General features: G+C 40.9%; 1 protein-coding gene and 1 pseudogene across 1 annotated transcript; both read right to left on the minus strand.

The window, feature by feature from the left end:
• Window positions 1-22529: 22529 nt before the first annotated feature.
• On the minus strand, window positions 22530-35691 carry LOC142750643 (olfactory receptor 11L1-like; annotated as a pseudogene).
• Window positions 35692-45439: 9748 nt separating this feature from the next.
• Window positions 45440-51047, minus strand: LOC142750644 (olfactory receptor 11L1-like). The gene is made up of 3 exons (XM_075859636.1): window positions 50861-51047; window positions 47936-47993; window positions 45440-46481 (listed from the first exon to the last, which is right to left on the minus strand). Exons 1-3 carry the CDS (start codon window positions 51045-51047, stop codon window positions 45440-45442), a joined length of 1287 nt encoding a protein of 428 aa, XP_075715751.1.
• Between the last annotated feature and the right edge of the window lie 21042 nt (window positions 51048-72089).

Below are 72089 nucleotides of genomic sequence, written 5' to 3' on the forward strand. Positions count from 1 at the left end.
ATGTTTCATAGAATTTATTAGAATTTGGCAGTGAAAATAAAAACAATCCTTTTTCTTCAATAAGACGTAGCTTTAAGACGTAGATTTAGCGCAATTTTTTTTATTTTCTCAACAAATAAAGGAAAAAAAGAACCCAACATTTGTAAAGCAATTTCTCCCGAGTACGACAATACCCCATATTTGGTCATAAACTGCTGTTTGGGCACACGGCAGGGCTCAGAAGGGAAGGAGTGCCATTTGGAGTGCAGATTTTGCTGGATTGGTTTCTGGGCGCCTGTGGGACCAAAACAGTGGAAACACCCCAGAAGTGACCCCATTTTGGAAACTACACCCCTCATTACATTTACCTAGGGGTGTAGTGAGCATGTTAACCCTGCAGGTGTTTTGTATAAATTAGTGTGCACTCGATGTTGCAGAGGGAAAATGGGATTTTTTTCCCATAGATATGCCAATATGTGGTGCCCAGCTTGTGCCACCATAACAAGACAGCTCTCTAATTATTATGCAGTGTTTCCTGGTTTTAGAAACACCGTACATGTGGCCCTAATCTTTTTCCAGGACATTCGACCAGGCTCAGGAGTGAAAGAGTACAATGCGAAATTGAGGCCTAATTTGGCGATTTACAAAGTATTGGTTCACAATTGCAGGGCTCAGATGTGAAATAATAAAAATAAACCCCTGAGAAGTGACCCCATTTGGAAACTGCACCCCTCAAGGCATTTATTAAGGGGTGTAGTGAGCGTTTCACCCCACAGGTCTTTTCCATAAATTAATGCGCTGGGGCATACAGTAGTCAGGGGGTATAATAATGGGGTAAAAAAACAATAAAATGATCCATAGATGTGTGTCACGCTGTGAAGAATCCTTTCTGCACAGGTCGGTGTCGCACTGATATATGGCGTCCTTTCTTATGCCCCTTTTGGTCCGCACTCCGCACCTTTGCAGTTTGCGGAATTTTGCTGGGAAGTGTTGTCCTGTTATAATACGGGCACCGTCGCTTCCAGCAGATCTGTGTGGGCCCTCCCCTTCCTGATTTACTAATTTTTTGGTCCTTGATAAATCACCTCTTGAAACGGAAGAAATGTTCCCCTCAGGCCGGCACAACTGCATATTTTTTTATTTCCTGACTTATTGGAGCCATAACTAATTTTATATTTTCATATATGTAGTGGTATGAGGGCTGTTTTTTTGCGGGACGAGCTGTAGTTATTATTGGTACCATTTTGGGGTACATGCGACTTTTTGATCACATTTTATCCTATTTTTTGGGAGGCCAGGTAAACAAAAAAACGCAATTCTGGCATAGTTTTATTTAGTTTTTTTTATATAGCACTCACCATGCGATATAAACTACATATTCACATTATTCTGCGGGTCAGTACAATTCCGGCGATACCTAATTTATAGAACTTTTTTATGTTTTACAACTTTTTGCACAATAAAATTACTTTTGTAAAAAGAATGTATTTTTTCTGTCGCCAAGTTGTGAGAACCATAACTTTTAAAAAAAAATTGTCGACGGAGCTGTATGAGGGCTTTTTTTTTTGCGAGATGAGCTATTGTTTTTATAGGTACCATTTTTGGATATGTGCGACTTTTTGATCACTTTTTATTCCAATATTTGTAGGGCAAAGTGACCAAAAACCAGAAACTCTGGTATCGTTTTTTACGGGTTTTTTTACGCTGTTCACCACGTGCAATAAATAATATAATATTTTGATACCTCAAGTCGTTACGGTCGTGGCGATACCAAATACGTATGGTTTATTATTTTTTTCAATAATAAAGGACTTGATAAGAGAAAAAGGGTGATTGTGTTTTATTTTATTACTTGAAACTTTTATTCTTTTCAAACTAATTTTTTCACTTTTTTTTTTACACTTTTTTATACATTTTTTACACTTTTTTTCAAGTACCACTAGGGGACCTGAAGGTCCAACTGTCTGATGTTTTTTTTCTATTACATTGCACTACCTACGTAGTGCAATGTATTAGATCTGTCAGTTATTCACTGACAGCAAGCCGATTAGCCTTTGCCTCCCGGCGGGGTCTAAATCGGCTTCCGTAATGGCCGAGCAGGAGGCCATTGTGTCTCCTATTGCCATAGCAGCAGTCGCCAGTCATGATTGCCTGTCAGGGCTGGTGATCTGCTAGTAACCGCTACGATGCAGCAATCGATTTCGATTGCTGCATTGAAGGGGTTAATGGCAGGGATCGGAGCTAGCTCCGTTTCCTGCCGTTACAGGTGGATGTCAGCTGTAACATACAGCTGACTTCCATCGCTGATGATGCCGGATCAGCTCCTGACCGGCTTCCGTGCTAGGCAGACCGGGAGGCCAGTATTAGGCCTCCGGTTGCCATTGCAGCCACCGGAACCCCGGCAATTTCATTGCTGGGGTTCCGATGAGCAGCAAACATCTTAAGTGCAGCGATCGCGTTTGAGCGCTGCACTTAAGGGGTGAATGGTGGGGATCGAAGCTAATTTCAGTCCCCGCCATTACAGCCGGATGTCAGCTGTAAAATACCGCTGAGATCCGGTGATGATGGCAACGGCTCAGCTTCTGAGCCAGTGGCAAACATTTGGCGTATGGATATGGCAATTTGCGGGAAGTCATGGCTTTCCATGGCGTACCCATACAGCAAATGTCGGGAAGGGGCTAAAGCTGTCAATTTCTTGGAAGTGATGAAATATAGTGGAGAGCTTAGGAAAGTAGAGAACAGGACTTGATGTAATTATGAGGAGATCATCTGAGAAAGTGGAAGTGTAGTCTATCTGGTCTCTAATCTAAATGCCCTGAATTTGGGGGTGTTGGTGCGTAGGTTGGATCAGCATCTTAATTGTTAGGACAAAGAGAAGGGACAACCATTTCTAGTCTCTTTGAGATATTGAAGTGCCATTTACTTGGGTTTGCGCAGAAGGGCATGCAGTGTATATAGGGAATAATTTGAGCTTATAGCGATATACAGAATCCCAAATATTTACAGGACCATTTCATGTAAATTCAGTCCGCCCGGTCAAAATCTTTTTCAGCATCTGCTGATAACAAGACCAGTAAAAAGCTGGAAGGCCGTCTGGGCCTGGACTTTTCCCCACAGACTTATCTGCTAGCGCTTCTTCCAATTATTTTAGGGTAAATGGCTTAGATTGGGACTCCTTTTGGGGTTCCATTAGGGTCGGTAGATTGAGACTGGAGAAAGTCTCTAATGCGCATCTTCCTTTTGACGATAATTTCACCAGATCCTCGGCGCCCCAGATCGTATAGTGAGTCCTAATAACTCCTAAATTTCTCTGCAATGTCTTGTGTGTTTGTGAGTGTATTATTATGAGCGGACATACAGATGTAGCCATCTTTATCTTGACTCAATGCATTAAATACACAGTGGCTTTTCAATGGCTTTTGTTGTGTGATATCGCGCTGCAGCAAGTTATCAGAGTCCAGATAAACTTGTCTACATCTGTAGTTACTTTTTCGTTCAGTGGTTGTTTGCTCTCCCCTGTGGGTAGGGATTGCTTGTGTTACTTGTTTTATGATTTTTGCTATTTTAAGTACCATGAATTTCTTTGCTTTTCATTTTTTTTAACATAAGAGATATAAAGTCACAACGCTTTCCAGATAATCAATTGGGGGGTTTGAGCTTGTCCATTACCTTGGAAATAATTATTTGGGTGTTTGATAAACGTGGTTTGTGTTTATTGTTTTTTAGAAGTGTTTTGTCAGGTCTCCGGGTAATTTTTATTAAAGAAAATTATTTTTTTGAGATACAGCTGCTTTGTATCCTATGTACAGTCTTTATCTTGACTTTTAACGCATTAAATAAACAATGGCTAGATCTCTTATCTTGACTTTTTCAATGACATTTCAATGGCTTTTGTTGTGTGATATCACGCTGCAGCAAGTTATCAGAGTCAAGATAAAGATGTCAACATCCGTACCTCCATTATCCCCAAAACCATCAAGAACACTCATCAATTAGTTAAACATGATTATCCACAGTCACCACTTTTGACATTTTCTATTCAAATAAACCGAGAGATTTGGGTTATTTTTACATTCAGCTCACTAAAATGGGTATAAATAATCATATTCCACAATGCTGTCCCAGAGCATTTCACAACCAGCAATGAACCGCGGGTCTGATGGAATCGACCTAGGCGTCGATTCGTTCGACTTATAGAGATGAATAATAAGATACCTGACTCGGTCATTTGCTGTAAATGGGGAACCCTCTCTTGCCCCTGAAACATGGCGCAGTTCCTTCATTTATAGCTAAATTTGAGCGGTTTTAGCAAAATATTTACGTAACGGTTTATTGTGAAGTTCCGAGCCCTGGAACGTTCATGCATCACCATGTCCTGAGTATGTCTACCACAACTCAAGAACGTGCGTTGTGCGGTTCGCCCAGAAAACCTCGTCATGACGGCTGTATTTTAGGCTTGTTTACAATAAAGAAACAATATCTAATAAAGAAACAATATCTGAGAAACTAATTGTCCAAAAGCCATAACATTTTATATACTCGTAGCCTTTGACACTCTTACCTACACCCTAAAAAATCAGGGCACCCAAACAAAGTTAAAATTGTTAAGCAAACAAATCTCTGTGCTCAATAATTCATTGCTGTCAACCCCGGTAGGTTTTATGCCAGGCCATACAGGTGCGATGATCCGTTCCACCCAGGTCTCTGAATGCCCCATAGGCCCAACCAGCGTAGGAGAGGTTGGTCAGAATGGGCCAACCGATGGAGCTTCCCACCCGTTTGTAAATCTCTGTATTTTAGTTTTTGTTTTTTTGAGTCAACTTTAAATGATTGAACTACCACTGGGGTAGTATACCTGGTTACTAGTCCATGTCCCCTTAATTATGTAGGAAAGACCATTTGCCAATTTAGACGACGCATCCTTGACCATGTAGGGAATATTCTTATGGAAGAGGAACGCCCTAGAGCCAGAGATGGACGTTCAGAATGAAATGTGTGAACCTTTAGGACTCAATGATTTTTTACCATTCACCAATTTTACTGTGTAGGAAGGATACCCTTCTACTCATATAGTACTCCTGTTAGGAATATCCCCAGTTTGAAGTCTGGTTGTGTCGTTATGGAGCTTACGTTGTTCATTCGATAATTAATTGTCACACTATGATACCGATGTGACAATTTTTGTGCCAATGGTGTTCATTTGATACTTAATTGTTACTCTATGATATTGAAGTATCACCTATATGTTAGGATGATATATCGCTAATTCACTTTTTATCAACTAGTTTCTTATCTAATGTAACAAGTGTAGAATCATTACTGGTGTTGATGCCAGTCCAAACTACAAGGGTGGAGGACAAGCGGGCGACGAGAGTTGTGTTGTTTACTTTGCTATTATATCATTGCCTCAGTCTGATGCAGTACGAGCCGGCAATGTTGTTTTGGGAAGATGTTTCCGGCTGATTTAGAGGTGGTTTGGAGTTATGAAAACATAAGGCCTCATACAACTCCAACGTTATGTTTTAAAAAATAGCCCAATAGACATGCATTGATTTTAATGCAGCTGTGTAACGGCCGTAAAAAATGTCCGTCACACGGCCGATTAAACCTGTTGTCTGAATAAGCCCTCAATGTTTCTTGGCTTTGTCTAATAGACTGGCAATCCGAGTGGACCACCCTTCTCTTTTACATCAATAGTTCCTAATGGGACATATAAAACAACAACATAACGTGTCACTTGACAAAAAGTGCCCAAATTAATCTAACAAAGCAGGAGAACTTTAACAGCCATTCTGATCTCCTGGTTCCTCAGAGTGTATATAATAGGATTGAAGAATGGGGTCACCACAGTGTTAATTAATGATAACATCTTATTTAAGCTGGAGGAATAACCTCTCGCTGGAGATAAGTACAGTATGATGAGGGTACCATAATATGTACAAAGAACAGTCAGGTGTGAACTACAAGTGGAGAAGGCCTTTTCCTTTCCAGCCTTTGAGGACATATGAAAAATGGAGCGAAATATGAGAATATAAGTGATGACGATAAATAGCAACTGGAGAAGACCAACAAATAAAGCCGCAATGGACACTTCAATTTCTACCAAAATTTTGTCAGAGCAAGTAAGTTCTAGAAGAGGAGCAATGTCACAAAAGAAATGGTCAATGATATTGGCCCCACAAAAATCTAGTTGTAGGATAAGTGTGTGGGTAATAAGAAGCTGCAGAAACCCCACCATTCATGCGTATGTAATAAGACCATTGAGAAGTTTAGCGTTCATAACAGACGTGTACCTCATTGGTCTACAAATGGCCAAATATCGGTCATAAGACATCACAGTAAGAAGACAACATTCCAAAATGGTGGAGGCACCAAAGAAATATAACTGAATAAGGCACCAGGCAGCCGGCATATGCATTTCACCCAACAAAATGACCTGAAATGTATTAGGAATAACAGTAGTGCTGATTAAAATATCCGACACCGAGAGATGACTAAGAAAAATTTACATGTAAGATTTCATCTTGTAGTTGGAAGGAGATGATATCAGTGATATGATCAGCAGATTTGCAGCCACAGTTGCCATATAGACCAAAACAATAAGAATAAAAAATGGAATACGGAAATAATGGAGGTTTTGGAATCCTAGAAGAAGGAAATCCTCAACCATCATTTGGTTTAGTTTCCGCATCTTCTGTAAAGAAATCCGAAAACTGGACATTTGAAAAATACATTGTCCTCATTACTCATACACTTCATTCTGTTTTCTTAGCTGTTTAGCATTATGGAACTTAGCAGGCATTTATGGCACCCATCATGCTCTTTTACACACAGACAATGGGTACAATTTATGGAACGCCAATTAACCTCTTAGAATGTTTTTGGACTGTGGGAGGAAACCGGAGAACTCAGAGGAAAACGGCAAGTACACGGGGAGAACATTCAAACTCCATGCATGTGTTGCCCTTGGTTGAACTTGAACTGATGACCCCAGTGCTGCAAAGCTAACCACTAAGTATTAATGGTGGCAAATGTTCTTTGGTCCAGGAAAACCAATGTGATCCACAGCTTGAAATCTGTTCACTAGCTTACAACCCTGATGTAAGTGATAAAACCTCAAAACATTTCTCTACCTGAAGGACACTTCTTAAGACTCTATTGAATTCTATGATGCTCAGTCAAAAAAATGTGACCAAGTAGACCTCAGTCTCTGAAACATGTAGGTGAAGTTTCACCAGCTGTGGTCTCTGCAACCCAATAAGGGAGGTCACGTAGGCTCTAATTTTAAAGGCTAAATTTTTTTACCGACCAGGGCGTTCCCATTTATAGTTACTGTTCTTGAGAAGAGGGAGAAGCATCTTTGAAGTGTCAGGACTTTATTCTGGGACTATTAGAAATACCCTTCTCAACTATGGACTAAGCTAAAACAAGAACATAATCCCATTCCCCATTATCGAGGTGAGCGGGGGTTTTATATTCTACTATTGCATTGCCTATGTTTAATTCTGGTATATGCTAATTGTTCATTATTCACCCCATGGTACTGTTCAATTTGGGGTTTATTTTCTTTATGACTATTTTTGTTGGAGGGCCACAGCATGCGGTATCATCTTTATATATGTTTGCTTTATTTGGTGGCCACCGCACTGTGCAGCTTGTTTCCCACTACTTGTAGGTGGAAAACAATGTCTGTGTTTGTCATTTATCTTGATCCTCTGACAAGAAAACCTTGAGGATGGAGGGTCAAGGGGCCACATAAATAATAAGTCATTGCACTCACTGACCTGTGTTCACAATCATTTATGTCATCAACAAAATATGTTGTACCTCATTGTATTTTCCCATGTTTACTTCTTCTTTGCAGCATTTATAGCTTTAAAGCGGGGGAAGAAATCACTGTGTCCCATTATAGAAAAAAAAAGATAACGAAGAGAGGATTTTTTAATCAGGTAAGTTTTCAATATTAAAGTTCGGCAAAATATTTCCTGAGATCCTCATCATATGTATCTCAAATTTCAATCAGTAGATGTAAGCCTTCGGCAATGCAATTCTATAATGTGATCCTGTGTGTTTTATACTCCTTTTTATACTCCCCAATTTAAAAATGAACAAATTTCCCAAAGCCGGTTTTTGAAAAGAGGATGATTAGCCAAATGACTAGCAATTAAGCCTTAAATCAGCAAACAAATTGCCATTAATGTCATTTCCTAGAAAACCAAAAATAGCAATTAAAAATACATTCTATCTCTATCTACCTAAATGTATCTTACAAAAATATATATATACTAGTATAGAAAACCCGTTACACGGGTTTGCTAGCAAAAGGAATGCAGTGGTCTGTTAATATATATAAATGCTCCCCATAGCTGCCCCCACACTGTATAATGCCCCCATAGCTGCCCCCACAGAGTATAATGCTCCCTAGAGCTGCCCCACACAGTATAATGCCTCCCATTGACACCACACACAGTATAATTGGGTTCAGGTGCAGGTGTAACCTTCCTAGCCTCTAACGAGCGGTCTAGGGATCAAGTGGTGAAAAAATTCAAAGCGCGCTAGAGTGTGTTTTAGAGTCTATTTTACCTTTTGGGATCTAAAGTTTTGTATGGACGGACGCGGTCCGTTATTGACTTTCGCCATCACCACCGGTGGTGCAAAGTCAAAAATAAAATCTTCATGGAAGCGACCGGCTTCTGTGGAGTGACGCTTCTCTATGTGACGTGTTCTGTGGTGTGACGCTCCTCTATGTGACGTGTTCTGTGGAGTGACACTTCTCTATATGACGTGTTCTGTGGGGTGATGCTTCTCTACGACGTGTTCTGTGGAGTGACGCTTCTCTATATGATGTGTTCTGTGGAGTGACGCTTCTCTTTCTGGCGTGTTCTGTGGAGTGACGCTTCTCTATATGACGTGTTCTGTGGAGTGACGCTTCTCTATATGACGTGTTCTGTGGAGTGACGCTTCTCTATATGACGTGTTCTGTGGAGTGACGCTTCTCTATATGACGTGTTCTGTGGAGTGACACTTCTCTATGACGTGTTCTGTGGAGTGACGCTTCTCTATATGATGTGTTCTGTGGAGTGACGCTTCTCTATATGGTGTGTTCTGTGGAGTGACGCTTCTCTTTCTGGCGTGTTCTGTGGAGTGACACTTCTCTATATGACGTGTTCTGTGGAGTGACACTTCTCTATGACGTGTTCTGTGGAGTGACGCTTCTCTATATGACGTGTTCTGTGGAGTGATGCTTCTCTATATGATGTGTTCTGTGGGGTGATGCTTCTCTATGACGTGTTCTGTGGAGTGACGCTTCTCTTTCTGGCGTGTTCTGTGGAGTGACGCTTCTCTATATGACGTGTTATAGAGTGTGTTTTAGAGTCTATTTTACCTTTTGGGATCTAAAGTTTTGTATGGACGGACGCGGTCCGTTATTGACTTTCGCCATCACCACCGGTGGTGCAAAGTCAAAAATAAAATCTTCATGGAAGCGACCGGCTTCTGTGGAGTGACGCTTCTCTATGTGACGTGTTCTGTGGTGTGACGCTCCTCTATGTGACGTGTTCTGTGGAGTGACACTTCTCTATATGACGTGTTCTGTGGGGTGATGCTTCTCTACGACGTGTTCTGTGGAGTGACGCTTCTCTATATGACGTGTTCTGTGGAGTGACGCTTCTCTTTCTGGCGTGTTCTGTGTAGTGACGCTTCTCTATATGACGTGTTCTGTGGAGTGACGCTTCTCTATATGACGTGTTCTGTGGAGTCACGCTTCTCTATATGATGTGCTCTGTGGAGTGACGCTTCTCTATATGACGTGTTCTGTGGAGTGACGCTTCTCTATATGGTGTGTTCTGTGGAGTGACGCTTCTCTTTCTGGCGTGTTCTGTGGAGTGACACTTCTCTATATGACGTGTTCTGTGGAGTGACACTTCTCTATGACGTGTTCTGTGGAGTGACGCTTCTCTATATGACGTGTTCTGTGGAGTGATGCTTCTCTATATGATGTGTTCTGTGGGGTGATGCTTCTCTATGACGTGTTCTGTGGAGTGACGCTTCTCTTTCTGGCGTGTTCTGTGGAGTGACGCTTCTCTATATGACGTGTTCTGTGGAGTGACGCTTCTCTATATGACGTGTTCTGTGGAGTGACGCTTCTCTATATGACGTGTTCTGTGGAGTGACGCTTCTCAATATGGTGTGTTCTGTGGAGTGACACTTCTCTTTCTGGCATGTTCTGTGGAGTGACGCTTCTCTATATGACGTGTTCTGTGGAGTGACGCTTCTCTATATGACGTGTTCTGTGGAGTGACGCTTCTCTATATGACGTGTTCTGTGGAGTGACGCTTCTCAATATGGTGTGTTCTGTGGAGTGACACTTCTCTTTCTGGCATGTTCTGTGGAGTGACGCTTCTCTATATGACGTGTTCTGTGGAGTGACGCTTCTCTATATGACGTGTTCTGTGGAGTGACACTTCTCTATGACGTGTTCTGTGGAGTGACGCTTCTCTATATGACGTGTTCTGTGGAGTGACGCTTCTCTATATGGTGTGTTCTGTGGAGTGACGCTTCTCTTTCTGGCGTGTTCTGTGGAGTGACACTTCTCTATATGACGTGTTCTGTGGAGTGACACTTCTCTATGACGTGTTCTGTGGAGTGACGCTTCTCTATATGACGTGTTCTGTGGAGTGATGCTTCTCTATATGATGTGTTCTGTGGGGTGATGCTTCTCTATGACGTGTTCTGTGGAGTGACGCTTCTCTTTCTGGCGTGTTCTGTGGAGTGACGCTTCTCTATATGACGTGTTCTGTGGAGTGACGCTTCTCTATATGACGTGTTCTGTGGAGTGACGCTTCTCTATATGACGTGTTCTGTGGAGTGACGCTTCTCAATATGGTGTGTTCTGTGGAGTGACACTTCTCTTTCTGGCATGTTCTGTGGAGTGACGCTTCTCTATATGACGTGTTCTGTGGAGTGACGCTTCTCTATATGACGTGTTCTGTGGAGTGACACTTCTCTATGACGTGTTCTGTGGAGTGACGCTTCTCTATATGACGTGTTCTGTGGAGTGACGCTTCTCTATATGACATGTTCTGTGGAGTGACGCATCTCTATATGACGTGTTCTGTGGAGTGACGCTTCTCTATATGACGTGTTCTGTGGAGTGACACTTCTCTATGACGTGTTCTGTGGAGTGACGCTTCTCTATATGACGTGTTCTGTGGAGTGACGCTTCTCTATATGACGTGTTCTGTGGAGTGACGCTTCTCTATATGACGTGTTCTGTGGAGTGACACTTCTCTATGACGTGTTCTGTGGAGTGACGCTTCTCTATATGACGTGTTCTGTGGAGTGACGCTTCTCTATATGACGTGTTCAGTGGAGTGACATTTCTCTACGAGCGTGGTTTCCTCTTCATTCTGCTCACTTGCTCACACTGAGAATCTCCGACACGGCCGTAATCACATTTCTGATAACAAACATGGTGTCATGGGTTTGTTAGGTTAATACACGATCAACAGAGCCAGTGATGACAGAGAAACTCCAACAGGATTTATTGCATTTAATGCTGACCGACCAGGTCACCTTCCACGCAGGGACAGCACACAGTCCCCAAAATCAGGTAATCACAGGAAACTCCTCAGAGTCTAGCTTCAGCTCTCAGTAAAGTCTACATCCAGGAGATCCTCCATCCTCCCCAGGACAAGCCCTTATATACCCCTCAGGGGGGGAGACATCTTGGCAGTTTCTAGTCACCATGATTTGTTATAATGACTTTAGTTTGTATTTCTACTGTCTGTATGTGAGTTGTGTCTTTTGTACTATTATGTGTATTGCCCGTCTATTGTCTGCCACAACCAGGATGAGAACACAGTTGGGGAGATAATTGGATCTGCTTGGTTTGCTGGTCTGCACACTATGGTGTGCCTCCTGATGATCCCCTGTGGAGACTGGACAATGAGGACACTTTATGTCTTGTGGCTGCACCTCTGACTCATCTGATTGTCCATAGGCTGGAGACACGACCTGTGGTACCTGATTACAGAATCATTCCACTCTGCTGAGGGCTGACAATAAACAAGGCATAATCCCCCATCACAACCTCTCCCCTCATACAATAATTGAGCTGGCCATGTGGCCTACACAGGCCGCTGGCCATCTCACTCGTACTGTACTCTGATCCACATTTGACAGTTCATTGTAGGACCGCAGAACAATTCTCAACAGTTGCCGGGTTCCTCGATCGGCTCAGTGGGGGAAGGGCAGTCTATGGCTCTTCTTGTCGGGACAGTTCATAAGCATTCTGGTGTTGGCTTCCCCATTTGTATTGGATGGAGAAGCTGTAAGGTTGTAAGGACAGCCTCCACCGCAGTAATCGTCCATTGTCCCCTGACACTCGGTTCAGCCATGTGAGGGGATTGTGATACGTTACAATTGTAAATGCTCTGCCATACAGGTATGGCTGCAATTTTTTGAGAGCCCATACAATGGCAAGGCACTCTTTTTCAATAGTAGTGTCGTGGAAATCAATGGCTCAAAATATATTAGACTGAAATTTATACGAGTCCAAACAGACTCTCAGGCCAGGCCCTATTATTCAGTATCCTAATTAGGATATTTCACCGATATATATCGAGAGAGGAGAAGAAAACACACAGACGCTGCTGATATGCTCAAAATACTCCTCTGAGGTTTATTTTCCAAGCTCAAACTGTAATACTGAAATTCAGAAGGGGTGTAGGCTTGAGGTTAACCAATCAGAGACAATGTGACAATATTTGTTATTCAGTACAAAGCATACAATAAAATGCATCCCAGATACATCATTATAATTCTTCACACATCAGGTTTGCAGGTGGCCTTATCTCTCTTGGGCAGAATGTTCCCGTAAGATGTCTCTCCCACATGCATACTTGCCACCCTCCCATCTCACTCCATTCCTTCTCTGCAAACTTCGTATGGGAACCAAGGTCAAAGATAAAACATACAACATCAACATTACTTGTATTAAAGGAACAATGACTTTCCTATTCACTACAAAAGAACCAAGATGGAAACTCCAGACAAGATGGCTGCTGCACGAAACTAAATCATTTACACATTATTATAATCACTTTTACATCATACATATCTTAGTAATTCGGCATCCTGCTTGATAATTCATAATGTAATTTCATACAGAGAATATAACCAAATAAATCATCCTTCACAAACCCCCCTTTTTCTCAAATTAAATTACAAATATCAATAGGGCCACAACTAATATGATGCCATCACCAATGTCCAGTTTGGGTATTGGGTCCCACCAGTGTATTGACAACTCCTGTACATCATCGTCCTCTTCTTCTCCTGTCTTCTGATTAAAACACTTGATACTGCTGACGGATTCACTCAGGTCTTTGGTCTTTACTTTGAACTTTGCTGATGTCATTAGGACTTGGTTTGGTCCTTCTCATCTTTCAGACACCGTCTCTTTTAGTATACGTCTCCAGGCTGTACATACCACCTCATGCTGTGAGCCTGGGGTGAGATCCCACGTAGGCGGATTAGTGGAGTTTTATTGTGACTACCACAAACCCTCCGCATCTGTCCTCTTCCTCCTGTAAGTTACTTGTCTGGGCGGCTGCTTGGAATTGTGACACTGCCGTCCGTTCATGATAAACGCGTTGTACTGGCTCCGGCTGCGCCTGCCGCATCTCAGTGATAGTGTTCATCGTATTAAAAGTCTTTTAGTTCATATTTACTGGCACTTGCCGGGGACCCCCAACCCTTGTCAATTGTTAAAATAAATGCTAATCTGGTGATAACATCTACGTAATATAAAAGTTGTTCTAAGTACATACAATAATAATATCAGGCCCTTCAACGAAATCAAACAAACACCTTTATATAAGAAAAACTTCTCTGTTCCAATGGGCATGGCACCTAGAAGATGTGTAATTATTGGGTACATTTTATTTGCACTTGGTGTCACACTTTCCAGCAGGATTTGTACCTTGATCTAAACTGATTGCCTGGAACATCTTCTACCCACAGAAATATACACAGATTCCACATGTTTATCTGACAAATGTCGCAAACCAATTTTTCTTACTCTAATTTGTATTGCATGGGAAGGCCTCTCAAGGTCTGTTCTTTTCGTGGGAGGCGGGTATGATAAGGTTGGCTCCGGTCTGCCTGGACTGTTCTGTAGGCAAATAAAACAGCTCTAACAGAATTTAGCAGCATCAGCTGTAAAGCCTGGGACATACCAATTAGATCTTACCAAATCGATCCTTGCAGTCTTGGGGCATATGTGAGGTCATACACCATCAATGCAAGTGCCATCAAGAGTGCCTTGTGTGGTACCGGTTCACCTTCCCTTATCCTTTACATCAAACGTTCACATTGAGCAATAACTAGAAATGATACATGCAAACTAATTTTTCTTCTTTATATACATATATATATATATATATATATATATATATATATATATATATATATATATATACATATACACTGCACAAAATTTTCCTTTCACAATAACAACAACCAACAACAAATAACTAAAAATGTTTTCAAATGGGAATATTCCACTTCTGTACCTTTATCTGACGCCTCCAATAGTCCAATGCTAAGGCTGTTCCAGAACTTTACATAAAACTTAACCTCAGTATTTAATATTCCCACAACACTTCTTGAATATCGTTATTAACCCCTTAATGACCGCCCACCGTCTTTTGACGTCAGGCGGTGCAGGTACTCAGTCTACAGCGACGCCTTTTGGCGTCCCTAAAGTAGAGGGGGTTTAACGGCACCCTGGTGACATCTGCACTAAAAACCGGCTGTAAGTAACAGGTCCGGTTCTTAGTGCAGCCATCAGGACCTGCCGATTTAGTCGTAACAGCACGTGACCGCTGTGACAGCCAATCACAGTGGTCACATGCTGTTACTGCGTACAGAGCCGCCGGGAGTGTCTAAATGACAGCTCCTGCTCTAAGAACGAGCTGTTGCTAGCAGCTCTGTTCTTAGAGCAATGATCAGGAGCAAATAGTATTGGTTCCTGATCTTTTGTGATCACTATGAGATCCAATCATAGTGATCACTACTGTAAAATAAAAGTAAAAACATGTATCTGTTTCTCCTCACTGTTCTAGCTGTGGAGAGAAACAGATACAAGTGTGTCAGTGTCCCCACACAAAATCACTTGTCCCTGACACAGTTTATTAATTAAAAAAAAACATTTTTTTCAGTATTTTATAGTATATAGTTTATACATATATATATATAAATATAAATATATTTACTGTATATACTAAGAATCGTACTATAAACTACTTTCTTTTTAGGGTACGCTGTTAGACGGCGTGTACGCTGTTAGGCCTCATGCACACGACCGTAGCCGTGTGCACGGCCGTGATTTTCGGGTCAGCCGCAGGCCGCCCGCAAATAGTGGGACATGCACATGGCCGCCACCATTGTTTTCAATGAGCCCGGACCGCAGAACAGGGCCGTAATAAGACATGCCCGTCCGGGCTCCCGTGCTGTGCAAGGACCGCAAAAACTACGGTCGTGTGCATGGCCCCATAGAAAAGAATGGGGCCGCAATTCTCCCGTAGATTTTCGGGGGAATTGCGGCCGCAAAAACACGTTCGTGTGCATGGGGCCTTAGACGGCGTAGGGTGCTGTTCTGGGCTTGGGTTTACGGTTTGTGTTAGGCATAGGGTTTAGGTTTAGGTTTGAAAAAAAAAAAACTTAAAAAAAACAATAAAAATAAAAAAAAGTTTATTTCTTTTAGTGTTCTTAGTTGATTAGGCTTCATGCACACGACCGTGCTCGTAATTACGACTCGTAATTACGAGCACGGCCGGGCACGGCCGGCCGCGGGCAGCCGGCCGCTTTTACGAGCCGTGCTGTCATTATAAAGTATAGCAGCTCGGCCCGTAAAATAGAAAAATAGAACATGTTCTATTTTTTTAACGGCACGGGCACCTTCCCGTGAGAAAACGGGAAGGTACCCGTGGGTAATAGAAATCTATGAGCCCGTTATTGCAGGTCGTAATTACGACCCGCAATAACGGGTGTTTTTACGGTCGTGTGCATGAGGCCTTAGTTGATAAAAAAAAAATTGAAACCGCTAGTTCCATTTATTATTTGCGGTTTAGACTGTATTATCATTTCTGAAGTTGAGCTTTTAGGGTATGTGCACACGTAGTGACCAAAAACGTCTGAAAATACAGAGCTGTTTTCAAGGGAAAACAGACCCTGATTTTCAGACGTTTTTTGAGCAACTCACGGTTTTCGCTGCGTTTTCACTGCGTTTTTTACGTCCGTTTTTGGAACTGTTTTCATTGGAGTCTATGAGAAAACGGCTCCAAAAACGTCCAAAGAAGTGTCCTGCACTTCTTTTGACGAGGCTGTATTTTTACGCGTCATCGTTTGACAGCTGTCAAACGACGATGCGTAAATGACAGGTTGTCTGCACAGTACGTCGGCGAACCCATTCAAATGAATGGGCAGATGTTTGACGACGTATTGTAGCCCTATTTTCAGACGTAAAACGAGGCATAATACGCCTCGTTTACGTCTGAAAATAGGTCGTGGGAACCCAGCCTTACTTGAAAGCGACAGCGAATGTGTCGCTTCAAGGGATTCTATGGATATGAGACCCAGCACCAGTGATATGGGAGACGGTGCAGTTGCCACAACGTCCGTTCAAAGTGCAGCCCCTGAAATTGCACAACCCCACCAAACCGATTTAGTGTGGGAACCCACGAGTTTATTTTCTCCCACCATAAATGACTTTATTGCTACTCCTGGCATAAGTCCCAATGTCAGTAATTTTTCACCACTAAATTATTTTAATATTTTTATTACGGACCAAGTTTTGGAACATTTTGTGCAGGAAACAAATTTGTATTCCAGGCAGTACATTGCCAATAAGCCTTCGTCACCTAATGCAAGGTTGTGGAATCCCACAAATTTCAAAGGGCGTCTCTCATTCCGTCAATTCATACCCTCAAAAAGTGCAAAATACGGGGTAAAGATCTACAAGTTATGTGAAAGCACTACTGGCTACACATGTGCATTTAAGATCTACGAGGGTAAAGACAGTGAATTTAATCCACCAGAGTGCCCTCCAAATATTGGTACCATTGGTAAGATTGTGTGGGATTTAATTGGCCCTTTCCTACACAAGGGGTATCATGTATACACGGACAGTTTTTATACCAGTGTGCCATTGTTTAGCGCCCTTCATTGTGCCAACACCGGAGCCTGTGGCACAATACGCAGGAATCGCAAAGGTTTCCCACGTCAACTTGTGGATAAAAAACTACAAAAGGGGGAGTCATGCACTTTTCAAATTGAGAAGATGCTGGCTTTAAAATTTCGTGACCGCAAGGACGTCTACATGATCAGCACTGTCCATTCAAGTGCAACAGCAACTATTAGAGAACGTGGGGCCTCTGCAGATAGACAAAAGCCTGTGTGTGTCATCGGCTATAACAAATTCAGGTTGCGATGCAGAACGCATTTGTCCTGTACAAAAAAGCGGGCAGGGTGACATTCTTTGAATTTCAGGAGAAAGTGATTGAAGATCTCCTATTTCAATCTGCAGACCAGAGAGTAGTCCATGAGTCAGAGGATGTACACCGACTTGTTGAAAAACATTTTTTACACCCCATCCCTTCAACATCTAATCAAAAATACCCAAAAAAACTGTGTCGGGTCTGCAGCAAACGAGGACAGCGAAGTGAGTCACGATATTATTGTTCTGCTTGTCCTTCCAACCCTGGTCTATGGATAAGTCCCTGTTTTGTCCTTATCAATACACTATGGGCTTTATTACAGTTTTGTTCGGGTTTTTGGTGGACCTCTTACACACGACAATACTTCTAGAAATAGCGACATTAATTTGGGGAGCAGTGGTCCTTTACTGTATCTATACATACGGTGTGGGACACTGCCCCTTTATATATTCTACAGGTGATTGGTTGTTTTGTGCACATGGCGGTTCCTACCTTGCCGGGCAGGGGCTTGTTATGGTGAACCGCGTCACTTGGCACATTCGTCCGTTATATAGGGATTGATGGAGCTAAAGAGACGTTGTATGACCAGTCACTTTGAATAATAAAGTCATTACAGCCCTACAAATTTTCTTTCATCCTGTGAACATGCTCTAGTTTTCCACATAGCTGGATACATTCTTCCTCCTTTTTTTGGATATATTGCCTTTTTCCGCCAACAGTTTAATACATTTCCCCACTCTAACTTACTATATATCAGAGCGGGATGATATACATAATGTCTATGGACTGACATAATTTCAGGACAGCTGCTTTATTAGCACGACATAGTCATAGGGTGTAGAAACTGTTAGGGACATCTATTTCTCAATCTAGAAAAGTAGAATCCTCCCATTTTCAAAGCAAAATGTGTGTCCTGAAAGCCTCCGGGTGCTCCCTTCCTTTTGGGTCCTGCCGTGTGTCCAGGAAATACATTAGGGCCACAATGGGGATATTTTTGAACACAGGAGAAACAGGGTGATACATTTTCTGGTACATTTCCTTATTCTCATGTCCTCTGTACAAGAAATCTGACCTTAAAATGACACATTTGACACATTTGTGAAGAAAAATTTCAACCTGCTTTGCATTAATTCCTGTGAAAACTGTGGGGTCAAAATACTTAGTACACACCTAGATGAATACCATAAGTGGTCTAGTTTTCAAAATGGGGTCATTTATGGGGAGTTTCTATCTTTTTGGCAGCTCAGTGCCTCTATAAATGTGTAATGGGACCTGAAACATTTTCAAACAAAATGTGTGTCCTGAAAGTCTTCGGGTGCTACCTCCCTTTCGGGCCCTGCCGTGTGTCCAGTCAACGCATTAGGGTCACAATGGGGGCATTTTTGAAAATGGGAGAAACAGGGTGATAGATTTTGGGAGGTGTTTCTTCATTCTCATGGTCGCTTTACAAAGAAATCAGTCTTCAAATTGATACTTTTATATAAAAAGTGTTTTATTTTTTTATTTCACCTGCTATGCATTCAATTTAGCAGAAAACTGTGGGGTCAAAATACTCACTACAGCCCTAGATAAATACCTTAAGGGGTCTAGTTTTCTAAATGGGGTCGTTTATGGGGAGTTTCTATCGTTCTGGTAGTTCAAAACCTCTCCAAATGTACAGTGGGGCCTAAAACATTTTCAAGCAAAAATGAGACCTGAATGCCTCCGGTTGCTCCCTTCCTTTCGGGCCCTGCCGTGTGTCCAGGCAACGCATTAGGGTCACAATGTGGGCATTTTTGAAAACAGGAGAAACAGGGTGATAGATTTTGGGGTGCATTTCTTCATTCTCATGGTCGCTTTACAAAGAAATCGGTTTTCAAATTGATAATTTTATGAAAATAGTGAAATTATATGTTTTTACGCCTGCTTTGCATGAATTCTTACAAAAAAACTATGGGGTCAAAATACTTACAACACCCCTTAATAAATACCTTAAGGGGTGTAGTTTTCAAAATGGTGTCACTTGTGGGGGTTTCCACCATTCTGACACCTATGAGCCTCTGAAAATCTGGCTTGGTGCAGGAAAACAAAATGTACTTCAAAATGTATAAAATCATTACTAAACTTGTAAGTCTTCTAAATTGCTCAAAAAAAATGTTTTTTTTTCAAAAGTGCTGCCAAAATAGATTAAAGCGATGGAAATATATATTTAATAAAAAAAATTGTACAGTATGTGTGTACATATGTGACATATTGCAGTTAAAAATAGGGAAAAATTATAATTTTTACAAAATGTCTTAAATTTTTCTATTTTTTCACTAATTTCCGCAAATCGTATCAGTCTACTTTTACCACTAAAATAAAGTACAACATGTGATGAAAAAACAATGTCAGAATTACTTGGATATTCAAAACTTTCGCAGAGTTATTCTCTGATAAAGTCAGACATACCAGATTTAACAAATCTGGCTTGGTCATTAAGGTCTTTTCAGGCCCGGTCATTAAGGGGTTAAACAAACTAACTTTGGGACAACATCTGGAGAACTGCTGACATCTTATCATTGTACAAACACCAGTTTAATACTGGGATAAAAACTATTCCCCTGAGTATACCTGCCGGGCTTCAGACCACCCTGAGAACAGGTCTACACACACGAGCCCATTGTCATACACTTCTACCTCGGGTAGTTGCATGTTCTGCAGTCGCTGGGACGGGTAATCTGGCTGGGTTGCACTTTTCACAGGTACCTTTGCTGTTTTACCTATGTCATGCTGTGCACACATCATGCCGGCTGCTACAAACCTAGCGGTGGCATTATTGTATCCAGGGACAAGCCAATTTACTAATACCTGGCTGCACATACTCTTGTCAGGTCTGTCATCTCTTGCTCTCTCAATTGGCTTACCTGATGATCCAATAAAGTTCCTACTACCAATGGGCCCATAATTGTAAGTGATGCCAAAAGCGTACCTAGAGTCAGTGTAAATGTCGGCCGTCATACCTTCTGCCAGGTTACAAGCCTCAGCAAGCACCTCCAGCTCTACTCCTTGAGATGAATGAGAAGGTGAGAGTGGTTTCTCGATGATTTACCTTGTGCATCGTATCCTGTCTTGTACATACTGTATATGATGAAGTATCTCTACATTACAAATTTACATTGGAAACCCATGTCACATATAGATAGAATATTTCAAAAGGGTGGAGTTTTATTTTTCCACATTCATCTGATGATCCAGGACACTTGTAAATCCCACCCACCAGGTCCAAATACCTGATTAATACAAAAACTGAAATCTGGCATAAAATGAACAATGTTCAGACAATTTTTTGTTGTTTTTGTTTTGCCTTCTCCCCCATCTAAATCTGTAAAGACTCATCTGTGAGTAACATCCCCTCGCCTCCTGTGTAAATTTGCTGGAGGGGGATGGTCTCTTACACAATACCTCATATTGGGTAGAAACTACAGCACAGCATACCAAGTGCCATATTTACCGTTCTGGAAGGATCTGGAACCATCTATACAGACAAACCTCAAAATGTAGGTTACTGTCATACACATTTAATCTGGATTACTCATTGGGGTCTCATACACATTTTGTAGATCTCCTAGAACCAAATTCATTAATTCAAAACAAAATAAAACACAAAACAAAATTGTACTTTATCAGTCCCCTCACTACTCCCTCCTATTTGAACTCTGCGAAAATAATGTAACAGGGTTCACAACTACATATCTCAACATAATAAGGGAAGGTATTCTAGCTGGGGGGGGGGGCACTAGTTTGGCACCCTGTAATACACAACAGCCTGGAACAAAAATGACTATTTCCGGACAAAAATAATTTTATCTTTAAAATAACTTGCAAACATTTACCTGTAAAACATCTCACCTTTTCAAAAATAACATTTAGGCAGCACTATAGCACGTGCCACATGTGTGAAAACAAAAACAAAACAATTGTAATTAGTTATTCAATAAAACAGAAAATAATATAATAATATATCTGGTAATATTAATTACTGCAAACCAATAAACTATATATAAGAATAGGGAACAGTGGGGTACATACGTTTTCAAGACCCTGTGTCTCACAATATCTGTATGTACCCCCACTGTGTTTTGTACAGAAATGAGTCTATCTACTGTTTTAGTAATTAGTTATCAATAAACAAAACTATATCCTATAGTCACTTTTGAGAAATGCAGGAAATAGTCCATGGACATGGCTTGTCTGGAGAAGGTTTCTCTTGGTGGCGCACAGTTTACCCTCAAGAAAAATGCAAAAAACTAGTCTACGTGATCGACCACAACTTGGACATCCTTGAGGGACCAGAAAACAAGAGGAAAAATGTATCAGAGAGTGTTCCAAATGGAAGAGATTCAAAGCAGCTTATCAGATCCGTGCTGCTCTGATGGAACACACATCTGGCGCTCCCTCTGATGTGGTGTATGCACCTAGGGTTTATGTATCTGTTTCTTCCCATTGTTTTTAATCTCCATGTCAATTTCATAGTCTTATTTTTATAAGGGACTACTATGTTAAGATTGACCCAGTTATATATTCTATATTGCATCCAGTATTTATATGACATATTATGTGATGTTACTATGTGAATGATATGACAGTTCTCCAAACTCATGATATGCTTTAATCGTGTGTACATATTTCTCTAGTGCCCGACGAAGGTCTAACAACCGAAACATCGACGTTGCACATATAGCCCCTGGTATTCATCCTGAGAATCTAAATAAATATAATTTTTGAAACACAAGCAAGGTGTGCCGACTACAATTCTTAACCTACATCCGGGTTGGGACCCTACCTCGAGCACCCAAGGAAACCGGTGCTATCTGAACACAACCATGGAACACAACAAAAGCCATTGACAAGACATTAAAAAAGCCAAGTTAAAGTTTTTTTGCCACTGTGTATTTAATGTGTCAAAAGTCAAGATAAAGATGGCTACATCTGTTTACCAATGCATGTAATGTTATCCTACTGTACATGGAATTTTAAACTACAGTATATTGGACTAGTACACCCTTTTCAAGACCAATCATGATCAAATTAAAATAAAATCTTACGTTTATCGAAAACGTATTTAAAGTCTTTGTTCCTGAGAGTGTATATAATAGGATTAAGCAGTGGGGTCACCACAGTATAACTCAGAGACAAGACCTTACTCAGGAATTAATGTCCCATAAAATAAGGAAACTACAATAAGGTGGGAGCTACAGGTGGAGAAGGCTTTATGTCTTCTAGTGTTGGATGGGATCTTCAGAATGGTGATGACAATGTACACATAGGACATCACAATTATTATAAAAGGTATCAAATTAACTAGAAATCCAAATATAAGACCTTGGTTATGAATAACGGATGTATCAGAGCAGGAGAGCTTCAGTAATGGTTCGAAATCACAGTAGAAGTGGTCAATAATGTGTGCTCCACAGAAATGTAAACTACAAATAGAAATTACATTTGTCAATGTTATGATAAAACCAATCATCCAAGTCACAATTACTGATGTCACACAAAATGTATGATTCATGATGGAGTTATAACGGAGGGGGTTACAGATGGCCAGATATCGATCATAAGACATCACTGACAGTAGAAAACATTCTGAGGCCTCTGAGGTGCCAAAGACAGAAAACTGGATGATGCAGCCGATGAGAGTCATAGTACTCCCTCCATACAGTACAGTGTGAAGAAGAATTGGCACAATATCTGAAGTCAGCAGGATGTCACGCAATGATAGCTGTGTAATGAAGAAGTACATGGGGGACTGGAGGTTTCTACTCACTGAATATAAGGTCACGATGAGAAGGTTTCCTATAATGGTCCCACAGTAAATAAAAACAAGTAGTGAGAAAAACAAAAATGTAAAGTTTTGAAGATTTGGAAATCCCAAAAGGATGATGGAAGTTATATTATTTGTCAAGACCCCCTGAAGAAAATATAGAAATAATATTTATCATTAACAAATGCTAATAATATACAGTGCTGTTTCAGGCAGTTGTGGAAAAATCCTGCAAAGCAAGAATGCTTTCAAATATATATATATATATATATATATATATATATATATATATATATATATATATATATAGTTTAACAAACTACAAAGTAAATGAACAGAACATAAATCTAAATCAAATCAATATTTGTTGTGACCACCCTTTAATTTCAAAACAGCCTCAATTCTTCTAGGTACACTTGCACAGAGTGATAGATTTTGTGAGATTATAGTCAGGTGTGTTATTGACCAATTAAACCAAAGAGGTTGTAATGATCATCATTTACATATGTAGTTTGAAGAACAGTCATTATATGTAACAGAAACAGCTGTGTAGGAAGCTTTAAAATTGGTGAGGAACAGCCAAACTCTTCTACAGAGGTGAGGTTGTGGAAGACTGTTTCATGTCACAGGTCCTCCATGGCAAGACTGAGCACATCAACAAGACTCAAGGTAGTTATACTGCATCAATAAGGTCTCTCCCAGGCAATTATGTAAAAGGTGACTGGGGTTTCAAGATGTGCTGTTCAAGCTCTTTTGAAGAAGCACAAAGAAACGGGCAACATTGAGGACCGTAGCTGCAGTGGTAGGACAAGAAAACTTAGTGTAGCAGATTAAAGTCACATCATGCTTACTTCCCTTTGAAATCAAAAGATGTCAGGCAGTGCCATTAGCTCAGAAGTGACAGAAACCAGTGGGACCCAGGTACACTGATCTACTGCTCAAAGAAGTCTGGCCAGAAGTGGTTTCTTGGAAGAAGCAACTCAACTTTGCACGAAAACATAGGAACTGGGGTGCAGAAAAATGGCAGCAAGTGTTCTGGACTGATAAGTCAAATTTGTAAATATCTGGCTGTAACAGAAGGCAGCTGGTTCTCTGATGGGCTGGAGAGCGGCACAATAATTAATGTCTGCAGGCAACAGCGATGCATGGTGGAGGTTCTTTGCAAGTTTGGGGCTGCATTTCAGCAAATGGAGTTGGGGATTTGGTCAGCATTAACCAGTTCAGAACCGCGCTATTTTGAGCCTTCAGGACCAGACACCGTTTAGCCCTTTTTAGCACGTGTTAGTTAAATGGCTATAACTCTTTTATTTGTTGGGCTAACTACGTGATTTTTGCAATGTTTTTTTTCCGTAGACCATGCAGGTTTCATTTTTTATCATTTTTATACACATCGTTTTTTCTATTTTAGAATTTTTATTCTTAAATTATTAAAATACTAGTAAAAAAATAAGCTTATTTACGTTTCAGCTATTTTTTTTGGTAATAACTTAGTTTTACCCTAAAATAGACCTTTTATTTGTGATCATCATTGTCTACCGTAAATTTTAATATATTACATGTCTATATTAGGGGAATTGGGTCCGGGCTAGCGTTACGACAATGATTGGCGGGAGGGGAACGTTTTTTTGCGGTTGGTATTTAATGTGCATTTATTATTAATTTTTTTTGGACTTTACTTAACTTTTATTTTTTCATTACTATGGTCTGTCCCTCAAAGGTAAAAAAAAGACCTTTGGGGAAATTTATATATTTTTATTCTTTCTTTTACACCATGCTTTTCCTATGTAACTGGGGCTGCATAGCAGCCCCAGGTCCAGGGGAAATCAGCCCTCTCATTCTCATAGTGACGATTGTCACTAATAGGGCTGTGATGGGTCTAGTTAGACCCAGCAGCAGTCTGTCTCTAATGGCACCCGGCGATCATGCGTCCAGTCACATGAACACCGGGAGCAATAGAGACAGCGGTGCATCGTTCATTGAGTGCTGTGTACAAGTGATCAGAGAAGACAGAAGCAGCGAAAGCTGCTTCTATGCTCTCCTCAGGGTCGCCGGCAGTCACTGACTGCCGGAGACATGACATTCAGCTGCCCGGTCCCTCGGGCAGCAAGTAAAAAGGCTATGGCTCGGGTTTTAAGGACCCTGACCGCTGGCCGTAAAAACACAGCCAGCGATCGGGAACCAGTTAATGGTGTCCTTAATGCTGAGAAATACATGCAGATACTTATGCATCATGTAATACAATCAAGGAGGCGTCTGACTGGCTTAAAATTTATTCTGCAGGAGGACAACGACCCCAAACATAGAGCCAATATTATTAAGAACACTTTTCTGCGTAAAGCAGAACAAGGAGCTCTGGAAGTGATGATATGGCCCCCACAGAGACCTGATCTCAACATCATGGAGTCTGTCTGCGATTACATGAATAGACAGAAGGATCTGAGGAAGTGACACCCACAGAAGATCTGTGCTTAGTTCTCCAAGATGTTTGGTACAACCTTCCTGACGAGTTTCTTCAAAAACAGAGTAGAAGCGTAGCTAGAAGAATTGATGATGTTTTGAAGGCAACTGGTGGTCACACTAAATATTGATTTATTTTAGATTAATCTTCTCTTCATTCACTATGTATTTTGCTAACTGATAAAAACTGTTAACACTTCTATTTTTGAAAACATTCTTACTTTGCAGCATGTTTCCAAAACTGCCTGAAACTTTTGCACAGTGCTCTCTCTCTCTCTCTCTCTCTCTCTCTCTCTCTATATATATATATATATATATATATAGATGCCATGCGCATCACAGGAAAGACAGCGGGAGCTCAGGGAGTTAAATGCATGGCTTAAGTCTTGGTGTAGAGGAGAAGGATTTGGGTTCCTAGAGCACTGGGCTGACTTTTCATTAGGGTACAAACTGTATTCTGCAGATGATTTGCACCTAAATGGAAGGGGGTCCGCTGTGCTGGGGGAGAGAATTCTAGCTGGGGTGGCGGAGTGTTTAAACTAGGGCTGAGGAGGGAGGCCAATGTAGGAAATAAAGGGGTAGTTAGGTTAGAGAGGGGTCAGACTATATTGGTGGGGGGAGAAACAGACGGTGGGGAGAGGACTAGGCAACAAGATAAGGAGATCCTTTCGTTACAAAACAGCAGTGAAAATAAAAAGGCCCAAATGTCAAATAATCACATTTCTGATAGTGAAAGTGAAACATTTAAAGGCAAGTTAAAGTGTATGTTCACAAATGCCAGAAGTCTAGCAAGCAAAATAGGGGAGCTGGAGGCCTTGATACTGGAAGAAGATATAGATATAGTTGGTGTTGCTGAAACATGGCTGGACTCTTCACATGACTGGGCTGTAAATCTACAGGGTTTTACACTGTTTCGGAAAGACAGGGCAAATAGGAAAGGTGGTGGTGTATGTCTGTATGTGAGAAGCGATATGAAGGTGAGTGTAAATGAGACATTAGAGGGTGAAGACTGTGAGGAGGTTGAAACCTTGTGGGTGGAATTACAAAGGGAAGTAAACACTGAAAAAATTACTTTTGGTGTAATCTATAGACCCCCCAATATAACTGAAGAGATAGAAGGTCAAATATATAAACAAATGGAGCGGGCTGCACAGGCGGGTACTGTTGTGATAATGGGAGATTTTAATTATCGGGATATTAATTGGTGTCATGGTTCGGCTTCAACTGCAAAGGGGAGACATTTCCTCAACCTGTTGCAGGAAAATTTTATGTGCCAGTTTGTGGAAGACCCGACTAGAGGTGAAGCTCTGTTGGATCTGGTCATTTCTAATAATGCAGAGCTTGTTGGGAATGTCAATGTTCGTGAAAACCTTGGTAACAGTATAATATAGTTATATTTTACCTATACTGTAAAAAACAAACGCAGGCTGGGAGGGCAAAAACATTTAATTTTAAGAAAGCCAATTTCCCCAGGATGAGGGCGGCAATTCAGGATATAGACTGGGAAGAACTAATGTCAAATAATGGGACAAATGATAAATGGGAGATTTTCAAATCTACTTTGGGTAATTATAGTGCAAAATTTATTCCTACAGGTAACAAGTATAAACGACTAAAATTAAACCCCACATGGCTTACACCTTCTGTGAAAGGGGCAATACATGACAAAAAAAGGGCATTTAAAAAATACAAATCTGAGGGTACATCTGCAGCCTTTGTAAAATATAAAGAGCTTAATAAAATCTGTAAAAATGTAATAAAATCAGAAAAAATACAAAATGAAAGGCAGGTGGCCAAGGATAGTAAAACAAATCCTAAAAAATTCTTCAAGCATATAAATGCAAAAAAGCCCAGGTCTGAACATGTAGGACCCTTAGATAGTGGTAATGGGGATTGGTCACAGGGGATCAAGAGAAGGCAGAGTTACTAAATGGGTTCTTCCGCTCTGTATATACAACAGAAGAAGGAGCAGCTGATGTAGCCGCTGCCGGTGCTGTTAATATATCAGTTGATATACTGAATTGGATGAATGTAGATATGGTCCAAGCTAAATTAAATAAAATAAATGTACACAAGGCCCCGGGACCAGATGGGTTACACCCTAGAGTTCTTAAAGAGCTTAGTTCAGTTATTTCTGTCCCCCTCTTCAAAATATTTAGAGAGTCTCTCATGAGTGGTATAGTGCCAAGGGACTGGCACAGGGCAAATGTGGTGCCTATTTTCAAAAAGGGCTCTAGGTCTTCGCCGGGTAATTATAGACCAGTAAGCTTAACATCAATTGTGGGGAAAATGTTTGAGGGGCTATTGAGGGACTATATACAGAATTATGTGACAATAAATAGTATTATAAGTGACAGCCAGCATGGTTTTACAAAGGATAGAAGCTGTCAAACCAACCTGATTTGTTTTTATGAAGAGGTAAGCAGAAGCCTAGACAGAGGGGCCGCTGTGGATATAGTGTTTTTAGACTTTGCAAAGGCATTTGACACTGTCCCTCATAGACATCTAATGGGTAAATTAAGGACTATAGGTTTAGAAAGTATAGTTTGTAATTGGATTGAGAATTGGCTCAAGGACCGTATCCAGAGAGTTGTGGTCAATGATTCCTACTCTGAATGGTCCCCGGTTATAAGTGGTGTACCCCAGGGTTCAGTGCTGGGACCACTATTATTCAACTTATTTATTAATGATATAGAGGATGGGATTAATAGCACTATTTCTATTTTTGCAGATGACACCAAGCTATGTAATATAGTTCAGACTATGGAAGATGTTTGTGAATTGCAGGCAGATTTAAACAAACTAAGTGTTTGGGCGTCCACTTGGCAAATTTAGTTTAATGTAGATAAATGTAAAGTTATGCATCTGGGTACGAAAAACCTGCAAGCATCATATGTCCTAGGGGGAGCTACACTGGGGGAGTCAATTGTTGAGAAGCATCAGGGTGTACTTGTAAATCATAAACTAAATTTCAGCATGCAGTGTCAATCAGCTGCTTCAAAGGCCAGCAAAATATTGTCGTGTATAAAAAGAGACATGGACTCGCGGGACAGGGATGTAATATTACCACTTTACAAAGCATTAGTGAGGCCTCATCTAGAATATGCAGTCCAGTTCTGGGCTCCAGTTCATAGAAAGGATGCCCTGGAGTTGGAAAAAATACAAAGAAGAGCAACGAAGCTAATAAGGGGCATGGAGAATCTAAGTTATGAGGAAAGATTAAAAGAACTAAACCTATTTAGCCTTGAGAAAAGACGACTAAGGGGGGACATGATTAACTTATATAAATATATGAATGGCGCATACAAAAAAAGGCTTAGATAATTTCCTAGAACAAAAAAATATTAACTGCTATGTGTAGAAATTTTTTACTTCCCCTTTCCCATCCCTTGGTTGAACTTGATGGACATGTGTCTTTTTTCAACCTTACAAACTATGTAATATATATATATATATCTATATATATATATATATATATATATATATATATATATCTATATATATATATATATATATATACATATATATATATATATACATATATGTATATATATATATATATATATATATATATATATATATATATATATATATATATATATATATATATATGTATACAGTGAAGGAAATAAGTATTTGATCCCTTGCTGATTTTGTAAGTTTGCCCACTGTCAAAGTCATGAACAGTCTAGAATTTTTAGGCTAAGTTACTTTTACCAGTGAGAGATGGATTATATTAAAAAAAAAAACTGAAAATCACATAGTCAAAATTATATATATTTATTTGCATTGTGCACAGAGAAATAAGTATTTGATCCCCTACTAACCATTAAGAGTTCAGCCTCCTCCAGACCAGTTACACGCTCCAAATTAACTTGGTGCCTGCATTAAAGACAGCTGTCTTACATGGTCACCTGTATAAAAGAGTCCTGTCCACAGACTCAATTAATCAGTCTGACTCTAACCTCTACAACATAGGAAAGACCAAAGAGCTTTCTAAGGATGTCAGGGACAATATCATAGACCTGCACAAGGCTGGAATGGGCTACAAAACCATAAGTAAGACGCTGGGTGAGAAGGAGACAACTGTTGGTGCAATAGTAAGTAAATGGAAGACATACAAAATGACTGTCAATCGACATCGATCTGGGGCTCCATGCAAAATCTTACCTCGTGGGGTATCCTTGATCCTGAGGAAGGTGAGAGCTCAGCTGAAAACTACACGGGGGGAACTTGTTAATGATCTCAAGGCAGATGGGACCACAGTCACCAAGAAAACCATTGGTAACACATTATGCCGTAATGGATTAAAATCCTGCAGTGCCCGCAAGGTCCCCCTGCTCAAGAAGGCACATGTACAGGCCCGTCTGAAGTTTGCAAATGAACATCTGGATGATTCTGAGAGTGATTGGGAGAAGGTGCTGTGGTCAGATGAGACTAAAATTTAGCTCTTTGGCATTAACTCAACTCGCCATGTTTGGAGGAAGAGAAATGCTGCCTATGACCCAAAGAACACCGTCTCCACTGTCAAGCATGGAGGTGGAAACATTATGTTTTGGGGGTGTTTCTCTGCTAAGGGCACAGGACTACTTCACCGCATCAATGGGAGAATGGATGGAGCCATGTACCGTCAAATCCTGAGTGACAACCTCCTTCCCTCCACCAGGACATTAAAAATGGCTCGTGGCTGGGTCTTCCAGCACGACAATGACCCGAAACATACAGCCAAGGCAACAAAGGAGTGGCTCAAAAAGAAGCACATTAAGGTCACGGAGTGGCCTAGCCAGTCTCCAGACCTTAATCCCATCGAAAACTTATGGAGGGAGCTGAAGATCCGAGTTGCCAAGCGACAGCCTCGAAATCTTAATGATTTACAGATGATCTGCAAAGAGGAGTGGGCCAAAATTCCATCTAACATGTGTGCAAAGCTCATCATCAACTACAAAAAAACTTCTGACTGCTGTGCTTGCCAACAAGGGTTTTGCCACCAAGTATTAAGTCTTGTTTGCCAAGGGGAACAAATACTTATTTCTCTGTGCACAATGCAAATAAATATATATAATTTTGACAATGTGATTTTCTTTTTTTTTTTTTATATAATCTATCTCTCACTGGTAAAATTAACCTAGCCTAAAAATTCTAGACTGTTCATGTCTTTGACAGTGGGCAAACTTACAAAATCAGCAAGGGATCAAATACTTATATCCTTCACTGTATATATAGATATATATAGATATATATGTATACACTACCGTTCAAAAGTTTAGGGTCACTTAGAAATGTCCTTTTTTTTTGCAAGAAAAGCACAGTTTTTTTCAATGAAGATAACATTAAATTAATCAGAAATACACTCTATACATTGTTAATGTGCTAAATGACTATTCTAGCTGCAAACGTCTGGTTTTTAATGCAATATCTACATAGGTGTATAGAGGCCCATTTCCAGCAACCATCACTCCAGCGTTCTAATGGTACATTGTGTTTGATAACTGTGTTAGAAGGCTAATGGATGATTAGAAAACACTTGAAAACCCTTGTGCAATTATGTTAGCACCGCTGTAAACAGCTTTGCTGTTTAGAGGAGATATAAAACTGACCTTCCTTTGAGCTAGTTGAGAATCTGGAGCATTACATTTGTGGGTTTGATTAAACTCTCCAAATGGCTAAAAAAAGAGAGCTTTCATGTGAAAGTCGACAGTCTATTCTTGTTCTTAGAAATTAAGGCTATTTCATGTGAGAAATTGCCAAGAAACGGAAGATTTCCTACAACGGTGCATACTACTCCCTTCAGAGGACAGCACAAACAGGCTCTAACCAGAGTAGAAAGAGAAGTGGGAGGCCCCGCTGCACAACTGAGCAACAAGACAAGTACATTAGAGTCTCTAGTTTGAGAAATAGACGCCTCACAGGTTTTCAACTGGCAGCTTCATTAAATAGTACCCGCAAAACGCCAGTGTCAACGTCTACAGTGAAGAGGCGACTCTGGGATGCTGGCCTTCAGGGCAGAGTGGCAAGAAAAAGCCATATCTGAGACTGGCTAATAAAAGGAAAAGATTAATATGGGCAAAAGCACACAGACATTGGACAGAGGAAGATTGGAAAAAAGTGTTATGGACAGACTAATCGAAGTTTGAGGTGTTTGGATCACACAGAAGAACATTTGTGAGACGCAGAACAACTGAAAAGATGCTGGAAGAGTGCCTGACGCCATCTGTCAAGCATGGTGGAGGTAATGTGATGGTCTGGGGTTGCTTTGGTGCTGGTAAAGTGGGAGATTTGTACAAGGTAAAATGGATTTTGAATAAGGAAGGCTATCACTCCATTTTGCAACGCCATGCCATACCCTGTGGACAGCGGTTGATTGGAGCCAATTTCATCCTACAACAGGACAATGTCCGAAAGCACACCTCCAAATTATGCAAGAACTATTTAGGGAAGAAGCAGGCAGCTGGTATTCTATCTGTGATGGAGTGGCCAGCGCAGTCACCAGATCTCAACCCCATAGAGCTGTTGTGAGAGCAGCTTGACCGTATGGTACGCAAGAAGTGCCCATCAAGCCAATCCAACTTGTGGGAGGGGCTTCTGGAAGCATGGGGTGACATTTCTCCCGATTACCTCAGCAAATTAACAGCTAGAATGCCAAAGGTCTGCAATGCTGTAATTGCTGCAAATGGAGCATTCTTTGACGAAAGCAAAGTTTGAAGGAGAAAATTATTATTTCAAATAAAATTCATTATTTCTAACCTTGTCAATGTCTTGACTATATATTCTAGTCATTTTGCAACTCATTTGATAAATATAAGCGTGCGTTTTCATGGAAAACACAAAGTTTTCTGGGTGACCCCAAACCTTTGAACGGTAGTATATATATATTATTTTTTTTACATTAAAAGCAAAAAAGAATGAAGGTTAAAATTAAATTTTTGTTGCAAGTAGAAGTTTCTTTATCTGTAAATATCGACTTTACATATTCTTGGAATTAATAGTTTTGTCATTTAGTTGACAATCATTTTTATTCATCTTATATACAGTATCTGCATTCTTATTCTTGTGATACCCGGGGAAGAGCCAACCGGACAGCACAATTTACCTTATAGCACCCCCTTTCCCATGATTTTGTTTAGGGTGGTGGTACTTAGCTGGTCTCAGGACTTAGGTGCCCCTAGCTGGTCCAATGGTTGATTCCCTGAATGATGTTTAGCAGGAGGGGATTCAGACTTAATGAGAGGAGTTGGAGATAAGGTTACTATGGTCAACAGTAAAGTAAAAAGTTTTTTTAAACAAACTGGGAAGGGTGTAACAAGAAGATGGAACAGAAGTAAGATCAGACAGTCTAGTCAATAGGGAAACACCAGATACAGATGCTATACCGTGGAGAAGTATTAACATAGTCGGATAAGCCCAGATTAAATGACAGTGATGTAACAGAGCTGAGTGTACAGTACAGTAGTGGGTATACAGAAGAATAGTCAGACGAGCCAAGGTCAGTAACAGTGATGTAGTAGAGTCTAATATGTGGTACAGTGGGGACAAAGAAAATAAATAGAGTCAAACAAGTACGGTCAAACACATTCTTGAAGGGGAGAAAATAAAGCACTGGAGTGTATACAGGTTACTGACAATAAAATAAAAAATAGAAAAATAAAAAAAATTCAAAGCTTAACAAGCCTGTCACTTTAAACGGGAAAGTTTTTTTTTTATTAATCTATTTGCTTCTATTTTTACTTTCTTAGGAACTACTTTATTATAAATATATTAAAATATACTTTCTGAATTCTAGTTTTATATTTTTCTTTTTATGCACACCAGGATTGTATTTGCTTATACAGTTGCTGCTTGGCATTGAGTGCTAATGCTTAACTTATTAGTTAACCAGTTTTCTTTCATCAATAGTTTTTCCAAGTTGTATTCCAATATATATAATGGCAGCCAGAACATTTTTGTGGCTTGGTCCATTACTTGGTGTTTTACTAAATTTATCAATACTGAATTTCATCTGCACTTTACCAGGCCATAGTACCACCTTCAAAAGGTTTCATAATCAAGCTAAGTTTAATTGTGTCATCTCTAAAAATATATACAAGGTTAATAATTACAAAATTGAAATTGAGCCCAGTGCCGATCCTTATGGTCTCCAGTAATCAATTTGACTGCCTTTCACTTGTCTAGTTTTTCTTATATAGTTTTCTCATATACTGTACCAGCATTGTCCCCTAGTGCCCGGACTGTCTTTGCCAAACTGCAGGAAACCAGTATCAAATGCTTTAGGAACAAAAGCGAAAAAATAATATATTTGTATACTGTTCAGCCATAACATTACTACCACCAGCCTAATATTGTGTGTATTCTCATAAAGTCACTTCCACTAGGGGATACCATTGCAATGAAGGGGGGTATTTGGTCTACATGTTTAGGTAGGTGGTACTGTATGTGTCAAGGTAACATCCACATGAATTCCATGACCCAAGATTTTAGAGCAGAACATTGCCCAAAGCATCACACTGCCTCCGCCAGCTCGTCTTATTTCCATGGTGCTGTTTCTTCCTTAGTTAGGGTATGTGCACACGCTAGCTGTCATTTACGTGTGAAAAGACAGACTGTTTTCAAGAGAAAACAGCTGCCTCGTTTCACACGTAAATGCTCCTCCTCGCATTTTGCGAGGCGTCTGTGACGCTCGTAAATCTTGAGCTGTGCTTCATTGAGTTCAATGAAGAACAGCTCAAATTACGTGGCAAAGAAGTGTCCTGCACTTCTTTTCCGAGGCAGTCCATTTACACGTCGTCGTTTGACAGCTGTCAAACGACGACGCGTAAATTACAGGTTGTCTGCACAGTACGTCGGCAAACCCATTCAAATGAATGGGCAGATGTTTGCCGACGTATTTCAGCCCTATTTTCAGACGTAAAACGAGGCATAATACGCCTCGTTTACGTCTGAAAATAGGTCGTGTGAACCCAGCCTTAAGCGACATACAAACACCCGGCCGTTCGCATTATGTAATCGAAACTGTGATTCATCAGATGAGACCACCTTATTCCATTGCTCTTAGTTTTGTTTTGTATTTGGAACAGTTTATCTGTTCCAGAAGACAGAAAAAGGTCAGGCTCTCCAGTCTATAGTTACCAGTTTTTAACTTTTGATATTCAAAAAAATTAGCTATGCTTTTTAACATTTTTTTTTTGTGTTCATTTCTTGCCTTTTTTTGGAGGTAAATTTTTAGGATCATTGTAGCTAAATGTAATCTTCTGAGTGATTTAACAAAAATATCACTCCACATGCTACCCCTTGAGGAAGCAGACCGCAAAACGCACGTTGGGGTTCAACAGCACACTTGATCGATTCTCCCGGTCCATTTACTATTGGTAAGACGACTTTTTGAATAGAGGGGTGGTGACTGACTTTTCAGTCTGTGGACCTGCTTTTTCAGGTGATTCATCTCCACTCTTTACCCTGTCCTTTGTATGTGAAGGTTGCACTTGTATTAGGATATAACTATTCATCTGTATCATTAGACACTGTGTCTCATACTTTAGACCCAGTTTGTCTGTTTACTTTGCCCTGGATTATTTCTGGGAGTTTCTCCTATTGTGCTGTTTTGGAACTACAGAGTCCTTTTTGTATTTTTTAACATTTTATGTGTATTTATGTGTCAATAAAGATATTCAATTTTATTACTAATTGCTATTTAGCTCCTTTATCTCCTTTTGTTTATAACTGTTGTAATAAGGTAATTTCTAATGCACCTTCTATAGAAAAAGATCAGAGTCTCTTCAAGACAATAATATTCTTACACGTGCTATTATGTCTACATAAGTAATTTTATAATTAGCTTTGAAGACCATTTTGCACATTACTGAAAAATTCTTCACAAACTCTTAATAACTAAGAACATCAATGTAATTCTATGTTAGGTTCAGCACACACATGGAGGCTCACCTCAGCTTTATCTCTGCTGTTTACAATGTCCATATGTGTCGATAGTAAAATATTGTACAACATTTTCTTTAATGTAAAATATATCAGAAAACACCAGTGAAGATCTCATCCAGTCTGATAGTAATGTTATAATGCATATTATACGGTCATTTTATACATGTATGTGTGGAAAATTCTAGATCCAGAGAGATCTCCACAAGACTCTCCTGTGCACATAGGTAATGAATAAAATAAAACAAATTAATTCAATTGAGATAAAATATCTAAGGATTTGTTTTTTTTTTTATTTGCTTTGCTTCAAAATAATAAAATAAAAGGAAATAAAGTAAAAAATGTAGAAAATAAAAATGTAATAAAAACACAAATGACCATGCTTCCATGTTTGATATCAACTTAGCAAAAAAACAAAAAAAAACAATGTATATATGATACTAGTAGGGCAACAATAAAACCCCCAAAGAAACAATGAAACCTCATGCACGTGTCCATATTATAAATTCTTGCTACATGAATGTGTAATGTGACACCAATAGAAACATTTGGATCTGTAGAACTTGAAGGACTTTTTAAAATATTATAAGCCTGGACTATATTCATGGAAATATTCCTGACATGTTATACGCAGTGTGGATAAAGTGAGATACTACATTCTAGGGCCTGGTCCAACACGATGGTTATGCTACTTTTTATCTTTATAGGTATAAAAACAAGATGCTCGAGATGTTCTCTAATTTTGCTATTCCTTGCATCTATTTCACCCAGAAGACACTGGTTGTAGCTACACCCAGACTGCACCTGATCAACTCTCCTTAATCCTAGCTTTAAGTTCTGGTCAGAGTGTAGAATATTATGCTGAGATCCTGCCCTTATCTTTTGTAGCATTCATCTCATAACTTTTTCTATAAAAAAATGTGAAGGCTTGACAAAACTTTAGTAAAAATCCAATCAGTACTAAGCACCTGCATTGACTATATCTAAAATATCCTCAAAAAAAATAAATAAAAGATCTTTATTGAAGTCTTCATCTCATCTTTGTCATTGAGAAGTCCACATGCCTTTCCAGAGGTATAAATAATTAAATGAACCTTCATCATGAGAGTCTCATCATGAAATAATTGCAAATACTAGATACAAGAATTACATTTTATCCCAAAAAATCCTTTGAAAAAGTAAAAAGATCTTCGTTAGTTTTCATGGCTCCCCAAAAAAAAAAAAAAAAAATCCCAGACATTGATGCTGTTTGGAATTGGAGCCTTGAAGGGTACCTATCAATTCTGAAAACTTTTTACATTTCATAGGGACATATCAAAATACTTAGTAGGTGGGGTTCAAGCGTTGAGACTCCAATCGATCTATGATATGAAGGGACAGTGACATAAGCAGTGAACAGAGAGCAGTAAAATATGGAGACCACAGTGAGGTGGGAGCTACAGATGGAGAAGGCTTTCTGCCTACCTGTACCGGATGGAATCCTTAAGATGACAGATGCAATTTAACCATAAGAGATAATGATTATGATGGTCGGCATGATGACTACAGGTATACATAGTAAGGAAGCTTCAAGTTGGACCATGTAGGTTGCTGTACTTGCAATTTCTAGCAAAGGGACGGGGTCACAGAAAAAATGGTCAATAATATTTTGTCCACAAAAGGTTAACGACAACACCATTACAGTGTTAACAAATGCACAGGAAAAACCCAACAACCAGCAGATGACGACCAGTTTCATACAATATCCACCTGTCATGATAGAGGTAAAAAAAGCATTTTTTGTTTTTGTAACTTTTACCTTTTTATTTTTACACTTTTATAAAATATTTTTATTAACATTTTTAAACTTTTTTTTGTCCCACTAGGGGACTTGAATACCTGCAGCTCTGATCGCTGATAGAATATATTACACTACTTAAGTAGTGTAATGTATTCTAATCGTCAGTTTGACACTGAAAGAGACATAATAGGAAGCCTATGAGGACCAGGTGGAGGCTGTTCCTCATAGGCTTCCGGACATGGCACATTGCATGCATATCGCATTGAAGGGGCTGCCGATGTGCTACAAACCCCTTAAATGCGGTAAACGCAATCGGTCGCTGCATCTAAGGGGTTATTTGACTCCATCAATGATGATGGGTCGCTGAACAGAAACGGGGAGAGTAGGGCAGACACCCTGCACAGGTAACCGCAGCAGCGGTGTAGCACCACGCTGTGGTTAACGGTTGAACTCCAAACGTAACTGTACGTCAAGGTCCGCTAACTAACTGCTCGTCTTGACAATACGGTTACGTCAAGGTGCGGGAAGGGGTTGAACCTGACTATTATCCTACAAAATCCATGACTTTGTGCAAGTTTAACTAGAAGAAATTATGCTGTATTGAAGGCAAAGGGTGGTCACAGCAAATATTGATTTGATTTTGATTTCTCTTCTATTCATTCACTTTGTATTTTGTTAAATGTTAAAAAAAACTTTTAACACTTTGTAGCATTTTTCCAGAACTGCTTAAAACTTTTGTACAGTACTGTATATTCTGCCCTTTACTTTGAATAAAAAGAAAATCTATTTTCCTGGTCAGTGTCGTGATACAACTCTGATTACAGCGACTTGCTGCACTGAGCATGACCACTTCTAATACACCTGCTTCCTGGTTACCTATGACAGACAGTGCCAGCCTCAATTACTACAGTATTGGCTAATTAGGTGCCTCTCAGTCACCATTGTAAGGCTAGTATTATATCTTCTTTCGGCATTTTGTAATTTATCATGTGTATGGTTATTGTAGATTCTGTTTTTCGTGTCATGATATAACAGTTTTACCTGTGTCTCTTTATATTAGTCCTTTTTTAGAGTAGATGACTGAGTAGTTCTGAATTGTACAGAACTGTAGTTCAGCAGCCAAGAAATGTATGGAGCCACACTGTACCCCTGTATGTCTCCAATTTTCTCTCAAGAATTTTTTTTAATTTACACAGAATACGGAAAAAAAACTGTGTCAGGCACCATTGGGTGCTATTTTATAAAGGTATTCTCCCCTAGGAACAATGCTTCTGGAATATGATGTCATACGCTGATGCCATACAATGGCAAATGGAGTGGCTATGGCTCCCTTGTAGGTAACTGTAGAGACTCATATCTGCATGACATCATATAGGCTCTGTCATTAGGCATATTGTCTAACAACTTAAACATCTACTGTACTTTTAACCTCTCCACTAACTTAAAGAGCACCTTATATTTATTACACATGTAGCCCTTGACACTCTGACCTATCATAAAAAAAAGTCAAGGTTCTGTGACGCGCGCTTGGCCCACAGAAGCCTCATCAGCAAAGCCTGTTTTTACACACGTTTAGACCGGTTTTTGGTGAATCACCGCCGATGAATGTAAAATAATTGCAGTATCAATTGCACAGATTTGACACCGTATTATCACACAAGAAAGCTATTTAAAGCCCCATGGCACATATAGCGCCCAGAGTGCAATTCCTGGCATGTTGCGGTAGTGACCGCAAAATGTGAGTCAGTCCCTTCCTAGTCTCCTGTGAGGGTTTGTAACACTTATTTGAGTGTATCCCATAACAGGACTTAGGAAGCGGTGTTAGGCATGCATGCAAGAGCTGTTTGGATGTGGATTTTTGAAATGACCGTTTTTTAATGAAAATCCACCGATGAGTATAAAATAAGTGTAGTATCGAGTTCACTGTGTTTTTTCACAAATCTATCTGAAAACAGATTTGACATAGTATAATCACATGAGAAAGATATTAAAGCCCCTGGGCACATATAGCACCCAGAGTGCAAGTTTCCTGCGAGGGCTCAGAACACTGCTGTGAGTACCTCACCAGTAAGTACCTTTATGTGCTATTTTACTGTGAGCTCTATGTCAATCGCCTGAGATCCATGAGTGAACCTGGCAGTTAATAATAGAACTGCTGGTTTCAGTGCTTCAGAACGTTCATCCTGTAACCATCAAACATCAATGTACTTTCTCTACCCCCTCACTGTAAAGCCATAGTGCTTACACAACACCCACAGTGCAATTTTGACATTTTGGGGCGGTCACCCCGAATTGTTAGTATGCCCCCGAAATTCCATGTGAAGGCTCAGAACACTGCTGTGAGTGTGCCACATCAGTAATGCATCAGTGTTTTTATTTTTAACCACACAGTGTGTGTAAAGTGGCATCTGGGCCATCAACGCATCTGTGGTGATCCACAAAACAGGACCTAGCATCTCTGGTGATGCAAAAAGGATGAAGCCGGCATCACTGTAGATGTGAAAAAATCAAACTGTCATCTACAAAGATGCTGTTAAAACCAATCTAAGGTTACACCTGCACCTTAACCCAATTGGTTAACCCAAATTTTCTCCTGTGCTTGCAATTCCACCCATCCAGGATGACATTCATTGCACGTAGCCATCTCCTTATCTTCTCATCATCTTGTTACACAAGGGTGTGGAGGGCGTAGTCATGAGGCCCCTTGTTTACGAGTCATTTTTGGGTATTCAACAACATATTCTTTAACCCCTTCCCTCTTTAGACACTTTGACCTTCCTGACAGTGCCTCATTTTTCAAATCTGACATGTTTCACTTTATGTGGTAATAATGCTTTTACCTATCCAAGCGATTTTGAGAATGTTTTCTCATGACACATTGGACTTTATGTTACTGGCACAATTTGCTCGATATGTTCAGTATTTAATTGTGAAAAACACCAAAATGTTGTGAAAAATGGCAAAAATTAGCATTTTTCTTAACTTAAATGTATCTGCTTGTAAGACAGGCAGTTATAACACACAAAATTGTTGCTAATTAACATCCCCCATATGTCTACTTTAGATTGGCATCGTTTTTTGAACATCCTTTTTATTTTTCTATGACATCACAAGGCTTAGAACTTTAGCAGCAATTTCTCACATTTTCATGAAAATTTCAAAAGGCTATTTTTACAGGGGTCAGTTCAGTTGTGAAGTGGCTTTGAGGGCCTTATATATTAGAAACCACCAAAAAGTCACCCCATTTTAGAAACTTCACCCCTCAAAGTATTCAAAACAGCATTTAGAAAATGTCTTAACCCTTTAGACTTTTCAAAGGAATTAAAACAAAGTAGAGGTGAAATGTACACATTTCATATTTTTTTGCAGAAATTAATTTTTAATCCAATTTTCTTTATAACACAGAATCTTTTACCAGAAAAATGCAACAGTATATTTATTGCCCAGGTTCTGCAGTTTTAGGAAATATCCCACATGTGGCCGTAGCGTGCTACTGGACTGAAGCACCGGCCTCAGAAGCAAAGGAGCACCTAGTGGATTATGGGGCCTTATTTATATTACAATATATTTTAGGCACCATGTCAGGTTTGAAGGGCTCTTGCGGTGCCAAAACAGTGGAAATGCCCCAAAAGTGACCCCATTTGGGAAACTACACACCTCAAGAAAATTATCTAGAGGTGTAGTGAGCGTTTTGTCTGCACAGGTTTTTTACAGAAATTATTGGAAGTAGGCCATGAAAATTAATATCTACATTTTTTTTTCTCATTTCCGTATGGATTAAAGGAGAAAAAGCACCACCAAATTTGTAAAGCAATATCTCCTGAGTAAAACAATACCACACATGTGGTCATAGATGGATGTTTGGACACACGGCAGGGCTTAGAAGGGATGGAGCGCCATTTGGCTTTTGGAGTTCACATTTAGCAGGAATGGTTTGCGGTGGCCATGTCACATTTACAAAGCCTCTGAGGGGACAAAACAGTGGAAATACCCCATGTGTGACCCCATTTTGGAAACTACACCCATTGAGGAAATTATCTAGGGGTATAGTGAGCGTTTTGACACCTGCAGGTTTTTTGCAGAAATTATTGGAAGTAGGCCCTGAAAATGACAATCTAAATTTTTTCATAGAAAATGTAGGTTTAGCTAATTTTTTCTCATTTCAACAAGGACTGAAGGAGAAAAAGCACCGTAAAATTTGTAAAGCAATTTTCCAGAGTAAAACAATACCCCACATGTGGTAATAAACGGCTGTTTGGACACACGGCAGGGCTTAGAAGGGAAAGAGCGCTATTTGGCTTTTGGAGCTCAAATTTAGCAGGAATGGTTTGCGGCGCCATGTCACATTTATAAAGCCCCTGAGGGGAGAAAACAATGGAAACCCCCACAATTGACCCCATTTTGGAAACTACACCCATTTAGGAAATTATCTAGGGGTATAGTGAGCATTTTTACCCCACAGGTTTTTTGCCGAAATTATATGAAGTAGGCCCGGAAAAAAAATCTAAATTTTTTCAAAGAAAATGGCGATTTAGCTATTTTTTTCTCATTTTCACAAAGACTGAAGGAGAAAAAGCACCCCAAAATTTGTAAAGCAATTTCTCCTGAGCAAAACAATACCCCACATGTGGTCATAAATGGCTGTTTGGACACATGGCAGGGCTCAGAAGTGAAAGAGCGCTCTTTGGCTTTTGGAGATCACATTTAGCAGGAATGGTTTGCAGAGGCCATGTCACATTTGCAAAGCACCTGAGGGAACAAAACAATGAAAATGCCCAACAAGTGATTCCATTTAGGAAACTACACCCCTTGAGGAATTCATCTAGGGGTGTAGTAAGCATTTAGACCCCATAGATGTTTCATAGAATTTATTAGAATTGGGCAGTGAAAATAAAAACAATCCTTTTTCTTCAATAAGACGTAGCTTTAGCGCAAAATGTTTCATTTTCTCAACAAATAAAGGAAAAAAAAGAACCCAAAATTTGTAAAGCAATTTCTCCCGAGTACGGCAATTCCCGATATGTGGTCATAAACTGCTGTTTGGGCACACGGCAGGGCTCAGAAGGGAAGGAGTGCCATTTGGAGTGCAGATTTTGCTGGATTGGTTTCTGAGCGCCTGTGGGACCAAAACAGTGGAAACACCCAGAAGTGACCCCATTTTGGAAACTACACCCCTCAATGCATTTACCTAGTGGTGTAGTGAGCATGTTGACCCCGCAGGTGTTTTGTAGAAATTAGTGTGCACTCGACGTTGCAGAGTGAAAATGGGATTTTTTCCAAAGATATGCCAATATGTGGTACCCAGCTTGTGCCACCATAACAAGACAGCCCTCTAATTATTATGCAGTGTTTCCCGGTTTTAGAAACACCCTACATGTGACCCTAATCTTTTGCCTGGACATTCGACCAGGCTCAGGAGTGAAAGAGTACCATGCGAAATTGAGGCCTAATTTGGCGATTTACAAAGTATTGGTTCACAATTGCAGAGGCTCTGATGTGAAATAATAAAAAGAAACCCCTGACAAGTGACCCCATTTGGAAACTACACCCCACAAGGCATTTGTTAAGGGGTGTAGTCAGCATTTCACGCCACAGGTCTTTTCCATAAATGAATGCGCTGCGGATGGTGCAAATTAAAAATGTATATTTTCCATAGATATTTCATTTCAGTGGCAAATATGTCATGCCCAGCTTATGACGCTGGAGACACACACCCCAAAAATTGGTAAAAGGGTTCTCCCGGGTATGGCGGTGCCATATATGTGGAAGTAAACTGCTGTTTGGGCCCCTGTAGGGTTCAGATGGGAGGGAACGCCATTTGGCTTTTGGAGAGCAGATTTTGCTTGGTAGTAGTTTTGTTTGAGTATTGCTGGTGTTTCCGTTTATAATGTGGGGGTACATGTAAGCCGGGCGGAGTACATCAGGGGCATAGTCAGGTGGTATAATAATGGGGTAAAAAAAACAATAAAATGATCCATACATGTGTGTTACGCTGTGAATCAATCCTTTCTGCACAGGTCGGTGTCGCGCTGATATATGGCGTCCTTTCTTATGCCCCTTTTGGTCCACACTCCGCACCTTTGCAGTTTGGGGAATTTTGCTGGGAAAGTGTTGTCCTGGTATAATACGGGCACCGTCGCTTCCAGCAGATATGTTTGGGCCCTCCCTTTCCTGGTTCACTAATTTTAGGTCCTTGATAAATCACCTCTTCAAACAGAAGACATGTTCCCCTCGGGCCGGCACAACTGCATATTTTTTATTTCCTGACTTATTGGAGCCATAACTAATTTTATTTTTTCATAGATGTAGTGGTATGAGGGCTGTTTTTTTTGTGGGACGAGCTGTAGTTATTATTGGTACCATTTTGGGGTACATGCGACTTTTTGATCACCTTTTATCCTATTTTTTGGGAGGCCAGGTAAACTAAAAACCGCAATTCTGGCATCGTTTTATTTAGTTTTTTTATACAGCGTTCACCATGCGTTATAAATTACATGTTCACGTTATTCTGCGGGTCAGTACAATTCCGGCGATACCTAATTTATAGAACTTATTTATGTTTTACAACTTTTTGCACAATAAAACTACTTTTGTAAAAATAATGTATTTTGTCTGTCGCCAAGTTGTGAGAACCATAACTTTTAAATTTTCTTGTCGACGCAGCTGTATGAGGGTTTGTTTTTTGCGAGACGAGCTATAGTTTTTATAGGTACCATTTTTAGAATATGTGCGATTTTTTGATCACTTTTTATTCCTATATTTATAGGGCAAAGTGACCAAAAAACAGAAACTCAGGTAAAGTTTTTTACGTTTTTTTTATGCTGTTCACCGCGTGCAATAAATAATATAATATCTCAGGTCGTTACGGTCGCGGCGATACCAAATACGTATGGTTTATTATTTTTTTTCAATAATAAAGGACTTGATAAGAGTAAAAGGGGGATTGTGTTTTATTTTATTACTTAAAACTTTTATTGTTTTCAAACTTTTATTTTTTTCACTTTTTTATACTTTTTTTATACTTTTTCTCAAGTCCCACTAGGGGACTTGAAGGTCCAGCTGTCAGATTTATTTTTTTCTAATACATTGCACTATCTACGTAATGCAATGTATTAGATCTGTCAGTTATTCACTGACGGCAAGCCGATAAGGCTTCGCCTCCCGGCAGGGCCTAATCGGCTTCTGTAATAGCAGAGCAGGAGACCATTGTGTCTCCTGTTGCCATAGCAGCAGTCGCTAGTCCTGATTGTCTGTCAGGGCTGGCGATCTGCTAGTAACCGCTACGATGCAGCAATCGCTTTCGATTGCTGCATTGAAGGGGTTAATGGCAGGGATCGGAGCTAGCTCCGGTTCCTGCCGTTACAGGTGGATGTCAGCTGTAACATACAGCTGACTTCCACCGCTGATGACACCGGATCAGCTCCAGAGCCGGGCGGATCTTGACCGGTTTCCATGCTACGCAGACTGGGAGGCCAGTATTAGGCCTCTGGTTGCCATTGCAGCCACCGGAACCCCGGCAATTTCATTGCTGGGGTTCCGATGAGCTGCAAACACCTTAAGTGCAGCGATCACGTTTGAGCGCTGCACTTAAGTGGTTAATGGCGAGGATCTAAGCTAATTTCGGTCCCCAAAATTACAGCCGGATGTCAGCTGTAAGATTTGGCGTATGGGTACAGAAATTTGTGGGAAGTCCATGCTTTCCATGGCGTACCCATACGGCAAATGTCGGGAAGGGGTAAAACACAGCAAAACATATTTCTCTAAGCATCGATTTGACATTGAACTTAACATGGATGGTAAATGCTGGAGTTAGTTAATTTCTTTCACAATAAAAAAACACCACCAAAAATACATTAAAAATGCTGTTTCCTTATGTTTATCTAGCCCTATGTAGATCATGATTCAAAACTGTTCAACTATTTCTTGTAAGAACATAAACTCCTTTATATATATTATTCTCTAATACGTTCTGCATTTACATCGACAGATATATAAATAAAAATTAAATAACTAACATGGGTTGAATTCATTGTTTATTTGTTGTAGTATTTTTTCTAAGGCCTCCTTAATATCTTTATTCCTCAAGCTGTAGATCATAGGGTTAAGTAGAGGAGTCACAACATTGTAGAACAGGGAGAGAATTTTCTTTGCATCGTTCATATTTGGAAATAAATAGATAATAATAAGTGAGCCATAATATAAAGACACCACCGCCAGGTGAGAGCTGCAGGTGGAGAAGGTATTCTTTCTACCAGATACAGACGGGATCTTCAGTACGGTGAAGATAATATACACATATGAAGTGATTATAACTATGAATGGGCAAATGACTAGAGGAACGGCTATTAACTTGCTTTCCATTTTCACTATAAACGTGTCTGAGCAGGAAAGTTCAAGTATCGGGTCAAAATCACAGTAGAAATGGTCAATGATGTTTGGTCCACAAAATACTAAATTACTTATTGTTAAAGACATCATCAATATTATACAAAAAACAAACAACCAAGAGAGAAGAATAGTTTTAATACAAAATGTGAGGTCCATGACGGAGGTGTAATGTAGAGGGTTACAGATGGCCTGATACCTGTCATAGGACATCACGGTCAGGAGAAGACATTCTATTGACTCTGTGGCTAAAAAACAATAAAATTGTATCAAACACCCGATAAAAGAGACAGAACTTCCTCCATACAGCACGATACGGAGCATGTTGGGTACTATGGTGGTGGAGAGTAGAATATCTAAGAAGGAGAGTTGTGTGAGGAAGAAGTACATGGGAGAGTGGAGCGGCCGGCTGTAGGACACCACTAGAATGATGAGGAGGTTTCGACATACAGTCACACAATAGGTTAGAAGCATCAGAAGGAAGAAAAAGTTTTTTACACTTTGGAAATTTTGAAAACCTAAGAGAACGATTTCAGTCACAATGGTGATGTTGTAATATTGCATAGTCATGATCATGATTACTTTTGCCAACAATTGTGAATAAGTGTTGCTAATGATATAAAATTCTTGCTTTGATGGGTTTACCAGAAGATGATACAGGTTCCACCTAAAAAAGAAAGACCGAGAAGAAGAAAATGAACTTTAATCAAGGGAATTTTCTTTAAAAAAGCAGATTTCTTAAGGGAAAACGTACAAAATTGACTTTTTCTAAAAAAATAAATAAACAAGTGAATAAAAAATAATAAATACCAATTATATAAAAAAGTTTCTTTGCTAATCTTTGCCATCACACATTTGTCTGGGCTAAAATAAACAGGTATTAAGCAAACATTAGATTGTATCCACAATGTCATTGATGTCGACGGGACTAATGTTTGGAATGTTTTTACCAAAAATGATTCTCTTTTGCTTAGATGCACAATCCAATTTTGAGAAGAGATCGGTACCTGATCCAGGAGGGTAATAGAAACCTCAAATTATATTTTACGATGCAAAAGTAAATGCCTAGAAAGTATGGGTCAAAAAGCCGATCCCAGCTCTATTTTTGTGACCATTTAGTCTTGATCATGGGGTCCGGGTAGTTTTCCCTTTATAATATAAATTGTATTTAGTTGTAGAATATTTGGAATTTTTATATATTTAGACTGCTTAAAAATAATCCAAAATGAAACTTACTTACGATAGATAAAGGTCTCTGAATATTTTTGTTCTCTTTTTCTCCGATTCTCAGTCCTTCGGTGCTCAATGAGAAACAGATAATCTATTTTTCTTATATTTTTTGTAAGCGGACATGATTTCTTCTTGTCTACACAATATGGACATAATGCTAGGATTACTTGTCTTTTTATAGATGATGAATTATAGCAATGGTATAAGGAGCCGTAGAGATTTCATTGCCGTTCCTTAAGGACAACGTATATTTCTAGACCGATGATTTATTTCTTATGGGTATTGTCATGTTTCTTACAGTTAACCTAATAGTTTCATATTAAACAAAAATGTAGCAAAGCTGAATTTGTCATGTTATATCGTCTTAAATTCTCTTTTAACCTCCTGACGTCTGTGTCTAAAGAAAATCTCGGCACTCACAGATTCTCTCTTTACTTCTTTTGTTGCTTTAGTCTTGCATATGGAAAGTATAATCTTGCAGCATGCAGGACATGTTTTGGCCCGTCAGAATTTTATGTGAAGTACAACTTGACTACAAATGAAACATTGGCTCTAAGGTCAAGGTTAGACTACAGCGACAATATAATAAAAACCCGCTGACAGTTCTGTAGGATCGGTCAGTACAAATGTATCAAAGTTTAACGGATTGTTGCCACAGGAAATCTCCCTGCCTTCTAAAAGTCAAAACTTTTTTTTAATTATTATTTGTAAAAAAAAGACCCCTAATATTCCAGATAAGATGATTAGAGCCAATATGGACAATGAAAAAAAAGAAACTGCAATGGACATTTATTTATAGTAGAAAAAATGGGATGTACCCCTCTCATTGCTCTGTTATCTTTCCTCACCCACACACTGGTCGATTTTACAAAATCAAAGGTTACAACTCACTGAATGTCATTTACTTGGTAAAGTGCCCGTGCAGTCTCTTGTTTGTCGGAGAGACAATCTAACATATAAGAGACCTCATTGGTAAACGTAAATCCGCAACTTGTTGTGGTATTCTCCTTTTGGCGATTCCACACCGCTTCTACCAAATGCATCATACCGCTTCCAAGCTTAAATATCAGATAACAGAACAGATCCATTAGCCAAGGGACTTAATAGCTGGTATGAGCTTACACACATGCAATATAAAATATATTAGTATTGTGGTTCGGTTACAACATTCTTTTTTCTCCTTTTATATAATTTTTTTTTAAATATTTTTTTATTTATTTTAGACACATCAGAGATGGTGATATACTAATGCAGTGCAGACAAAATCTATCTGTACATTCAGGAAAACACAAAATGCCACAGAAGTTTATGGCCAGTGAGGCATCATTATAAATCTATGAAAAATTCAAAGGTTGTTACTGAGGATAACTGGGACATTTAAGGAAGATATACTATGCGTGACTTGGTGTATTGACTCAAAGCGAACATGAAGAAACCTACAAAGGGAAAGGGTCAATAATTACGCAATGGTCAGGATACAATTAAAAAAAAAGTGAAATCTTAATTAGAGACATGTATACAAGAAAATGATTAAAAATGAGTCGTGCAATGCAAATGTGGGCGTCAGCCTGTGCCAGGAGTGTATGAAAGAATCAAAAAGGATATGTGCACGGGGACAAACATTTGTCCATATGAATTCAGCTGATGAACATATTGTAATAGCACCTAAAAAGGGGGGACAATTTAAATGCTCATGAAGAGGCTAATAACATTTATTTGAAGCAGATCACCATAGTCAATGTCAGGAAAATTGTCTGTATATGTCTCAGACCAGTAGGGACACAATGTCTCCAAAAAACATGCATGCACATAAACACATGTAACAATCAAGAGGAAGTAAAAAACGATGCCAAGATAAAAGTAATCACAATGTAAGCATGCTGTTTAACATAGCCGAGAAACCAAATGGAGATTGAATCATGGTTTGACATGACCAAAGACAGAGAAAGCCAGCACAAATAGACACATACCCATGTAAGAACTCCTGCACAGGAGATGACACCGAACACGACGCGCATTTCGGCTGATTTCTTCGTCCAGGGGTGGCGTCATCCCAGCGGGGGCCTCCCTTTTAAAGTAAGAATGGCCAATAGAAATGTGGTGTACAGGTGTTTGAGTGGAAGAGGGTAATATCGGCGATAGGTATGGAGGAGTCCACCACCCCATTTCCGGTCTTGCGTCATCAGACCGGAAATGATGCTGCGATGTCTGACATCACCGCTCCCATATACATCTGATTTAGACAGCGGACGACAAGTGGCGAGGGACACTCCCCCCACAACGCGCAAGCGCACAACCACTCTAAGACGGCGCTCGTAATAGATAGATAACATGTGATCGCAGATTATGTAAAATTAGTTATATGCAACGGAGGGGAAAAGAATAAGTGATGTGAACAGTGACCAAAAAGATACAGGTATATGGAGTGAGGAAAGGAAAAGAGAAATATGTGAGAGTGAGAAGTGAGTAATAATGAATGGAAAAGAAAATGAGTGTCAAGCCTAATAAATAATGACATAAGAATGGCATTTCCAAGCCAATAATATATGTGATAAAGCGTCCGTAAATAGCCGATAGTGGGTGCAAAGTGCAATGACATTGGTGATGCAGTTTTGATAGGTGGGGGTCTGAGCACTAAGACCCCCACTGATTGCTAAAATAAAGCAGCAGAAGTGCTTGTGCGAGCGATGTGCAGCTTAGTTTCTGATCTTATTTCTTAATAAAGCCTGGAGAGCAGTGTGCAGACTCCGACTTTTAAATGAGCCCGCGTACCGCTCCAAGGAAAGCCGATCACAAGCTAGGCGGCACAGCGCTCACCTGAGCACTTCTGCTGCTTCGTTTTAGCGGTCGGTGGAGGTCTCAGTGCTCAGATCCCAAGCGATCAAAGCTTTTGACTTGTCACTATGACATGTAAAAAGTTTTTTAACAGTTTAGTTACCCTTTAAACCATTGAAAAAGGCTTTGGACGGGCCAAAAAGTGCAGGGTTTTATTTAGACTTTATTACAGGCAAATGGCTTTCCCATGGGCACCACAAAACTTAAGAATAGTGTCGTTCATTTTTGGATGATTTCTCTCTTAAGAAGTATTGTCTTCCTAGCGATACTTCCTAGGAGAGAAGTGTATTGCATCCCATAGATAACACACATATAGTGGCTCTAATTTAAGTTCCTGTTTGCTATGTGTTCTATATCAAGTTTGAGAAAAGTCCGGGTTGGGTAGAATTGCATCACTGCTGATTGCTGTAAATGAGCAAATAGAACAACACTAAAACCATTGATTGGTAAGTGATGTGATTTATTTATATTTTATCTTTATTTTGAACCATTACACTAATGGATCTACCCTGTGCCAGTCACTGAACTGGTCGCCAATTTTCTTTAGAATTTAATTCAAAATTCTAACTCTGATTCACAATATTCTCCATGGTGCTGCACCTCCTTACTTCTCCTCCCTCAACTTTATATACGCATGTTCAACTCTGTCTACTGTACACATGTTCTATCTTCTGCCAATGATTTCTGGGCAACATTGAATAACATTCTTTTTAATCTGAACCCGCCACTTCTCTTACCAGGTTTTCTCTCATGCTGCACCAGTTTTAAGCGTGTCCTAAAAACACACTTTTTTAGGGAGACCGATCACATTCCCTTATTTGACTCCAATAACTGCTGCCCTACTTTCCTTTTAATACTCTCTATATTGCTCCTCAAAACCCTACAATTTCATTAATAGTATTTAAATCTATGTCACCAGCGTATCTATTACCCGCCTCTCCCCGTTCCAGTAATGCCTCTTTGGCCTCGACTATGACTTACTGCTTTCACCTGTTGGCCGCTTTGGGTTGCCGTGATAACCGGTGCCTGCTGTTGAAGTCAGGCTGGGCAGCCTAATTAAAATCTGACCTTGACCACGGCTCTGCTTCTGGATAGCCCTTCTGTCTTGTTCATCAGATTTGTCACTGAGGCCTGTTTTCCTACTCATGGCTATGACTCCTGACGCCATTCCTGGCTATGCTATTTCTACGCTCAAGTCACCTGTTGCCAATCGATGACTATTTTGGGGACTGCAACCAGGGAATTTTACTGCAAAATCATTACCTTCTTGAGGGGGTTAAAAGTGATGAAGGATTGAGGGATTTCTTAGACTCCACACCCCAGACTCGCCAGAGCCAAACTAAGCTTACAGGATCTTCAGCTCCAGGTGTGAGACTTAGTACTTTCACAATGCCTGCACCCTAATTCCTTTCATATCTGTGCCCGTGTAAGGCTGAAGGCTGGGTTTGCCGAAACTATGACAGAGGCCCAGGTGATGTGCAATTAAACAGTCTATTTTCTGACAGGTGATAACAGATAACAGTTCTTCACTAGGCCAGTGGTATACAACTTGGCCACAGGGGGGTACAAACACTTCTCGTCAGAGATGCACATTCTCTTCAGCATTGTTACAACAAATAATGGCGGAAATGGTGGCTTACCAGCTTCACTTGGCTTTCTTGGAGAGAGCTTCAACTCCTCCCTGAAACAGGGGTATGTCAACGTTACAAAAATATCCTAAAGGAGTGATAATTATTGAGATCGCTCACAAGAAAATTCTCTACCGGGCTGAAATATTGTCTACAAAAAGACAGGATCTAAATTCCCTTTATTGGATAAATTAAAATAATAACAAATTACACCTCCACACTGTGATATGTGATTATGTGAATTAAAATAGCTACAAATGGTACAGGATACACCTTTGTATAGGTATTGGTTCAATTTCAACAAAGAGGTTACTGAAAACAGCGAGTCAATGGCCCTTATTTATGGGTCGCTGTTCACTTGTAATGTTGAGTGAAGAACATTGAATATCTCACGTCTCACACAGCAGCGGTTTTTCTCCCCAAATAATGTGTGAACACCTCTGGTTTATTTAGGATTGAATCTGTTCTCAGCACAGTGACATATGGTGAATGAAGCCGGTTCTCAGCCTATATTATTACACAAACCTATGTCTGGCTTAAACACATTGAATATTCTATCCCTAAATACTGTACTAGGGCTGATGACGGCTCTCAAAAGAACGACCCCAGGACAGCACTGGAACCTTATCCTGACCTGACTAAAACTGACATATTGCTTCGTTCACATCTGCGTCTGGGTCCCGTTGTGATGTTCCATCAGAGTTTCCCGTCATAACAGGACCCTAACTGAAACAAACGGAAACCATAGGTTTCCGTTTGCATCACCATTGATTTCAATGCTGACGTATCCGGTGCCAATGGTTTCCGTTTGTCTCAGTTGTGTAAGGGTTCCGTCGTTTTGATGGAATGAATAGTCGACTATCAGCTTTGAAGACCATTTTCTACATTACTTAAAAGTTTTTCACAAACACAAAATAACTAAGAGCAGCAAAGTAATTCTATGTAAAGATCAGCATAAACATGAGGGTCTCACCTTAGCTTGGTCTATGCTGAGTATGTCCATATGTGTTGATATTAAAATACTGTATAAAACTAGATGTAATGTAAAATATATCACACAACACCAGTGAAGATCTCATCCAGTCTGATAGTAATGTTATAATGCATATTATACGGTCATTTTATACATGTATGTGTGGAAAGTTCTAGATCCAGGGAGATCTCCACAAGACTCCCCTGTGCACATAACTAATACATAAAATAAAACTAATTAATTCAATTGAGATAAAATATCTAAGGATTTGTTTTTATTATTGGCTTTGCTTAAAGATAATAAAATAAAATGAAATAAAGTAAAAATGTATAAAATAAGAGTGTAAAAATCATGAAAGACCATGCTTCTATGTTTGATATCAACTCAGAAAGCACAAACAGCGATTCCTCAGTCTTTTGGGTGGTTTTGTTTTTACGGCGTTCACCGTGCAATAAAAATAGCCTGTTAACTTTATTCTGCGGGTCAATACAATTACAGCGATACCAAATTTATATAGTTTTTTTTAATGTTTTACTACTTTTACAAGGAAAAAAACTGATTGTTAAATCTAAAATTTAAGCTTTGACGCCATGTTCTGAGAGCCATAACTTGAGTGAAATTGGAGAATACAGAAGTACAGTGTGGCTCCATACATTTCTTGGCTGCTGAACTACAGTTCTGTACAATTCAGAACTACTCAGTCATCTACTCTAAAAAAGGACTAATATAAAGAGACACAGGAAAAACTGTTATATCATGACACGAAAAACAGAATCTACAACAACCGTACACATGATAAATTACAAAATCCTGAAAGAAGATATAATACGAGCCTTACAATAGTGACTGAGAGGCATCTAATTAGCCAATAATGTAGTAATTGAGGCTGGCACTGTCTGTCATAGGTCACCAGGAAGCCGGTGTATTAGAAGTGGTCATGCTCAGTGCAGCAAGTCGCTGTAATCCGAGTTGTATCACGACACTGACCAGGAAAGTTGATTTTCTTTTTATTCAAAGTAAAGAGCAGGATATACAGTAATGTACAAAAGTTTTAAGCAGTTGTGGAAAAATGCTACAAAGTGTTAAGTTTTTTTTTTAACAATTAACAAAATACAAAGTGAATGAATAGAAGAGAAATCTAAATCAAATCAATATTTGGTGTGACCACCCTTTGCCTTCAATACAGCATTATTTCTTCTAGTTAAACTTGCACAAAGTCATGGATTTTGTAGGATTATAGCCAGGTGTATATTTAACTCCTTCCCGCACCTTGACGTAACTGTATGTCAAGACAAGCAGTTAGTTAGTGGACCTTGAGTTTAGGTTTAAGGCCATGTAAAGATGGAGGGGGTGCTGGAAAACCAAGAAGCCAAGAAGTCTGAGCCGCAAAATGCAGATAAGAGTCGTGACTGGAAGGGAACCTGCCTGTACACACATCAGCATATCCTCTCCTGCTGCACAAATCATCTGACTTACAAGATAGAAGACCTTAACTCAGCTGTGACCCACCACCTACACTTATCCCTTTACTAGCTTGATAATAAAGCACATACAATGCATTTGGAAAGTTTTCGGACCCTTTAAATTTTTTGTTGGGGACTTGTGCTAACAAAAAAGGAAAAATTCTAATTTTTCCCCATCATTCTGCACTCAAAACACCATAATGACCAAGTGAAAACAGAATGTTAGTTCTTTGCTAATTTACTGACAAGACAAACATAAAATAATGCATTGACATAAGTATTCAGATACTTTACTCAGGACATAAGTCACATAGTCACATATAGTTACATAGTTATATAGTCACATATAGTTACACATAGTTACATATAGTTACATAGTTAGTGCGGTTGAAAAAAGACACATGTCCATCAAGTTCAACCAAGGGATGGGAAAAGGGATGGGACAAATTTCTACACATAGGAGATGATATTTTTTTGTTCTAGGAAGTGATCTTTGCCTTTTTTGCAGCATCTACTGACCCTGCTGTGACGGCTCCTGCGGTAGACTATTCCATAGATTCACAGTTCTCACAGTAAAGAAGGCTTGTCGCCTCTACAGGTTAAACCTTTCTTTTTCCAGACGGAGGGAGTGCCCCCTTGTTTTTTTTTTAGGGTGTTTTACAGGGAACAGTATTTCACCATATTTTTTGTATGTGCCATTCATATATTTATATAAGTTAATCATGTCCCCCTTTAGTCATCTCTTTTCAAGACTAAATAGTTTAATTCTATTAATCTTTCCTCATAACTTAGATTCTTCATGCCACTTACTAGTTTTGTTGCACTTCTGTGTATTTTTTCCAACTCCAGGGCATCCTTTCTATGAAATGGAGCCCAGAACTGAACTGCATATTCTAGATGAGGCCTCACTAATGCTTTGCAAAGTGGTAATATTATATCCCTGTCCCAAGAGTCCATGCCGCTTTTAATACACAACAATATCTTGCTGGCCTTTGAAGCAGCTGATTGACATTGTGCTGTTATTTAGTTTATGATTTACAAGTACACCCAGATCCTTCTCAACAAGTGACTCCCCCAGTGTAGCTCCCCCTAGGACATATGATACATGCAGGTTATTACTTCCAGTGTAGCGTCCACTAGGACATATGATGCATGCAAGTTGTTGGTACCCAGATGTACATCTTTACATTTATCTACATTAAACCTCATTTGCCAAGTGGACGCCCAAACACTCAGTGCATCCAAATCAGCTTGCAATTTACTAACATCTTCTATAGACTGAACATTACTACATAGCTTGGTGTCATCGGCAAAAATAGAAATAGTGCGTTTAATCCCATCTATATCATTAATAAATAAGTGGAATAATAGTGGTCCCAGCACTGAACCCTGGGGTCACCACTTATAACCGGTGACCATTCAGAGTAGGAATCATTGACCACAACACTCTGGATACGGTCCTTGAGCCAATTCTCAACACAATTACAAACTATACCTTCTAAACCTATAGTCCTTAATTTACCCATTAGACGTCTATGAGGGACAGTGTCAAATGCCTTTGCAAAGTCCAAAAACACTATATCCACAGCGGCCCCTCTGTCTAGGCTTCTGCTCACCTTTTCATAAAAACAAATCAGGTTGGTTTGACAGCTTCTGTCCTTAGTAAAACCATGCTGACTGTCACTTATAATACTATTTATTGTCACATAATCCTGTATATAGTTCCTCAATAGCCCCTCAAACATTTTCCCCACAATGAATGTTAAGCTTACTGGTCTATAATTACCCGGGGAAGACCTAGAGCCCTTTTTTAAAATAGGCACCACATTTGCCCTGCGCCAGTCCCTTGGCACTATACTAGTCACTAGAGAATCTCTAAATATTATGAAGAGGGGGACAGAAATAACTGAACTAAGCTCCTTAAGAACTCTAGGGTGTAACCCATCTGGACCCGGGGACTTGTGCACTTTTATTTTATTTAATTTAGCTTGGACCATATCTACATTTATCCAATTCAGTATATCAACTGATATATTAACTGTAACATCCGTGGTTGCTGACCACGAACTCCTTCCATCCAGTCGACGCCCTTCTCTCAAGAGATGTCTGCACATACGGCCGTCCTGCTCCACTATGACCACCAGGGTGCGCTCACGAGCTCAGTCCAGACTTAAGAAGCATGTTGGTGATTTGAGCTAATTGCTCCAGAGCACCCTGGGCTATAAGAAGGTCCCAGCCCCATCCTCCCTCGCCTGAGCCTTGTTGTTGTATCCCTAGTCTGTCTTGCAAATGGCCCCCTAGTGTTTCCTGCTCCCAGTGTTTTCCTGTTCCTGTTTCCTGTTCCTGTATCCTGAATTTAGTGTCGTGCTTGCTGTAGCCGTGCTGTACTGTATTCTACGCCTGACCTGCCTCTCCACACCTGACGTCCACCTGCTGCCAAGTTCCTGCCTAGCCTGCCTCGCTACTATCTGAGCTGCCACAGGTACCCTATACGAACTATAAACATTTACCTGAATCCTGTTGGCCAGCTGCCATACCGCCAAGACGGTACGGCCCAGTGGGTCCACGAACCAGTCGTGACAGTAGGCTCAGGCCATGGACCCCGCTGGTCAATCCAAGACCATGACGACGTCACAAGAGATGCGGGCGGATTTGCTGGATCTCCAGTCTCGACAGGACCAACTCCTCCAAGCTTTGAACACTCTCGTTCGTCAGCAGGAAGCAAGAGCTGCTGTTCCTCCTACTATACCTCCTGGCAGTGTTGATCCTCAGACTACACCTCCTGGCAGTGTCGACCCGTGTTTTTCTTTGCCACTTCCAGACCGCTATGATGGAGATGCAGGTTCCTGTCGTGGATTTTTGAACCAGTGCCAGATCCATTTCAGCCTGTGTTCCAGGACATTTTCATCTGACGGCGCAAAGGTCGCATTTATCATTTCTCTCCTCACCGGATAGGCTCTTGCATGGGCGAACCCTATCTGGGAGAGACAATGACCAGAGACCCGTGACTTCCAAGCCTTTCTCCGGACCTTTCGCATGGTATTTGAGGAGCCTGGACGAGCCTCATCTGCAGCGGCTGCCTTGATTAAACTACGCCAAGGAGACACCTCCGTGAGTGAGTATGCCATCTACTTCCGCACACTGGCGGGAGAACTGTTGTGGAACAATGAGGCTCTGGTGGCGGCATTCTGGAATGGACTGTCCCCTAAGATTAAGGACAAACTTGCCGCTCGAGACCTGCCATCTACCCTGGATGACCTCATCCTTCTGTCCGCCCGGATTGACATACGGATCCGAGAACACCTCCAAGAGGTTCGTCGGGAGGGAGACCCTCCTAGTCTGGGACCTACTTTGCAGCAACCCCTGCTGTCCTCAGATGTCGATCCTCCTAAGGAATCTGTGATGATGGACCGGGATAAGCTATCCACCCAGGAGAGACAACGCAGACGCACTTCGGGACTTTGTCTCTATTGCGGCCTCGGTGGCCATCTTGTGCACCTGTGTCCCCTAAAGCCTCAAAGCCTAGGGTTGCTAGGAGTGACAACCCTGGGTAAAAAGGGACTTTCATCCAAATTGTCCATACCAGCGACCATAGTGTCCGGCGAGAGAATGCATCAGGTCTCTGCGTATCTGGACTCGGGATCCGCGGCTAATTTCATCCGTAGAGACAAGGTGGACCTTCTTCAGTTGCCTACCATCCCTATGGGGAGCCCGTTGACAATTGCTTCTGTAGATGGTCTACCCCTGCCTAACCCAGTTGTTGCTGTGACCAAACCACTGAGGTTCCAAGTAGGGGCCCTCCACTCCGAACTGCTGTCGTTCTATGTCCTACCCAGAGCCGTTGATCCTGTGTTGCTGGGCCTGCCTTGGCTCCGATTACATGCCCCAGTCCTGGACTGGAACTCTGGAGAGGTTCTCCAGTGGGGCCCCGAGTGTCACAATTGTTGCCTGGGACAGATTCGTTTGGCTCAGTCTCCTCTGCCTCAGTCACTGGCAGGATTGCCTAGTCATTTTGCTTCATTTGCGGACGTCTTGAGCAAGAAAGAAGCGGAGACACTGCCCCCACATCGGGCGTATGACTGTCCTATTGAGCTGGTTCCTGGTGCTTCCCTTCCCCGTGGCAGGGTATATCCTCTCTCTCTCTGCCAGAGACTCTGTCTATGTCCGCCTATGTTAGAGAGAACTTGGAGCGGGGCTTCATACGCAAGTCTTCCTCCCCGGCAGGAGCCGGGTTCTTCTTCGTCAAAAAGAAGGATGGTTCTCTTCGTCCCTGTATACTCAACCAGATCACGGTGAAAAATAAATATCCATTGCCATTAATCTCAGAATTATTTGACCGTATACGTGGTGCCAAGATCTTTTCCAAGTTAGACCTGGAGGGGGCTTACAACCTAATCCGGATTTGCCAGGGTGATGAATGGAAGACTGCATTTAACACCCGGGACGGACACTATGAATATCTAGTAATGCCCTTCGGCCTGTGTAATGCTCCCGCGGTCTTCCAGGAGTTTGTGAATGACATTTTCCGTGACCTCCTTTATGTTTGTGTAGTAGTCTATCTTGATGACATCTTAATTTTTTCTCCAAATCCTATGACACATCAGAAACATGTCCGTCAAGTCTTGCTGCGATTAAGGGAGAATCAACTGTACGCCAAATTGGAGAAATGCGTATTTGAGAGAGATGCTCTACCCTTCCTGGGCTACATCATTTTGAATAGAGGCCTCAAGATGGATCCTGAAAAGGTAAAGTCCGTCCTGGAATGGCCACGTCCTCAAGGCTTGAGGGCCATACAGCGCTTTCTGGGATTCGCCAATTTTTACAGACAGTTCATCCCAAACTTCTCTTCATTAACATCTCCTATCTCTAACCTCACCAAGAAGGGCATGAACGCCAAGGTGTGGACTCCTGAGGCAGAGTCCGCATTCAATACCTTGAAGAGTGCCTTCACTTCAGCCTCTATCCTCCATCATCCAGACGCTTCCCTAAAGTTCTCGTTGGGGGTGGACGCGTCCTCTGTCGGTGCTGGTGCACTCCTGTTCCAGAGAGGTTCCAAGGGCAAGTCAAGGGTATGTGGATATTTTTCTAAGCTCTTCTCTTCCGCAGAACGCAACTACTCGATTGGGGGTCGAGAGTTACTGGCCATCAAATTGGCCCTGGAGGAGTGGAGGCATCTGCTGGAGGGCGCAGCTCACCCCATCCTGATTTTTACGGACCACAAGAACCTCACCTACCTCTAGACAGCCCAACGGCTGAATCCTCGTCAGGCCAGGTGGTCACTGTTCTTTGCCAGGTTCCAGTTTGAGCTCCATTATCGCCCGGCTGACAAGAATGTGAGGGCCGATGCCTTATCCAGGTCTTTCGAGACGGAGGACACTATGGAGATGCCCCAGAACATTATCGACCCGTCCTGTATTGTTTCAGTCAACCCACTGCAAGTTGGGGACATCCCTCCAGGGAGAACTTTTGTGCGCATGGCTGACCGAAGGAGAGTCCTCCGCTGGGGACACGCCTCTAGACTGGCAGGTCACGCGGGGATCCGTAAGACCCGGGATTTGATTGCCCGTCATTTCTGGTGGCCCACGCTGCCCAAATATGTTATGGACTTTGTTTCCTCCTGCTCTGTGTGTGCAACTAACAAGGTCGCTCACTCCAGACCCGCTGGTCTGCTCCAGCCATTGCCTGTGCCCGATGCTCCCTGCCAGTATATAGCTATGGACTTTATTACGGACCTGCCCCTCTCTGCCGGATGCAGCACTGTCTGGGTGGTCGTGGATCGATTTTCAAAAATGGCCCACTTCATTCCTCTGACCGGTCTTCCGTCTGCTCCCCAACTGGCCAAACTGTTTATCCAACACATCTTCCGCCTGAACGGCTTGCCACAGCATATTGTGTCTGATCGGGGGGTTCAGTTCACCTCGAGGTTCTGGAGAGCCCTCTGCGGACTTCTAGGTGTGAAGTTGGACTTTTCCTCGGCCTACCATCCTCAGTCCAATGGACAGGTCGAGAGGATCAATCAAATCTTGGAGAACTACCTGCGTCACTTCGTCTCTAGGCAACATGATGACTGGGTACAGTTGCTCCCGTGGGCTGAATTCTCCTACAACAATCATACCAGCGAGTCCACAAGGAACACTCCGTTCTTCATAGTCCTTGGCCAACACCCACAAATACCTCTCCCGGTTCCTGATTCATCCAAGGTACCAGCTGCTGACGCAGCCCTCAAGGACTTTCTACAAATTTGGCGGCAAACTCGATCCTCCATCCTGCTGGCGGTGGATCGTATGAAACGGAGGGCGGACACAAGGAGAAGAGAACCCCCTCAGTTTCTCCCTGGCACAAAGGTCTGGCTGTCCTCCAGGAACATTAGACTAAGAGTACCGTCATGCAAGTTTGCTCCCAGGTTCCTCGGTCCTTTCGAGATCCTACAGCAGATCGACCCTGTCGCCTACAAGCTTCGGCTGCCTCCTACCCTCAAGATCCCCAACTCCTTCCATGTTTCTCTCTTGAAGCCAGTGGTTCTGAACCGCTTTACCAAGACTCCAAGCCCTGCTGTTGCCTCCAGCGGCCCTTCAGACACCTTCGAGGTTAAGGAGATCTTGGACATTAAAAAAGTAAGAGGAAGAACCTTTTATTTAGTAGATTGGAAGGGGTTTGGTCCAGAAGAGAGGTCCTGGGAGCCAGAGGAGAATCTCAACGCTCCTACCCTCATAAATAAGTTTCTCTCTCGTTCTGGTCCCAAGTGGAGGGGGCGTAAGAGGGGGATACTGTAACGTCCGTGGTCGCTGACTCAAACTCCTTCCATCCAGTCGACGCCCTTCTCTCAAGAGATGTCTGCACATACGGCCGTCCTGCTCCACTATGACCACCAGGGTGCGCTCACGAGCTCAGTCCAGACTTAAGAAGCATGTTGGTGATTTGAGCTAATTGCTCCAGAGCACCCTGGGCTATAAGAAGGTCCCAGCCCCATCCTCCCTCGCCTGAGCCTTGTTGTTGTATCCCTCGTCTGTCTTGCAAATGGCCCCCTAGTGTTTCCTGCTCCCAGTGTTTTCCTGTTCCTGTTTCCTGTTCCTGTATCCTGAATCTAGTGTCGTGCTTGCTGTAGCCGTGCTGTACTGTATTCTACACCTGACCTGCCTCTCCACACCTGACGTCCACCTGCTGCCAAGTTCCTGCCTAGCCTGCCTCGCTACTATCTGAGCTGCCACAGGTACCCTATACGAACTATAAACATTTACCTGCGTCCTGTTGGCCAGCTGCCATACCGCCAAGACGGTACGCCCCAGTGGGTCCACGAACCAGTCATGACATTAACAGCACTGGCACCGGCTACATCAGCTGCTCTTTCTTCTGTTGTATATACAGAGCTAAAGAACCAATTTAGTAACTCTGCCTTCTCTTGTGACCAACTCCCCATTACCACTATCTAGGGGTCCTACATGTTCAGACCTTGGCTTTTTTGCATTTATATACTTTTTTAGGGGGATTTATTTTGCTATCCTTGGCCACCTGCCTTTCGTTTTGTATTTTTGCTGATTTTATTACCTTTTTAATCATATCAACCAGTATCAACCCGTACATTAAAGTTAACATGCTGTTTTTTTTAACTAACGATGAACGCCTTTAAAATCAAAACCCAAAAAATAATGGATGAATTGTTTGTTTACCCATTTCACCCTAAAAATATTTTTTGCCAGGTTCCTAGTACATTATATGGTGCATTGAATAGTTCCATGAAAAACTACAACTTGTTCCTCAAAAAACAAGCCCTTATATGTCGACAAAAAATAAATAAAAAAGTTATGGCTTTTGGAAGGTGGTGAGGAAAAAACAAAATTGATAAACCAAAAATTGGCTGTGGAGGGAAGGAGTTAACTTGAATTATTGACAAATAACCTATAAGACCTTAACGGATGATATGTCCTGTGTGTACAATGATAAGAAACATTAAAACACAAATAAAAGTGGACAAACTCATGTTCTGTCTTGATGAGGGGATTTTATCTGACTAATTCCTCAATTAGCGGAAATAAAAAAAAGTCTCTGGCTGCCAACATTTTTATTTGAATAGAACTTGGGAAAAATCTTCAAGAAAAGGATACACTGGTATATTAGTTAACTGCTAAGTTCAGCATTAGTACTCAATGCCAAGAAGCAACTGTGAAAGCAAATATAATACTGGTATGTATAAAAAGGAAATATACAATCCTGGGATTCAGAATATTTTAACCCCCTATCAATCACTGGATTACAATACTGCACTCTTAAATGTCATAGGAGGCAACTAGATTAATAGAAGGACATCTCTGTTGAAGTGACAAGCTTCTGAAGCTTGGAAGAAAGTTTTTTTTGCCTTTTTTTTTTATTGTCACACACCGGTATGCACTACAGTGCTTTATCTTCCCCCCTCCAACATTGTATTTTGGTTTCTTGTTGACCCTGCTTGTATAACTCCTTTACTGCTTGCTCAGTCTCCACTGTACCACATATTAGACTCTACATCACTGTTACTGAGCTTGGCTCGCCTGACTACCCTCCTATATACCCACTACAGTACTGCATAGTCAGCTCTTTTACATCAACTTGACTGAATCTGGGCCTACCCGAGGAAGGTCAATGGCTGACGGGTGACAGGGCCAGGGTCACCCAAGGAATGGGGAGTGAAGGCTAGCATGTCTGGTCAGATCTCCCAAAAAAGCTAATATAGCACAAATTGCTGAAAAAAGTTACTTCTGGCTATGATAGAAACGGTGTCAGAACACGCAGAGAATCGCAGCTTGACGTGCAGGGGGATGTGTAGACACAGACCAGTCATGCTGACCTCTGCCCATTGCTGAATGCACCCACAATGGGCAAGTGATTATCAGAACTGAACCATAGATCATTGGAGGAAGGTGGCCTGGTTTGATGAATCACATTTTCTTAATATAATGTTGATGGTCGGGTGCTTGTAAGTAGCTTACCTAGGGAATAAACAGCACCAGGATGCACTATAAGAATAAGGCAAGCTGACAGGCAGTGTGATGCTCTTGGCAATGTTCTACTGGGAAACCCTGGGTCCTGGAATTCATGTGGTTATTACTTTGATACAAACAGAACCACCTATCTAAACATGCAGACCAAGTACACCTCCTTCTTGGCAACGTTATTCCTCTATGGCAGTGGTCTAGGCAGCACGAGGGGGACACACACATTATTAGGTTATGATGTTATGGCTAAACAGTATATACATTAATTATATGTTTTCTGTAGTTGCTAAAGCATTTGATAACGTTTATTGCAGTTTGGTGAAGAGATTGTGGGCACTAGTGGACAACGCTGGTACATTATATAAGTAAACTATATATGGGTCAGAGTAACCTTTGGGGTCCCCAGGGCATGATTTTAACTGCAACCTATGCCCCCTATAGTTATCCCTCTGGGAGTATGATGGTGCTATATAAGCAATGGGAAACACATCTTAATATGTAACATTTATTTTGAATTTCATTACGTATTCCCATTCAAAAATTCCCCAAAATGTAAATTTCTACCATAGACGCAGAGGTTGAACAAGGAAAGCAGCAGCAGATAAAATACACATTATGCTTACTTCACTTCAAAATCGGATGATGTCCAGCAGTGCCAACAATTCAGAACTGTCAGAAACCAGTGGTACCCATAACACCAATCTACTGTTTTTAGAAGTCTGGCCAGAGGTGGTCTTCATTGAAGAATTGCCACCAAACAGCCAAACCCTTGGCGAGGCGCATGCGCACGGGGCTTATGGCGGACATACATCCCTAGATCTCCGCACTTCGCTGCGAGTCCCTAGTCAAATTAAGCTATTTATCCACTCTCTCCTCTGAGTATTCTGGAAAACCTCCTGCTCCTGCTTGGGGATCGGCGAAGATGAATGCTATAATGTCTGGGGTCCTCACTAGATCGGCGGCTGCTTAATCGGAGCCTATGCACCAGGCCGTGCCTGCAGTGCTGTATGCTGTAATGGCGCCGGATCTTCCTCATTCGCCACACCTGCAACCATTTCCGTTGGAGCAGATGCACAACATAGATGAAGGTACCCACATCTTCAGAGCCCAAGCACAGTCTCTTACTTGTTTGGTGAGGAGGACCCCCCTGCATCCCCCATGGATCAAGCGATGGTAGAGGTGTCATTCAGCTTGCTCAAGTGATAAAGTCCTAATAGCCCATTTTTTCTAGTTATTACAACAGGATTTGGAAAAGACTTATGTTAAGATTAATCTGAACTTATAGCTGACTTTCATGCGCTGGGGTCTAGGATGGAAGCCATAGAGGCTAAAATTTATGATACATTAAATACTGTTAACCAGCACTCTGACCGCAGTGAAGATATGTACCAACAGCTTAAAGGGGTTGTCCGAGATACCAACATTTTTTCAAAAACTCTGTCATACATTACCCCTTATACAGACAACCTAAATAAAGCATTATTTTAAAAAAAAATTCTACTTAGCACATTTCTTCTTTGAATTTAGCAGTTTGTTTACATGCAGTTCAGCTCTGGTTTGTTGATCTTTCCTTGTTATGAAACTTTCTTCCCGTGCACGCTCATTGCAGGCTGCAATGAGCGTGCACGTACCTTCCAAGAGTTCACGTGAGCTGTCCTTGCTCCTCCCCGCTGACCTCCTTCACTGCACTTGTCTCCTTGCTGACATTCTTGAAGGATGATGAGCAAATGTTTTCCCCCCATTATGTTTTTCACATTTATGTTTTCTTTCTCTTTTCAGGTCTATAAACCTCTTCTTGTCTCCCCTCACCCTCGTCCACCCTCACCCTCACCCTCGCCCACCCTCTTCTATCTCATGTCTCTCTCCACTAAGGCCATGTTCACACAGAGTTTTTTTGCAAGAGGAATATCTGCCTCAAAATTCCGTCTTGAAGTTTGCGGCAGATTTACCTCTCCCTGCACGTTGATTTTTGCGTCGTTTTTCCCGGAGTTTTTTGTGCGCTGTTTGCGTATTTGTTTGCCGCTTTGTTCGGGGCGTTTTTCGCTTCGTTTATCTTGGCGTTTTTTGCTTGTTTGTTTGCGTCTTTTTTTGCGATGTTTTTTGCTGTGTTTTCCATTGCGTTTATCGTAGCCTTTTTCACGTCGTTTATCATTTCTTTTTTTGCGTCGTTGTTTGCGCCTATTTTTGCTGCGTTTTTCGTTGCGTCTTTCGTGGCGTTTTCCCAGTTGATTTTTGCTGCGTTCTTTGCCTCTGTTTGCGCCGTTTCTCGCGTCTTTTTCCGCTATGTTTTTCGCAGCTTTTTCCGTGGCGTTTATCGTAGCCTTTTTTGCGTCGTTTTTCGTGTCTTTTTTTTGCGTTTTTTTTTCTGCGTTTTTCATTGCGTCTTTCGTGTCGTTTTCCCTGTAGTTTTTTGTGGCGTTCTTTGCCTCTTTGTTCGCGGCTTTATTTGTGATGTTTTTCGCGGCATTTATCGTAGCCTTTTCGGCGTTTTTTTTTTTGCGTCTGTTTTTTGCGGCATTGTTTGTGGCTTTTTTTGCTGCGTTTTTTGCGTCGCTTTCCGTGGCGTTTTTCGCCCGCGGCAATTGAGCGCCGCAGGCATAAAATAACGCGAAATACGCTTTCTCTGCCTCCCATTGAAGTCAATGGGAGGTCAGAGGCGTAAACGCCCAAAGATGGAGCATGTCGCTTCTTTTTCCCGCAAGGCAGTTTTAATGCTCGATTTTAATGCGTGTTACAACAAATTGCAGCATAAATCACGCACCAAACACGCTTGTTTGGTGCATGGTTTTCATGCATGCATCTACTTGTGTGTAGGTGCATGATAACACACCAATAGAGGACATGCAGTATGTTTCACGCAGCGGACTCTCGCTGCGTGAAAACGGCCCCATTGAAATAAATGGGTCGCGTGTGCTGTGCGTGGTTTCGACGTGGTGTGAATGGGGCCTTATGCGCGATTTACACTAGCGTGAATCAAGTCTGTGTGCTGTGCTTTGAAAAAACGCACAACACACGCAACCCATTTATTTCAATGGGGCCGTTGACACATGTGTGACTTTTCACGCAGCGAGAGTCCGCTGCGTGAAACATACTGCATGTCCTCTATGGTGCGTTATCATGCACCTACACTCACATTGAAGTCAATGCATGCGTGAAAACCACAAACAGCACACACGTGTTTGGTGCGTGATTTACACAGCAATTTGTTGTAAAGAAGAAGGTAAAAATGGGCTGGCTTTGTGAGTGCGTGAATAACACATGACAATCGAAAAGCACACTGATGCATAAGGGCGGATTTACACGAGCGTGTGCGTTTTGCGCACACAAATACGGTGGCGTTTTGCGTGCGCAAAATGCACTTGACAGCTCCGTGTCATGTTCATACGGATGCGCGGCTGCGGTTTTCGGGCAGCCGCCATCATTATGACACTCTGGATGTTTGTAGCACGTGGTGCTTTTCTGTTTACATTCATTATTTTACTGCTGTTGCGCGAATCACGCTCGTCCCACGGAAGTGCTTCCATGGGATGCGCCTGATTTTCACGCACCTATTGACTTCAATGGGTGCTTGATGCTCGAAAAACGCAGAAATATAGAATATGTCGCGAGTTTACGCAGCGGACTCACGCTGCGTAAAACTCACGGACTGTCTGCACTGCCCCATAGACTTGCATAGGTCTGTGCGACCCGCGTGAATACCACGTGGGTTGCACGGACGTATAGCACGTTCGTGTTAATCCGCCCTAACGCAAACACACGGATGGGATTGACGCGAGTTTTTCACGCGCGGAAAATACACACGCTAGTGTGCATGAAGCCTTACTAATGGACGCTGTTAGACAGTGGCCATTAATAATGAACTAATAATACATTTTTAAATAAATGAGAAGGACATAGAAAAAATATTGTAATAAAATAACACACACAACACTGGTTAACGATTTTATTAAAAATAAAAAAGGTGTCATTGAAGTAGTCCTTGAACTTGATGTAGTACCAAGGACCCAACCTGTAAAAAACACATAATAACTAAGAAAAAAAAAAGAGGGATGCTTAGATACACTGCTCATATGTGATACTGTTAGACCATGTATCAAAGCCTACCGCAAGGTAGCCTTAGTAACATTACCCAAGCAGACAGTGTCACACATGGGCCATGTATCTAAGAATACCACATGTTAGGCTTAGATACAGGGCCCCAAAACACTAATCTTAAGGTATGTTCACACGACAGCGTCCATAACGGCCGAAATTACGGGCTGTTTTCAGGAGAAAACAGCCCTGTCGTTTCAGCCGTAACGGCATGTGCAGGCGCTTGAACGCCGCGTCCATTACGGACGTAACTGTAGCTGGTTTTCCATGTAGTCCATGGAAAACGGCTCCATTTACGTCTGAAGAAGTGACATGACACTTCTTTGGCGCGGGCGTCTATTTACGCGCCGTCTTTTGACAGCGACGCGTAAATATACGCCTCGTGTGAACAGACAAACATCAGCCCATTGCTTTCAATGGGCAGATGTTTGCCAACGATTTCAAGCCGTAATTTCGGACGTAATTCGGGGGTTAATACGCCCGAATTACGTCCGTAAATAGGCCGTGTGAACATACCCTTATACAGGAATAAAAATAATGTCATCTGGGGTCCTGTATCTAAGCCTACATTGTGTTAGGCTTAGATACAGGCTCCATGTGTGACACTGTTTGTTAGACCCTGTATCTAAGCCTAACAATGTAGGCTTAGATACAGGACCCCAGAAGATCTTATCTAGTTCAGGACCGGGCACCGTTTAGCCATTTTTAGCACGTGTTAGTTAAATGGCTATAACTTTTTTATTTGTTGCGCTAACGACGTTATTTTTGCGGCGTTTTTTCCGTAAACAATGCAGGTTTATTTTTTTAGCGTTTTTATACACACCTTTTTTGCCATTTTAGAATTTTCATTCATAAAGTTTGAAAATAATAGTAAAAAAATAAGCTTTTTTACGTTTCAGCTATTTTTTTGGGTAATAACATAGTTTTACCCTAAAATAGACCTTTTATTTGTGATCGTCATTGTTTACCGTAAATCTTTATATATTACATGTCTATATTAGGGTAATTTGGTCAGCGCTAGCGTTACAACAATGATTGACAGGGGGAACGGTATTTTTTGGGGTGGGTATTTTATGTGTATTTATTATTGAATTTTTTTTTGTACTTTACTATTTTTTTATTATTATTGTCTGTCCCTCAAAGGTCAAAAAAGACCTTTGGGGAACATTATATATTTTTTTTCTTTTTTTTTACACCATCTTTTCCACTGTAACTGGAGCTGCACAGCAGGGAAATCAGCCCTCTCATAGTGACGATTGTCACTAATAGGGCTGTGCTGGGTCTGATTAGACCCAGCAGCAGCCTGCCACTAACGGTACCCGGTGATCATGTGACCAGTCACATGATCACCGGGAGGAATAGAGACAGCGCCGCTGCTGCTGTCTCTATTCCTATACACAGCATTCATTGAACGCTGTGTAAAAAGACATCGGAGAAGACAGAAGCAGCGAAAGCTGCTTCTATCTTCTCCTCCGGGTCCCCGGCAGTCACTGACAGCCGGAGACCCGACATTCCCGCAGGTGCTGTCCCTCTTCACTTTTTTCACTGTGAACACGCATAGGCGCGCTCACAGTGAAAAAAAGCTGCATAGGCTGGGCGGGCACCCGCAGAAACGACACGTCTCCAGTGACGTGTCGTGTCCCATCCGAGGTCTCGCTGCGGCGAGACCATGTCATCGGGACACGACACGACAGTGGAGGAGGAAGAAAACGTGACGTCAGAAGACAGGTGATCGGAAGAAAAGAGCTGCCAGAACGGAGAACAGAAGCAAGATTGCACAGGTAAGTATATTAGGGAATATTTAATGTGTGTATTGTGTGTTTAACTTTTAAATAAAAATTTATCTCGGACAACCCCTTTAAGGAAGCACAGTCCAAACTAGAGGACATGGAAAATAGATCCCGGAGGGAAAAATTCCATATTAGGGGTTTGTCAGAGACTTTCCTAGATCTGGAAGTTGTAGTTGATGAGCTCTTTACATGTCTTCTCCCCGATTTACCTGACCGTTGCTTTGATATTGATAGAGTGCACAGAGCGCTCACATCACCCCATTCTAATGGTTTGCCTAGAGATGTATTGATGGAGCGGATTACTGTTCTGGGAAAATACAGGTCATGAAGGCCTCTAGAGCTTCTGAGCAGTTACAGCTGCGCAATTGCAACATTCAGATCTTTGCTGATTTGGCACCTCACACAATTCAAAGGCGCTGTAGCTTAAAACCTCTGACACGAGTCCTGATGCAGCAGCAGATCAAATATAGATGAGCTTTAGCTTTCCTGTTCCGCCTAATGTTCTCCTACTGTAATCGACCATACAGGTTCACATCCCTTCAGGAAGGAGAATCCATTCTAGAGTAACTGGGATTCATCTCCAAGGATGGGCCACCTCCTTTGAAGAGATCATTACCACGCTCTTCCTCCTCATCTACTGATCACCCTAAACCACTATGGTGCTCCAGACCTACATCTCATCCTTTGAGCACTCCTACTACCTGAACATGTTATGACCCTGTTATTTGGTCTCTTTGCTCCCCACAGGAATCCTCTGGCAGAAGAGGATATCACCCTGGCGCTGCTAGGAGTTTTTTAGGGAGTTTTTAGGTGCTCAAAGATTCAAAAAGTCAAAGGTCCTCCAACTCTTATATCCATATGATTTTATTTGTATATAGATAAAATGCGGTTGGAGAAGGTGCCTTTTCCTCAGGTAAAATACAAATGGTGAAACGAGCCCCTTGCATAAGGTTATATACATACAAAAAGGTAAAAAGAAGTAGAAAAAATGTGCCTTGTTATAGGGTTAAAGGTTACTGCAATCACCAGGTTCGCTCAGGTCTTTTCCAACACCGTAGCCAGTGTCAGACATTAAGGATTGTATCGTTTAGGAAATAATCAAAATACAAAACAAGTTACAAGAATAAAGCAAGCAGGATGATTGCATACAGAAGTAGAGATGAGCGAACTTTTCAAAAGTTCGGTTCGGCTAGTTCGCCGAATTTCACAAAAAAGTTCGATTCGGACCGAACTAGTTCGGACCGAAGCTGTCACTTCCGTGCGCCGAGCATGCTACTGTCCAGGGTGCTTATAGAGTTAATGGGCTGCACTAACTCTTTCAGCAACCTTCACAGTACATGCTCGGCGCGCGGAAAATAAAATTTTAATGTAATAAAAAAATGAAAATAATATGTTCGTACTTACTTTCCTCCTGTCCGGCCTCCAGCGATGACGTTTCATCCCTTTCGCCGCTGCAGCCAATCACAGGCTGCAGCGGCGACATGGATGAAACGTCATCGCTGGAGGCCGGACAGGAGGAAAGTAAGTATGAACGTATTATTTTTTTTTTTTGGCATGTATGTATGTTGTCATGTATGTATGTTGGCATGTATGTATATATGTGCATGTGTGTATGTATATTTGCATGTATATATTTGCATGTATGTATGTTTGCATGTATGTATGTTTGCATGAATGTATGTTTGCATGAATGTATGTTTGTATGTATGTATGTATGTTCGCATGTATGTATGTTTGCATGAATGTATGTTTGCATGTATGTATGTTGTCATGTATGTATGTTGTCATGTATGTATGTATGTATGTATATATGTGCATGTATGTTTTCATGTATGTTGGCATGTATGTATATATGTGCATGTTTGTATGTATATTTGCATGTATATATTTACATGTATGTATGTATGTATGTTTGCATGTGTGTATGTTTGCATGTATGCATGTTTGCATGTATGTATGTTGGCATGCATGTATATATGTGCATGTGTGTATGTATATTTGCATGTATATATTTGCATGTATGTATGTATGTTTGAATGAATGTATGTTTGTATGTATGTTTGCATTTATGTATGTTTGCATGTATGTATGTATGTTTGGATGTATGTATGTTGTCATGTATGTATGTATATATGTGCATGTTTGTATGTATATTTGCATGTATATATTTACATGTATGTATGTATGTTTGCATGAATGTATGTTTGCATGTATGTATGTATGTATGTATGTATATATGTGCATGTATGTTTGCATGAATGTTGGCATGTATGTATATATGTGCATGTTTGTATGTATATTTGCATGTATATATTTGCATGTATGTATGTATGTTTGCATGTATGTATGTATGTATGTTGTCATGTATGTATGTATATTTGCATGTTTTTATTTTTGCATGTATGTTTGCATGTATGCTTATATATATGTGCATGTATGTAATTATGTTTGCATGTATTTATGTTTGCATGTATATTTGTGCATGCTTGTATATATGTATGTATCTATCTTTGCATGTTTGTTTGTATGTATGTATGTTTTCATGTGTGTGTGTATGCATGTATGTATGATCGTTTGCATGTATGTATGTATATATGTGTGTATGTTTGCATGTATACATGTGCATGCTTGTATGTTTGTATATATGTATGTATGTATGTATGTTTGTATATATGTATGTATGTATGTTTGCATGTATGTTTGTATGTATATATGTCTGTATGGCCATGTATGATACTGTCTGCTGGCGCCCTGTATCTAAGTCAACTTCGCGGCAGGCTTCTATACATGGTATAACAGTCAGTATCACACATTAAACTGAATCTAAGCCTACGACATGTTTTTTTTACAGGTTTGGTGTTTGGACTACGTCGGTTTCGAGGACTACTTCGATGACGGTTTTTTTTTCTACAATAAAATGGTTAATGAGGGTTGTGTTGGGGGTGCTTTATTTCAATAAAATATTTTATCTATATCTTTGTCTTTTTCTTTTCAAATTTTATTACTACCACTTTAGTAATGGCCGCTGTCTGAGTGACAGCATCCATTACTAAGGCGAGGCTTAGTGTTAGCCGGTGCAGAAGCTAACACTAACCACCATTATTACCCCGGTACCCACCACCACCAGGGGTGCCGGGAAGAGCCAGGTATGATCCAGTACCCGACCATCTGTTGTGATGGTAGGGCTCCGGGGCGGCCGCAGGCTGGTATTATGAGGCTGGGAAGGGCCAAAAACAGTGGACCTTCCCACCCTTGTAATGCTAGGCTGCTGCTGCTGTGTTGTATCTGGCTGGTT

This window comes from Rhinoderma darwinii, chromosome 3, assembly GCF_050947455.1.
Source record: "Rhinoderma darwinii isolate aRhiDar2 chromosome 3, aRhiDar2.hap1, whole genome shotgun sequence".
In the NCBI taxonomy this organism is placed as follows: Eukaryota; Metazoa; Chordata; class Amphibia; order Anura; family Rhinodermatidae; genus Rhinoderma; species Rhinoderma darwinii.

What these genes read in the sequence shown, in the direction of transcription:
- LOC142750644 (XM_075859636.1), bottom strand. Translation starts at nt 51,047, where the DNA reads ATGGCGTCAGGAGTCATAGCCATGAGTAGGAAAACAGGCCTCAGTGAC. An exon ending in GCGGCCAACAGGTGAAAGCA is followed by an intron (nt 47,994 to 50,860) that starts GTAAGTCATAGT and finishes CTTATATGTTAG; the next exon opens with ATTGTCTCTCCGACAAACAA. An exon ending in TACCAAGTAAATGACATTCA is followed by an intron (nt 46,482 to 47,935) that starts GTGAGTTGTAAC and finishes TTTCTTTTTTAG; the next exon opens with GTGGAACCTGTATCATCTTC.